The sequence below is a fragment of the Phacochoerus africanus genome, chromosome 6, assembly GCF_016906955.1.
Source record: "Phacochoerus africanus isolate WHEZ1 chromosome 6, ROS_Pafr_v1, whole genome shotgun sequence".
Lineage (NCBI taxonomy): Eukaryota > Metazoa > Chordata > Mammalia > Artiodactyla > Suidae > Phacochoerus > Phacochoerus africanus.
In genome coordinates, this window is record NC_062549.1 from 84,215,620 (window position 1) to 84,266,652 (window position 51,033).

Genomic DNA, 51,033 nt, shown 5'->3' on the forward strand with positions numbered 1-51,033 from the left:
GTTAGTAAAGGAGAATGCCTGTATTAAGAAAAACCAGAGTCCCATGACAGACACCAGGTGAATCTCTATAGTCAGAGGGACCAGGGTTTTGGGTCAAACAGATCTAAACTAGAATACTATCTCCGCCACTGCCATGTGTATCCTTGGCTGTGGTTCCAAGTAAAAAAGGGTTATTACATCTCTCTTTGCTCCAGGGCTATATAATAGCTCAGGTAAAGAACACATGCCAGTTTAAGTCAGTCATCAACAGGGCAAAATACCTGACTCAATATACATCTGCTTATTACATGCAAAGTGCTCTGTGGTCAGGTGGACCTGGAATCTGGTCACTGTCTAGCCATGTGACTTGGGGAAAATTATATACTCTTGTTTCAGCTTCTCATTGTTCAAGTGTCTTTGCCAAAGTCAGCATATCTCAAAGACTTTAAGTAGCAAAACTATTTTTGTTAAAGACTAACTTTTTAGATAGTTGCAATTAAAACAGCTGCAGGTCTCAAGGGTACCATTCCACATTTCATAATGGGAAGAAACTGATTAAAACTATTTTAAAACCTTTCATAACAGATATTCAATACCTTTATTGTGGAGGAAAAGATACCAAAATATAACATTTTCAAAAGCACAACTCTGAAAATGCCAGTTTTATTCTTATAGGACTCAAAACTTTAATGACATTCCCCTAATACAATCAGGAATTAGAACAAGCCCTCATGAACAAAAGCAAAAATGCCAAGATCTTCCCCAACCACCATTATTTTTAATCTCTGAAACAGAATTTCCTTACAAATTAAGTAGTTTTTATAGTTGTGACATTTATCATTGATGTGATCTGTTTAACATGACTGTAGTCAGAAGGGAAGTTGGGCCCGTCATTTTTCCAGAAATGAAAAAAGTACCATCATTAAGATAAGGAAGAGAAAGATTTGTATCCATCTTTTTGGGACATGTAAGGTGAGAGTGAAGACTCACAGGTGGAGAATTTGTGGATATTGCTGGAGGAATTGGAGATGCTCTCTAATAAGCGGGTAATCCCTCTTCCCCGAACACTGCTGCTTTGGCCAGAAATTTTCACCCCAGATGGGTAGTCACCTAGGATATGGAAAATACAACAAAACAAAAGCAGCAATTGAGATCTCTCAATTGACTTATCCTACTGCAGGACTTTCACTAAGCCATGATTATGGATCATCAATAGGGAAGATAATTCTTAGAGTAAAGGAAAAAAGGCTGAACAAGAATATTTCCTTTTAAGTCTTGGAAACCTTAAGTGAGGGTCTTCAGGGACCACCGGAAATTTCATGTCATTAGTCTATTTAAACTTTCCCAACTCCCCAAAGACACTATCACATCAAAACCATAAAACCACAGCTGCTAAAAGAGTAACAGGTTTTATTTTAAACAACCTGAGCAAAATCTGAAGAATAAGTTAAATTGTATCAAAGGGATACAAAAATGTACACACACATCCAAATTGTTTAAGGTGCTTATGCTGAATAAAACTCCTAATTCATTGAGATATATGTCCTAAAGCCAATTTAGAGCATCTGTTTAAGTACTATACCCTGGTATCATAAAAAGACCCCTAACTATTAAACATAAGATGCTTCTTATTAAACACAAAATGCTTACCAGTGGGTGTGTTTGATCTTTGCTCTTGATTAGAAGAGCTGAAATGAGAGAATCCTGAACTCTCAACCCTCAGCTTCTACAAATAAAAAGATACCAGGGGGAAACATGTTTATTTTTTATTAAAGAAATCTATTTATTAAAGATCATCTACTTCAATTTCAAATTACTCTTTAAATGTAAACACTTTTCCAATGACTGATCATTTCTTTTTTTTGCTTTTTAGGGCTGCACTTGCTGCATATGGAAATTCCCAGGCTAGGGGTCAAATTGGAGCTACAGCTGCCACCCTACACCACAGCCACAGCAATGCCAGATCTGAGCCACATCTGTGACCTACACCACAGCTCATGGCAACACCAGATCATCCTTGACCCACTGAGCAAAGCCAGGGATTGAACCTGCATCCTAATGGATACTAGTTGGGTTCGTTTCTGCTGCCTACTATGGAAATTCCTCTGATCAATTTCTGAAGAGTATTGCTATAAGGAGTAGATAATATTTAAAAAAAATTTTTTTAACTGTTTTCTTTTTATAGCTACACCTGTGGCATATGGAATTTCCTAGGCTAGGGGTCGAATTGGAGTTGCAGCTGCTGGCCTATGCCACAGCAACACCAGATCTGAGCTGCATCTGCAACTTATACCACAGCTCAGGGCAATGCTATATCTTTAACCTACTCAGCAGGGCCAGGGATCAAACCTGCACCCTTATGGACACTAGTTGGGTTTGTTACCACTGAGACACAACGGGAACTCCACAGAGGGTAATCTTTGAAGAGGAATTACAACCTCAAGAAAGGGTTTTTTCTTTAATCAATCAACTTATTTATTTATTTTTTTAGGTCCGCACCCATGGCATATGGAAGATCCGAGGCTGGGGGTCAAATTGGAGCTACAGTTGCTGGCCTTTGCCATAGAAAAAATATGGGATCCAATTTCATCTGCAACCTACACCACAGCTTGTGGTAACACCGGATCCTGGCCCTGAGCAAGGCCAGGAATAGAACCTGCATCCTCATTGATATTAGTCGGGTTCATTACTGCTGAGCCACAATGGGAACTTTCAAGAAAGGGTTTTTACTTTTAAATATGAGATTATAGCCTGTTTACTGACAAGAATGGTTCAGAGCAGAGAAAAACCCTGACGATGCAGGGAAGAGTAGGAAATTTTTGGAGCCATGTCCTTAATAGGATCTAATATACAAATAAAAGGACTGGTCTTAGCAACAGGCAATTCATCAATTCACACATTAAAGCAGAGGATATAGTAGATATAATGGTGGGAATATGGGGAAAACCTCTCGATTGCTTCTATGTTCTTAGAGAAGGAGGGGGCAAGAACATCAGCTAGAATAAGGGTGAAGGAAGAGGTGATGGCAGTCTGAAGTGAGAGAAGGTGAGAAATAACTATCCAGGAGCATAGATAACTAATCAAACTAGAAAATGGACAACTGCCAGGTAATACTAAAGGCTCATTGGAAGTTGATGGTTATGAATATTTAATAATACCAGTCAGTACAGTAGTTTCTTCTCAGCCTCCGCTTCACATGAATAGGAATAGAGCAGACAGAGTTAGATTTCATTAGGGTTACTGTTTGTCAACCAAGTATGATGAAGAATGAAGGGCCAATGGAGTTCATAACACATGGGAGTGGAAGTAATAGAGCAAGAAAAATCTAAGCTGGGAAGGAGGAGATGAAGGGTGGGGATGAAGTGGGGAAAGGAGGAGACCCAAGGCTACAGCACTTGGAGTAAATGGTACCCTGGAGTTGTGCAATGCAGTGACCCTGTAAAGGAGCACAGAACAGTGGAGGCAAATAATAAACTGAAGGTCTCAGTACAAAGAGTTGTTGGCACTGAGGTACCAGTGAAAGACAGTGGTAGTCAGAAAGCAGGATGCTTGAAATTATGGGGAGGTGCCCCTGGGGCATAGAATATGATAATGAGAGTGGATATTTGATATGTGGCCAGAGACAGGATCGCTGGAGAAAGGCAAGTCAAAGAACTGAGAGGTCAGGCGGTCTGAGAGATCATCTATGTGGAAACTGAAATCAAGAATTCTGACAGGAATATTGTTTGATCTCCTGGTTCAGTGTTGTTCTTAGGGGCTACTGATGCCAAGAAGGGGTTATCAGGTACTGCCGCCTGAATGGTATGAGACTCAAAGCCTAGAGAATTTAGGGAGAAGGTAGGAGAAGTCTGGAGACCACAAAGTTAAAGATAACTACCTCAAATCTAGGCTCATGATAAATGAGAAAGAAAAAAAAAGATGTTGCCATTTAAGAGAGCTAACTGGGAAGCAGTGTTTAGAGGATAGCCAAATTTTAATTAGAACCAAGGAAGTAACCAGAAAAGAAAAGGTTGAAGGTATTTGAGATTTTGCTAATAACTGAAGTTGAAAAGACCCACAAGTGTTTTTCAGGAGCTGCAGAGGGTTGGAAAACACAATCAGCCAAACAAGATGAGTCTGGAAGATGAGCAAGAATGTGGGTATCCTGAACTTCAATAGTGAGTGATGCAAACAATAAGAAGAGGGTTAATGAGTCTAGTTCTGGTAGTATTAATACGGATGGTGATGATGCGGCCAAGGCAGGGTTTCTCAACCTGGGTACTATTGACATTTTAAGCTTAATATTTTGTTTAGGAGGCTGTCCATTGTCACATGTTTAGCAGGATCCCTGGTATCTACCCACTAGATGCCAGTAGCACCCCCTTCCCAGTTGTAACAACTAAAAATGTTTCCAAGTGTTGCCAAATATCCCCTGAAGGACACAAGATAGGCTCCAGGTGAAAACCTCTGGGCTAAGGGTTAAGAGTAGAGAGAAGCATCTTGGCTACAGAATAATATGGAGGGAGAACTCTGGGGGCACTTCAATTTTTAAAATTATGATGGAGTAAGACAGACTTTTGGGATATACATTTCTATGAGTTTTAACAAAGTACTTGTGAAAGCACCACTGCAATCAGGACACAGAGCCATCCTATCACCTCAAAACATTCCCTCATGCTTTCCCGTAACCCTTAAGGTCTGGGAACCACTGATCTGTTCATTATTATCATTTTTCAAGAATGTCATATAAATGAAATCATACAGTATATAAACTTTTGAGACTTGCTTTTGCTAAGTGTAAGTAATGCTTTGGAGATTGATCTTAATAGTTATTAATATCAATAGTTCATTGCATTTTGGGGTTCCCTTTTCATTAGTTTAATTAACTATTTAAAAATAACAATTATTGACTATGTTCCAAGGCAGAGTTCTTAGTACTCTCATACCCTGCTGCATTTAATTCACAACTACTAGCCCTTATTAATATTCTCATTTACAGATAAGGAATCAGGAAGAAGGTTCAAATAACTTGCAGAATCACACAGCCTATATGTAGCAGAGCCTGAAGAGAGTTTTAACATGAGAGCCCACATGTCAGAATTAATTGCTTTGCTCTTAGTAATGTAGAAAGGCCTACCAGTAAGTAAACAGCAAGGAGGGAAGAGAGGTGGTAGGAAAATTAGATGGTTTCTAATCAAATCCTGAGTCAGGTTTTACCTATTTCTGAAGCAAATATTTTAAATATTTATATCACTTATTTTTAGAACAAATGTTTGGATGTATTTGTATAAAGATTAATTGCCAACTTTAATTTCTTAAAGCTTTTGTCAGGAAGGAAAAGGATTTTATGCAAGATTCAATTAACTGTTTAAATATTATATTAAGGATTAAAAAACTGTTTAAAATAACAGAGTACCAAACAAAGGCTTGATTTTGGCTGCTAGCGACGGGGATCATACCGAGCAGGATATATAAGACTAGTAACTCCCAAAAGTCAGTTCCTTACCTGGTAGCGCCCTGCATCCAATACAACCATTTTGGGTGTCACACTATTGCTGGTCTCATAATCTTGGAGTGGAACATGAGCCTCTGTGAGTTGGATTCCAAGAAGAGTGGCCAGAGAATTACTGATGCAATACCTTTAAAAGTAAATTTAAAATGTTCATTATCTGAATCTCATCCAGTTCACTCTAAAAGCATTCACATTTAAAATTTTTCTAATATCTAAGAGCATGTGAGTGATGTGAGTGATACTGTTTTAAATTGGGGGAAAAATAAGTTTAGAGATTTGAAGAAAAAAAAGTGGGAACAGGAAGCAGTACATACCATAAAACTGGTAATTACTGGTAAGCAAAACTCTGATTGCCAACTAAAATTTCAGGTTCACTACAGGGATGAGGGTAAAGATTACAAGAATTCTCAAATATTTGAGCAGGGAGAGACAAAACCAGAAATAGGGCTAAAATGTAGAAACACTTATTCATCCAAGAACTACTGCCACCTATGTAAAGAGATCATTAGTGCTCCCAGATCTCAGGCTGCAAGTACATTCACTACAAAATGAGGAGAAAAGAGTCTATTATTTTTAAGCACCTTAACAAGGAAGTGGTGGTTATTAATGATAGTAGGGCCTTCACTTTCCTAAAGAAATCCTAGAAAGAAAAAATTTTAGTAAGTGCTTCTGAAAGTTCAGCCAAATAGCTCAGGTGGTAACTATACCAGACAAGTAGTGACATAGGTAAAATAATAAAAGTAACCATGATTTTAAAAAGCCATTGTTGGAGTTCCCGTCATGGCGCAGTGGTTAACGAATCCGACTAGGAACCATGAGGTTGCGGGTTCGGTCCCTGCCCTCGCTCAGTGGGTTAACGATCTGGAGTTGCCGTGACCTGTGGTGTAGGTTGCAGACGTGGCTCGGATCCCGCGTTGCTGTGGCTCTGGCGTAGGCCAGTGGCTACAGCTCCGATTCGACCCCTAGCCTGGGAACCTCCATATGCCACGGGAGTGGCCCAAGAAATAGCAAAAAAGACAAAAAAAAAGGCCATTGTTTTACAAGAATTGTGTAAATGGAGGTGAACAATGATGTACCCCAACTACCAAAGCAACAACAAGCAAAGTGGCAAAGAATTCAATGCAGAATAGAGCATTATGAAGAAAACTTTCTCCAACTTACGCAATTTTCCTGCAAACAGCTAAAGCACAGAAGAGGATATCATTTTCTTCATGCCACTTGCACCTGTACCAAAAAAGAGACTTTAATATCCTGATCTAACTGAAGTAATACAGCTTATGGGTTTTTTTTTTTTAACCAAATATAAATTTTATATTTTTATTCCCTAATTTACCTGAGGAAAAATATAATTCATAAGAATAATCTGTATTGCAACTTTAGTATCCAGTCACTTCAGATAATTTACAATTAACTCATTTTTAAATTTTTCAGTTTCATTGAAGCACAGATGATTTACAATGTTGTGATAATTTCTGCTGTACAAAGTGATTCAGTTACACATGTACACATAACCATTCTCTTTCAGATTCTTTTACCATATAGATTATTACAGAATATTGGGTAGAGAACCCTGTAGCCTGTAAAAAGGAGACCATAAAAAAAGCTATACAAAACGAAAAGGCAGAGAAGTATGAGCCAGATTAAAGAACAAGACAAAACCCCAGAGGAGCAGCTAAGTGAACGGAGATAAGCAACCTTCATGAAAAAGACTTTAAAGTGATGATAGTAAAGGTAATCCAAGATCTCGGAGAAAAAAACTGGAGCCTAAGATCAATAAATTATAAGAAATGTTTAACAGAGAAATAAAGATTAAACAAGCAGAGGTGCAGAATACAGTAACTGAAATAAAAATTCACTAGAAGGAACCAATAACAGAATACAAGAGGCAGGAGAATGAGTAAGTGAGGTGGAAGACAGATTGATAGGAATCACTGGTGCAGAACAGAAAGAAGAATGAAAAGAAATGAGGGAAGTCTAAGAGAACTTTGGGACATCTTCAAACCAACATTCACATTATAGGGGTGCCAGAAGAAGAGAGAAAGGGCTGGAGAAAACATATGAAGAAATAATAGCTGAAAAGTTCCTTAACAATGGGAAAGGAACAACTCAAATCCAGGAAGCACAATGAATACGATATGGAAAAAACCCAAGGAGGAACACTTTGAGACACATATTAAGCAAAATGACCAAAATTAAAGACAAAGAAAATATTGAAAGCAGCTAGGGAAAAGCAACAAATAACATATAAGCAAATCCCAATAAGGTTATCAGCTGATTTTTCCAGTAGAATCTCTGCAAGCATGTTATACTTAAAGTGATGAAAGCAAAAAAATCTACAACCAAGAATATTCTACTCAGCAAGGCTCTCATTCAGATTTGAAGGAAAAAATCAAAAGCTTTACAGACCAACAAAAGCTCAGAGAATTCAACACCACTGAACCAGCTTTATAACAAATACCAAAGGAGAGAAAAGGCCACAACTAGGAACAAGAAAATTACAAATGAGAAAGCTCACTGATAAAGGCAAAAACTCATAGTATAGGTAGAAAATCATCTACACACAAATATGATACCAAAACCAGCAACTGTGAGAAGAGGAGGGTATAAATGCAGGATACTGGAGATGCATTTGCAATTAAGAGACCAGCAACTTAAAACAATCTTGTGTGTGTATACACACACACACACACACACACACACAAACACACAGACTCCTATATCAAAACATGACAACCTCAAACCAAAAATCTATAATAGATATACACACACAAATAAGAAAAAGCAGTCCAAACACAACACTGAAGACAGTCATCATATCACAAGAGATGAAACAAGAGAAGGGAAGAAAAAAGACCAACAAAAACAAATCAAAATCATTTAGCAAATTGGTAATAAGAACATAAATATCAGGGAGTTCCCATTGTGGCTCAGCAGTAACCAATCCAACTAGTATCCATGAGGACATGGGTTCCATCTCTGGCCCTGCTCAGTGGGTCAAGGATCTGGCATTGCCATGAGCGTGGTGTAGGTCACAGATGCAGCTCAGATCCCGTGTTGCTGTGGCTGTGGCATAGGCCAGCAGCTACAGCTCCAATTTGACCCCTATCTAGGAACTTTCATATTCTGCAGATTAGGCCCTAAAAAGCCAAAAAAAAAAAAAAAGTAATGAAATAATGCCATTTGCAGCAACATGGTTGGACCTAGAGATTATCATGCTAAGTTAATCAGACAGTGAAAGATAAACATTACATGACAACACATATGTGGAATCTTAAAAAAGGATACAAATGAACTTCTGTGCAAAACAGAAACAGACTCACAAGATTTTGAAAACAAACTTATGGTTACCAAAGGGGACAAGGGTGGGGAGGGGTGGACTGGGGGTTTGAGATTGTCTGCCGCTTATGGGTTTTCTATATGCCAGATTTCTAGCTTTCTAGTTTAGTTGAAATCACTTAAGAAAAACTGATGCTATTACACAAAGATTAAGGTTTTTATTTTAATATAAAAAAGATTCTTTAAAACTTTGTTATATCCTCTGATGCACATTCATGATGCATTTCAAACCACACACGACTGTTATAGATTTTTACCTTGAAATAAAATGAGTGTTCCAGAGACATGTTAGTGACTATGGTTAACACATACTCATTCAACAAGCATTTACTGAACACATTCTATTTACCAGGAACTTTTCTAGGCACTAGGGATGCCATATTGTATGAAAAACCCTTATCCACACAAAAATGGGGAAGCTGTATTAAAAAAAAAAAGATGTAGGCATAATACATCTAAGTTCTAAGAAGGAAAAAAAAAAAAACAAGAAAAAGATGTTAAGAAATGCTAGAGAAGGGTGATATTTTAGATAAAAGGTAGCCAGGAGAGGTGTTACTGAGAAGTAAACGTTTGAGTGAGTGGAGACCTCATGAGGTGATGATGGAAAGAAAATGACCAACAACACATTTTCATAATGAGAGCTCCTATAAACCTGTGTATATCTCCCCCCAAGTGGATTAAGTCTATCAAGACTCAGAACTGCACTGTCTGCATAATGGAAAACTTGCCTGAACTCAGCAAGAATCTTACAAACATGCTAAACAGTAAGTGTAAAAAGTCCAGTATTTGCACTTATGTTATTTAAGTAAATGGAAGACTATCTAAAAATATATAAGAATTTTCCACTGCTCTTAAAAGTGATTCAATAAATGATTCATAAAACTCTTAAAATGAAGCCTTAAGTTAAAACTAAATTTCAGTTCTTACATGCCCAACCAGAATTAAGTATTTTTAAATTTCCAGTTAGTTTTGCTCCTTGTCCAGAACTTACACTGAAGAGTACCTACTTCATATACACTTCCCCTTGAAGATAATTTAAACAAAAACAATTGAAAAATTAACAGTATTCCAGTAATAAAACAAACAAAAAAAAACCCCACAAAAATGTGATCTCAGAGAAAGTCTCCAAATCTAGTTATGCTATTAAAAATGACATTATTTTGGTGTTTTTATTTATTGGTCCTCTTCCTCCAAATCATCCCACCAATCCCTCTAAAAACATGAATGTATCTTCCAGTAAAGGAAGATTCATTCTAAAAATCTCAATAAGCAGAACTGCTTTGTACACTCTATAGAAGCTATTAATATTCATTACGTGACCTCAAATCTAGCTCCAACTTTAATGCATTTAAATGTGTTTCTTTTATGAGATTTCACTCCAAAGTCATAATATAAGGTCACAAGTGAGTATGTGTGCTAGGTTCACAAGCTACTGCCAACATTCCAACACTATCTCCTTCACTAAAAGAATGTGCAGCACACAGCATTTATACTTCTCTTTTCCTCTGATCTCCAAAGGTCTCAATGGTCTCACTTCCACCTATTTCAGGGTTAAGCTACCTCCTTCTTCTCAAGGATAACCTTGCCTTTACCCTCCTCAGGAACCGGTGTCATCTGAAATTATAGATGTTCTCTGCTCTAGTCAAACTGACTCACTGATTTTTCTTAATCTCTATGCTTACATTCCTCTGAGTCACTGTTCAGGTCATTTTCTTCTCTTAGAAATGTCCTCCCTTCAACTCAAATCTCTGCTCATATAAATTCTATCCATCTTTCTAGAAGAATCAAATAAAACATTTATTCCATAAAGTATTTCATATATTTTTAACCTGTATACTGAAGTGATTTTTTCCCTCATCTGATCATAATCTTTTCAAATGCTTTAAGAATTATCAGAAATTATTGTAACTCTAGTATGTCTACATGCTTCATTGCTCTTATCAGAGAGAAGACTCAGAGCAAGGGTGATCATGTTACTCTTTCCCATGTTTCCCAAAGAATCTAGTCTTATGCCTTATGTGTAAGAGTTGCTCATATATTTGTTAAATATCCAAAATTCAATAAACTGGACTAAGAAAAAACTATTCTGAAGTGCTGTCAAGAGAGAAAGATAAGATGGCAGAGTAGGAGGACTTGAGCTCACCTCCTTTCACAAAAACACCAAAATTACAACTAACTGCTGAACAATCATTGACAAAAAGACTGGAACCTACCTAAAAAGATATTCTACATCCAAAGACAAAGAAGCAGCCAAAACGAGAGAGTATGAGGGCCACATTCACCATGTAATCAAAATTCATACTCACCAGGTGGGCAACCCACAAACTGGAAAATAATTGTATCACAGAAGTTCTCTCACAAGAGTGAGAATTCCGAGCCCCATGTCAGGCTCTCCAGCCTGGAAGACTGGTATTGGGAAGAGGAGCCCACAGAGCATTTGGGTTTGAAGATCAGCAGAGCTTGATCACAGGAACTACACAGGACTGGGGGGATGAGGGCCTACTGGTGGCAGAGGTACCAGGGAATACTCATTGGCGTGAGGTCTCCTGGAGGCTGCCATTTTGACACTAAGACCTGGCTCCACCCAAAAGCCTATAGGCTCCAGTGCTGGGACACCTCAGGCCAAACAACCAATACTGTGGGAATACAGTCCCACCCATAAGCAGACAGGCTGCCTGAAGTCTTCCTGAGCTGACTGCTGCCCCTCAACACACCTCTTGACGTGGCTCTGCCCACCAGAGGGACAAGTCCCAGCTCCACCTACCAGTGGGCTGGCACCAGTCACTCCCACCAGGAAGCCTGCACAAGCCTCTAGACCAACCTCACCTACCAGGTAGCAGAAACCAAAATCAAGAGGAATTCTGCAGCCTGTGGAATGGAGACCTCAAACAAAAAGTTAGACAGAATAAGACAGCAAAGGAATATGGTCCAGAAAAGGAATAAGATTAAAACCCCAGAAGAACAACTAAGTGAAATGGAGATAATCAATCTGAAAGAGAATTCAGAGTAATGACAGCCAATATGATCCAAGATCTCAGAAAAAGAAGAGATACACAAAATGGGAAGATACAAGAAATATTTAACAAAGCTAGAAGATATAAAGAAAGGTTGAACAATACAATACTCCAGAAAAATACTCTAGAAGGAATCGATAGCAGAATGAATGAGTCTGGAGAACAGATAAGTGAGCTATAAGGGAGAATGGTGGAAAACACTGACATGGAACAGTGCTTTTTTTTTTTGCTTTTTTTTTTGTCTTTTTAGGGCTGCCCGTGCAGCATTATGTAAGTCCCCAGGCCAGGGTCAAATCAGAGCTGCAGGTGCCGGCCTACACTACAGCCACTGCAACGTGGGATCTGAGCAGTGTCCGTGACCTACACCACAGCTCACAGCAACACCAGATCTTTGACCCACTGAGCAAGCCCAGGGATTGAACCTGTGTCCTCATAGAACACTACTCAGGTTACTGCTGAGCCACGATGAGAACTTCAAAATGAGGATAGTTTAAGAGATCTCTGAGACATCAAATTACCAACATTTGCATTACAAGGCTCCTATAAGAAAAGAGAAAGGACCTGAGAAAATATTTGAAGAGATAGTAGCTAAAAACGTCTCTAACATGAGAAAGGAAACTCAAATACAGCAAGTCAGAGTCCCAACAGGATAAACCCAAGAAGGAACATGCCAAGACACGTATTAATCAAACAGACAAAAATCAAAGACAAAAAATACTAAAAACAAGGGGAGAGCAGCAAATAACAGACAAAGGAATCCCCTAAGCTGTTTTTAGCAGAAACTCTGAAGGTCAGAAGGTAGTGGCAGGGTATGTTTAAAGTGATGAAAGGGAAAAACTTACAACCAAGAATATTCTACCCAGCAAGGCTCTTATTCAGATTTCATGAAGAAATCAAAAACTTTACAGATAAACAAAAGCCAAGAGAATTCAGGATCACCAAACTAGATTTACAGCAAATGCTAAAGGAACTTACCTAGGCAGAAAAGAAAAGGCAACAACTAAAAACAAAATTACCAGGCAGACTTGAGAAAATCCCACCCTATCCTGGATGGAGTCCTCATTCCCTCCCCCACCCGTGACACTGACCAGAACATGCCCAGAGATCCTCCCTTTTGTGGTAAAGGACTGCTAAGTTCCTGGCCTTATCAGGCCCAAGCAGAAGGTCAAAAACATAGCTAGGCTTTCCAAATTGCCAGCACCAGTTGGTTCAGGGGCACCAAGACGAAGAGGTGACCCAGAATGACCCAGTACATTATGTCATATTTATAATAATTAGCATTGTGGTTTTTGACACTTGGGTTTCATTTGAGTGCTTATGGGTAAGCACCTGCACACAAGGAGAAAAGACGCATAACCTAAAGCTGTCAAAGACTTTGTCAATCAAATCATGTAGGACATAGGGAAGGACTTTGCACTACTCTGAAAAAATCAGCTCTCCCCTCACTGTGGGGCTGTTCCTGGTTTTCCAGACAGACCACTCTCTTCCCTTCAGGAGAATACTTTAGCTTGCTTTGCTTAATAATGAAAACTTGAAACTGCTCTTTATCTCTTGACTGAATTCTTTCCTTGGGGGACAAGAACAGAAGAACTGCCATTCTATCAGTAACATATCTGGTGTCATGACTCAGATTTGCTGGATATGAAAGGTATGCCTGACTTTCAACCAACTGCGCCTTCCATTCCTGCTTCCTTCCTCAATTTTCCCTCCCTGACACTCTGAGAATGTCTTTGCTTAGCTTTAGTTTTGGTATAGCAGATACTTTCTTTTCCACTGGTGCTGGGGCCTAGAGATGTTTCCTACTTTGGCACCATATAAGCATGCTTTGCAGACAATTTGACTGTTACGTCTGTGCAGGACACAGATGGTTGGGATACTAAGCCTTTTCTCTTGTGCCAGGACAGGGTTTAAGCAGATTTCTTTTTGCCTATTTTTTCAAGCATCTGGCATTTTGCCACTCTAAGAGACGGGGCATGGACCTTAGCTTGATTTGGATAGACTATAAGATCAATGAGATAAAAGACTTTTTTAGATTTTACAAGCCCCCTCTCCCAACAGCCAAATCCCCAAACTAGAAACTCTGGCCACGTGTTTCATCTTTCAGGTCATCCTTAAGCAGGGTCAATGGGACTTGAGGTGACTGGAACAATGCTAAGTCCTGGGGACTACATCCCAGCACAGGACCTTTGATAATTGAAGATATCAGGGAAAATGCCCAGAGAAAGGACTCAGGAAAGCTGCAACAGCTTCAGGTTAGAGTACTTGGTAAGATGTACCAACCAATAGCCCCGGGGGCAAGCAACATGCTTTGCCCAGCAGGTTCATAGGCAAAGGACACTTCATTCACAAGAGGCCACTGGGGACTTGAGGAATGCCCCAAGACTACTATGTGCATTCATCTTTTCTCTTTCAGATGGTCAACCAACTGTCCGCCTCTGGAGATGCACCCTTGGGATGTATCCTAAAGAACTGGGCTAAGTTTGATGCCCAAACATTGAAGGGGAGGCAATTTTCTTCTGCAACACAGCATGTCCACAATATAAGCTAGGAGGGGGAGAAATCTGACCTGGTATTGGGAGTTTAAATTATAATACCATACTACCGGCAGCATTACAGGTCTGGCAACCAACTCCTTGTTGCCCCTAGGATCTCTTCCAACCCCCTACCCTGGCCACTGTCATCACTGCAGGAACCCAGGATGCTGGAAGACAAACTGCCTGGAAACACAAAGAAGCCCCATAAGTCATGCACCAATGCAACAAGTTTGGCCACTGGAAAAAGGACTGCCCTTAGGTCAGGAGGGACCTTTGGTCAGTCCCTGACCAAATCATGACCTTGAACTGAAGGTATCCTCAACGCCAGGCTAGCTTCTGAATCAAGGACCATTATCATAGGACAGAGCACAGGGCAACTCTGGATTTGGCAGGTAGAGCTGGAAATTTTCTATTTGAGATGCACTAGGATGTCTGCATGAAACTTCAATTCATTGTAAAGCTTTTAGCTATAAAACCATGATTAAAGAAGAGTTTCCCAGTGGCCTAGTGTGTTAAGGATCCAACACTGTCACTGCTATGGCTTGGTTTACTGTTGTGACATGAGTTCAATCCCTGGCCTGGGAACTTCTGCATGATGTGGTGGAAAAAAAAAAAAAGCAGGATAAGGATGGAGGAAGAGTAAGATGTGACACTCACCTTCTCCCACAAACACACTAAAAAAAACCCAACCCATCTACATATAGAATGATTCACACAGCTATTGAAAGCCTTCCTACTAAAATCTGGAACAAGACAAGGATGCCCACTCACCACTTTTATTCAACATATCATTGGAAGTCCTAGCCACAGCAATCAGAAAAACAAAAGAAATAAAAATAGAAGAGGTAAAATTGTCACTGTATGCAAATGACATGATTACCATATATAGAAAACCCTAATGACTCCACACAAAAACTACTCAAAATGATCAATGAATTCAGCAAAGTAAGCAGGATACAAGATTAACATTCAGTAACTGGTTGCATTTCTGTATACTGACAATGAAATATTAGAAAAGGAATATAAAAATAACTGCTTTTTAAAACAACCTAAAAAAGTTAACATACCTAGGAATAAACCTGACCAAGGAGGTGAAAGACTTATATGCTGAGAACTATAAAACATTAATCAAGGATATTAAAGAGGGTTCAAAGAAATGGAAAGACAGTCCATGTTCCTGGACTGAATAATTAATATCATTAAAATAGCCATACTACTCAAAGCAATCTACAGATTTAATGTGATCCCTGTCAAATTACTCATGACATTTTTCACAGAACTAGAAGAAACAATCCAAAAACTTGGACGGAACCATAAAATACCCAGAATTTCCAAGGCAATCCTGAGGGAAAAAATACCAAGCAAGAGGCATAACTTTCCCAGACTTCAGACAATATTACAAAGCTAGAGTAATCAAGACAGTGTGGTACTGGTATACAAACAGACACACAGACCAATGGAACAGAATAGAGAACCCAGAAACAAACCCAGACACCTATGGTCAATTAATCTTCAACAAAGAAGACAAGAATATAAAATGGGAAAAAGTCTTTTCACCAAGTGGTGCTGGGAAAACTGGGCGGCTGCATGTAAATTAATGAAACTAGAACACACACTCACACCATGCACAAAAATAAACTCAAAATGGCTTGAAGATTTAGACATAAGACAAGACACCATAAAACTCCTAGAAGAGAATATAGGCAAAACATTCTCTGACATTGACTGTACAAATGTTTTCTTAGGTCAGTCTCCCAAAGCAATAAAAATAAAAAATCAATGGGATCTAATCAAACTTACAAGTTTTGCACAGCAAAGGAAACTATAAAAAAAAACCAAAAAGACAAACTACAGAATGGGAAAAAATAGTTGCAAACGATGCACCTGACAAGGGCCTGATCTCCAAAACACACAAACAACTCAACAGCAAAAAAACAAACAACCCAATTTAAAAATGGACAGAAGACCTAAATAGACATCTCTCCAAAGAGGACATATGGAAGGCCAACAGTACATGAAAAAATGCTCAACATCACTAGTTATTAGCGAAATGCAAATCAAAACTAGTGTGGTACCACCTCACACCAGTCAGAACAGCCATCATTAGTAAGTCTACAAATAACAAATGCTGGAGAGGGTGTGGAGAAAAGGGAACCCTCCTATGCTGTTGGTGGAAATGTAAATTGGTACAACCACTATGGAAAATAGCATGGATGTACCTCAGAAAACTAAATATAGAACTACCATATGATTCAGCAATCCCATTCCTGGGCATATATCCAGACAAAGCATTCACTGAAAAAGATAAATGCATCCCTATGTTCACTGCAGCACTACCGACAATAGCCAAGACATGGAAACAATCTAAATTTCCAATGACAGATGAATGGATTAAGAAGATGTGGTACATATCCACAATGGAATACTACTCAGCCATAAAAAAAGAACAAAATAATGCCATTTGCAGCAACATGGATGGAACCAGAGACTCTCATACTAAGTGAATCAGGTCAGAAAAAAAGACAAATACCATATATCATTTATACCTGGAACCTAAATTATAGCACAAATGAACCTGTTTATAAAAAAGAAACAAACTCATGGACATGGAGAACAGACTTGTGGTTGCCAAGGTGGGGGAAGGGAGTGGGAGGGACTGGGAGTTTGGGGTTAGTAGATGCAAAGTATTGCATTTGGAATGGATAAGCAGTGATATTCTGTGTATAGCACAGGGAACTATATCTAGTCACTTGTGATGGAACATGATAAAGGATAATGTGAAAAAAAATGTATAGCTGTGTCACTTTGCAGTGCAGCAGAAACAGAGAACACTGTAAATCAACTACAATAAAAATACTTTTTTAGGAGTTCCTGTCGTGGCACAGTGGTTAATGAATCCAACCAGGAACCATGAGGTTGCAGGTTCGATCCTCGGCCTTGCTCAGTGGGTTAAGGATCCAGTGTTGCCGTGAGCTGTGGTGTAAGTCGCAGACACGGCTCGGATCCCGCGTTGCTGTGGCTCTGGCATAGGCTGGCAGCTGCAGCTCCGATTGGACCCCCAGCCTGGGAACCTCCATATGCTGCGGGAAGCAGCCCTAGAAAAGGCAAAAAGGCCAAAAAAAAAAAAAAAACTTTTTTAAAAACCCCATGACTAAAGATAATTTTTTTTTGTCTTTCTAGTAGGGCCACACCCATGGCATATAGAAATTCCCATGCTTGGGGTCAAATTGGAGCTGTAGCTGCTGGCCTACACCACAGCCACAGCAATGCCAGATCCCAGCTTTGTCTGCAACCTACACCACAGCTCATGGCAACGCTGGACCCTTAACCCACTGAGTGGGGCCAGGAATTGAACCTGCATCTTCATGGATACCAGCTGGGTTTGTTACCACTGAACCAAAATGGGAACTCACTAGAAAAAGATAATTTTTTATGATACTGTGTGACCAAAAGTACTCTTTAAACTCTAGAGAAAACTGGTTAAGATGACACTCTCCTGAAATTCTAAAATGAGTTCTTTTTGCATATGCAGTTAGAGAAAGCTAGCTTAATACATTTTTTTTTTTAATTTTTGGAATTCTGATCCTGAGAGAATAAAAATACACTTAGGAGAAAGCTTCAAGTTAACTCTTATTGTGTCCTTGAAATATAAACACAGTCCACTTTGCCTGAGACTTCAACCTTGGATTAACTAGAACTTCAAGCCAAGAAAAAAAAAAAGAAAGAAAAAAAGGTTTGGGTATATTAAACATGCATCTTGCACCACATTGAAGAAAAACTGTACTATGAGAAAAATGTTTTTAGAGGTTATGAAATATGTTCTTAGTTTGCCAATCAAAAAAAGGATGGCAAAGCAATTCAATTACTTGTTTCTTGGTTTTGTTAAGATGATTAAGGGTTAAAAGTTGTAATATGTAAACATTCAACACATGGGAACAAAGGGAAACATTTTCAGTGTGTAAAGCAAGTAGGATACATATTGTTGGTGAGAGAAGATAAAAAGAGATATTTTTGCTGAGGGAAAATATAATTTTGTCCTACAGCTGGTTGTTTCTGGATGGAAAAAAAAAATGGGACAAATTAATATGGAAACAGAAAGTGATAGATGGTTTGTAAAAAAGGAACTTATGAAAAAAGAATTTTGTGTGTTAAGATTAATTAGATTGAATTTAATTAGGTAAGTGAATTTTATTACAGTAAGGTGGTACAAGAATGGAATTTGGTTCTCTCTAAGAGAACAAAGTTTTCCTATAATATTGAGGTGATTTTGATAACAGACTCTAAGTTTCTTTCTCTATCTAGCTTTGAATTTTCCAGAGGCAATCTGAGACATCTAAGAAAAATACTGATAAAAAAGTTAAAAGAATTCTAATGGAAAGCTATTGTTTTTCTTCTAACCATACTTTTGGCCTCAATATTCAGGATGGAAAAATCACCTAGTTAAGTTGTAACAAAGTATAATTACTCATGATGGCATCATTGCTGACTTTGTTTCTTAAAGCACATGTACAAGGTTTGTGTGATAATTGGGTATAAGTTTTACAATGTATAGCCTATAAAATGATTCTCCGTCAGTATATCTCTATGCTTGTTTGTCATGTCTGACTGGTATTCCTCCACCAGAGGGAAGAAGCTTCTAAGCTCACCATGGGACACTAGAAGTTTACACTTCTCACCAGTCTATTAGAACTCAAAGGACCCACTGGCTTATAGACAGTAGACTACTGAAATACTAGGTGTTGTGTTAGAAAATCCTAATGTCTCAGTGTCCTACCTTAAACCCAATTATGCTCTTGCCAGTCATATGGGAAGATAAACTGATCCATTCATGCACTGAAACTGTTGTTAACCTGACTTCTGTCAGGATAAATGACCTCCAGGATTAGCTACTAAATAACCCAGAGGTAGTCGGCTTTTCAGATGGCGGTAGTTATATGCAAAAGCGAACAAAATATGCTGCATATGCAACAGTCTTAGAGACAATGGCTCTTCCTCCTCACACCTTTACCCAACTGACAGAACTCACTGCTTTAACCAGAGCATTGGAATTAGCTAAAAACAAGTGGGCCACTATATACACAGACACTAAGTATGCATTCCTAGTGCTACATACCAATGCTGCCACTGGAAGGAATGGGGCTATTTAACAGCTAAAAAAACCCTGTTATTAAGTATGTACCTCAAATTCTGTCATTGCTGGAGGCAGTTCACCTACCAAAGGAAACTGCAGTGGTTCACAATAGAGGACATCAGAGAATACAGAACAATGAGGCTAAAGGAAACCATAGAGCTGACCAAAAGGCTCAGTAGGCTGTCTAATCCAAAGACACTTTTTTGGGAGTCTTCATCCCTTCCCTACCTACTCTTTCCCATAAGCCTCATTATATCCAGTAGGAGGAAGGCTGGACTAACAAGAAAGGCTACAGTCTTAACCCAGAGGGATGGTATCTTACACCTTCCCCAGTCTATACAAAGAAAGGTTTTAAAAGCTTTACATGACACCTGTCACTTTGGGAAGGACAGCCTTCACCAACTTTGCAGGCAGCCATTTACTGGAAAGGAGTAAGACGATAGAGAAGGTTTGCCAGGCAGATCCTCTATGGGCCTACAACACCTCCAATGGTCAACCCCCACCCCCCACCCTATTAGCAGTCAGGGGTCCCACCTGGGGGAAGTCTGGCCAACTGACGTCACTCAATTCTTCCTTGCCAGGGTTTTAAATATCTCTTAATTTATTTAGATACCTTTATGAGCTGAACTGAAGCTTTTTCCACCTAAACTGAAAAGGCTCAAGAAGTGGCTAAGACTCTTCTTAAAGAAGTCATTCCCAGATCTGGGCTTCCCTGGTCATACGGAGTGACAGTGGACCTTCTTTTGTTTCACAAATAACTCAATATGTATCCAACGGTCTGGAGACTGAATATTTTCTCCATACATCCTGGAGGTTCCAATCCTCAGGGAAAGTGGAACAAGTCAATAAAATTCTCAAACATAGTCTAAGCAACTCTGCCAAGAAACTTCCTAACCTTGGTAGAGCTCCTTCCAATTGCCTTTCTCAAGATGCAGACAGCCCTAAAGGCTGAGTTAAAACTCAGCATCTTTGAACTCCTGTACAGGAGACACTTTCTATACACAAACCTCATAATGAATCCCAAGATCTTAGGGCTGGCCCAACATGTAATAACTTTAGGACAAGTACAATGGGCACTCCAAGCCTATGGGAATAACATACTGCCAAAGCCTACTGACCACGGTATAGAGTCAAGTCCTTACAAAAATGTGGAAGGATAGATCTCCAAGGTCCCAGCTGAATTCTACATCCAAGGGCCTTTTCACAGTTTTTCTCCCTATTCCTATAGCTATCAAGGTGCCTGGCATTGCCAGCTGGATCCATCACATAAGGGTCAAGCCATGGGCTGCAACTTCTGAGGAGAAGTCCTCCAAGGATCCTCTAAACAACTACACTTGCAAACCTTTGGAACACCTAAAACTCCTCTTTCAAAAGACACCGGATAAGTAATGCCTCCTAGTTCCCTTTTACCACAATATAGGTGGGCTCCTGTTGGGTAATCGTATGCTCATATAACTTCTCATCTTTATAATTTTACTTCTCTGTTGTTTCCCTGAACCGACCATAAGATGACACTTAGAGCTTCTTTTTTACTTCTTGGTTCATGGCTAATCCCAAGTTCTTTATACAATCAATTGAGAGACATTCAAAAGACACATTGAAAACCGTATCCAATAGGCCTTCAGCCTTGTGGATAGAAACTTTCAAGGGTAGTTCACTTGGAAAAAACATGATCTTGGATGCTCTGGCTCCTTCCTTTTCTGGGGCCCCTTGTTTCCATCTTATCTTTTGTCCTACTCAGGCTTTGCTACCAAACCTCCTAGTTAAATTTATCTCCTTTTACTCTCAGATGATAAAACTTCAGATGGTTCTCAGCCATGGGTATTAGCCCATCAACAGCCAAGAGACAACATCATTCTACATGGGACCTCTGAATCAATCCTCCAGGACATGTAGACAGAAATGTGACAGCCAGCAAGAATAGGGACTCTAAACCACTCTACATCACTTTTCAGCAGGATGCAGCCAGACAATGCCCTTCTTCCCAAAGATTTTAGGGTCTCAGCTTTTGAGGGAGGAAATGCTAGGTAGCTAGGCAGACATAAATGGGTCCTACCCCCATCCTAGACAGTGTCATCTTTCTCTCCACTACCTAGACACTGACCATAACACATCCAGATATCCTCCATTTTGTGGTTAAGGACTGCTAAGTTACAGCCTTATAAGGCCCAAGTAGAAGGTCAAAAACACAGCTTCCCTTTTCAAACTGCCAGTACAAGTTGGTGCAGGGGCACCAAGACCAAGAGGTGACCCAAAACAAGCTGGGTTCATTATGCCATATTTATAATAAATTAGCATTGTGGTCTCCCACCCCCATGGGTTTCACTTGAGTGCTATGCACAAGCACCTGCATACAAGGAGAAAAGGTATATAACCTAAAGCTGTCAAAGACCTTGTCAATCAAATCATGTAGGACACAGGGAGGGACTCTGTACTACTCTTAAGAAACCAAACCTTCCCCCACTATGGGGGTGTTTCTGGTTTTCCAGACAGACCACACTCTTCCCTTTAGGAGCATATTTTAGCTTGCTTTGCTTAAAACTCCTTTATGTCTCTCTCGGCTGAATTCTTTCTTTTGGGGGCAAGAACTGAGGCATTGCTGTTCCACTGTAACACTGCAAACAGAAAAGCTCATCAGTAAAGGCAAGTATACAGTAAAGGTAGGAATCCTCAACACACAAATATGTATCAAAACCAGCAACTGTAAGAAGAGGAGAGTACAAATGGAGAACATTGGAAATGCGCTTGAAATTAAGAAAGCAGCAACTTAAAAAAAAATCTCTTTGTATGTATACAGGCTGCTACTATCAAAAACCTCATGATAACCGCAAACCAAAAACCTACAATAGATACACACACAAAAAAGAAATCCAAATACAACTTAAAGATAATCATCAAGTCACGAGTGAACAAAAGAGGAAGGGGAGAAAAAAAAGACCTTCAAAAATCCAGAACAAAAGAACAAAATGGCAGTAAGAACATACATATCGATACATACTTTAAATATAGATTAAATGTTTGAACCAAAAGACACAGACTAGTTGAATGGATACAAAAACAAGATCTGTATATATGCTTTATATGAGAGACTTCAGATCTAGGGACACATACAGACTGAACATAAGGGGATAGAAAAGGTATTCCACGCAAGGGAAAAATCAAAAGAAAGTTGGGGAGTTCCCATCACGGAGAACTTGGGGACCTCAATGGTTAATGAACCCAACTAGTATCCATGAGGATGTGGATTTGGTCCCTGACCCTGCTCAGTGGGTTAGGGATCCGGCATTGCCAGGAGCTGTGGTGTAGGTCACAGACATGGCTCAGATCCCATGTGGCTCTGGCTGTGGTGTAGGCTGGCAGATGTAACTCTGATTCGATCCCTGCCTGGGAATCTCTGTATGCTGTGGGTGCAGCCCTAAAAAGACAAAAAAGAAAAAAGCAAGTTGGAGTAGCAGTACTCATATTAGACAAAATAAAACATAGTTATAAAAGACAAAGAAGGAAAATACATACTAATCAAAGTATCCAAGAGATAATATAACATATATTTTATATATGTATATGTATATATAAATTGCACCCAATATAGGAACGCCTCAGTATATAAGGGAAATGCTAAGAGTCATAAAAGGACAAACTGACAGTAACAACAATAGTGTGGGACATTAACAACCTGCTTACATCACTGGAAAGATCATCCACACAGAACATCAATAAGGAAACAGAGGCCTTAAGTGACACTTTACACCACATGGACTTGATTGATATTTATAGAGTATTCCATCTAGAAGCAACAGAATACACATTCTTTTCAAGTGCACAGGAAATAATCTCCAGGATAGATCAAATGCTGGGCCACAAAGCAAACCTAAGTAAAAAAAATATATATGATTTGAAATCATATCAAGCATCTTTTCCCATCATCATGCTATGAGATTAGAAATCAACTGTAAGGAAAAAAAAACTGCAAAACAACACAAACACCTGGAAGCTAAACAATTATGTTACTTAATAACCAATGGATTACTAGAGAAATCAAAGAGGAAATCAAAAAATACATAAGAGAAAAATGAAAACAAAAACACAATGACCCAAAAACAGCAAAAGAAGATCTAAGAGGAAAGTTTACAAAAGCAATACAATTTTACCTCAGGAAACAAGAAAAATCTCAAACAACCTAAGCTTATGCCTAAAGTAACTAGAGAAAGAAGAACAAAACCCAAAGTTAGAAGGAAAGAAATCATAAAGATCAGAGCAGAAATAAGTGAAATAGAAAAATTATAAAAAAGAATGAAACTAAAAGGTGGTTCTTTGAAAAAATAAATAAAATTGATAAACTTTTAGACAGACTCATTAAGAAAATGAGAGAAGGCTCAAATCATAAAATTAGAGATGAAAAAGGAGAAGTTACAACCGACATTACAGAAATACAAAGAATCATAAGAGATATTACAAGCAACTATATGGCCACATATTAGACATATTTGGGCAATATATAGGCATAGAGAACCTAGAAAACTGAGAAAAAATGAACAAATTCTTAAAAAGATACAATCTCCCAAGACTAAACCAGAGAGAAGTAGAAAACATGAATAGACCAGTCACAAATACTGAAATTGAGACTATGATTTTAAAACTCCCAGAAAACAAAAGTCCAGACCAGATGGCTTCACAGGTAAATTCTAACAAATATTCAGAGAAGAGTTAACACCTATTCTTCCGAAAAACTTCCAAAAAATTGCAGAAGAAGGAACACTCCCAAACTCATTTTATGAGGCCACCATCACCCTGATACCAAAACCAGAAAAAGATACACAAAAAAATTACAGACTAATATCACCAATGACATAGATGTAAAAATTCTCAACAAAACGAATCCAACAAAACATTAAAAGGATGATTCACCATCCTTTTAATGGGATCAAGTGGGATTTATCCCAGGCTGCAAGGATTTTTCAATATCTGCTGATCACTTGGTGTGATACAACACATTAACAAAGTGAATAAAAACCATATGACCATCTCAACAGATGTAGAAAAAACTTTTGACAAAATTCATGATAAAAATTCTCTCCAGAAAGTGGGCATTCAGGGAACCTACCTCAACATAACAAAGGCCATATATGACAAACCCACAGCTAACATCATTCTCAATGGTGAAAAACTGAAGACGTTTCCTACAAGATCAGGAACAAGACAAGGATATCCACTCCTACCAGTTTTATTCAACATAGTTTTGGAAGCCCTGGCTATGGCAATCATAAAAGAAATAAAAAGAATACAAATTGGAAATAAAAAGAATACAAATTGGAAAAGAAGTAAAACTATCACTGTTTGCAGATGGCATGATACTATACATAGAAAATGTATGTAGAAGACACTACCACAAAACTATCAGAGCTCACCAATGAATTCGGTAGTTACAGGATACAAAATTAATACACAGAAATCTGCTATATTTCTATACACTAACAATGAAAGATCAGAGAGAAATTAAGGCAACAATCCCATTTACCACTGCTTTCAAAAAGGATAAAATACCTAAGAATAAACCTACCTTAGGAAGCAAAAGACCTGTACTCTGAACACAATATGACATTGACGGAAGAAATTGAAGACGACAAAAACAGATGAAAAGATATACCATGTCCTCGGATTGAATCAATACTCAAGGCAATTTACAGATTCAATTCAATCTCTATCAAATTACCAATGGCATTTTTTTTGCATATATAGAACAAAAAAAATCTTAAAATTTGTATGCAAACACAAAGGACTCCAAATAGCCAAAGCAGTCTTTTTTATAAAGATTTTTATTTTTTCCATTAGAGTTGGTTTACAGTGTTCTGTCAATTTCTACTGCACAGCAAAGTGACCCAGTCAAACACACATATATACATTCTTTTTCTCACCTTATCCTCCATCATGTGACTAGATATAGGTCCCAGTGCTATACAGCAGGATCTCATTGCTTATCCATTGCAAAGGCAATAGTCTGCATCTATTAACCCCAAATTCCCAGTCCATCCCACTCTCTCCCCCTTCCCCTTAGCAAACACAAGTCTGTTTTCCAAGTCCATGAGTTTCTTTTCTGTGGAAGGGTTTATTTGTGCAGTATATTAGATCCCAGATATAAATGATAACATACAGTACTTGTCTTTCTCTTTCTGACTTACTTCACTTTAGTATAAATGTCTCTATTTCCATCCATGTTGCTGCAAATGGCATTATTTTGTTGTTTTTTTTTTTAATGGCTGAGTAGTGGCCAAAGCCATCTCTAGAAAGAAAAACGGAGCTGGAGGAATCAGGTTCCCTGACTTCAAACAATAACTATAAGGCTATAGTAATCAAAACAGTATGGTACTAGCATAAACACAGACTTATAAATCAAGTGAAAAGGATAAAGTCTCACAAATAAAGCCACACATCTCTAGTCAATTAATCTACAACAAAGGAGGCAAGAATATACAATGAAAAGACAGTCTTCAAAAAGTGGTGCTGGGAAAACTGGACAGTTACACATAAAAGAGTGAAATTAGAATATTCTCTAACACCATACACAAAAATAAACTCAAAATGGATCAAAGACCTAAAAGACCAGATACTATAAAATTCTTAAGAGGAAAATATAGGCAGAATACTCTTTTACATAAATCATAGCCATATCTTTTTAGATCTACCTCCTAGAGTAATGATAATCAAAACAAATAGGACCTAATTAAACTTAAAACCTTCTGCACAGCAAAGGAAACCATAAACAAAAAATCAAAAGAATGGGAGAAAATATATGCAAATGAAGCAACTGACGAGGGATTAATCTCCAAAACAACATTTCCTGCAACTTGATATCAAAAAAGCAAACAACCCAATCAAAAACTGGGCAAAGATCTAAACAGACATTTCTCCAAAGACGGATGGCCAAAAAGCACATGAAAAGATGATCTAATCGGTAAGTATTAGAGAAATGCAAATCAAAATTATACTGAGGTATCATCTCACACCAGTCTGAATGGTGATTATCAAAGGGTCTACAAACAAATTCTGGAGTGGGTGTGGATAAAAGAGAACCCTCCTATACTGCTGGTAGGCACATAAATTGGTACAGCCACTATGGAGAACAGCATGGATGTCCCTTAAAAGACTAAAAATGGAGCTACCATATGATGCAGCAATCCCACTCCTGGGCATGTATCTAGAGAAGAGTGTGATTCAGAGGTATACATGCACCTCAGTGTTCACTGCAGCACTATTCACAATAGTCAAAACATGGAAGCAACCTAAATGTCCACTGACAGATGAATGGATAAAGAAGATGTGGTACATATATGTATAATGGTATGTTAGCCATAAAAAAAGAATGAAATAATGTTATTTACAGCCAGCATGGATAGACTTAGAGATTATCATACTAAGTGAGAAAATCAGAAAAACAAATACATGATATCACTTATATGTGCAATCTAAAAAAAAAATGGTACAAATGAACTTGTTATTTACAAAACAGAAACAGACTCCTAGGCATAGAAAGCAAAATTCTGGTTACTAAAGGGGAAATGTAGGGGGAGAAATAAATTTGGGATTAACATATATACACTATTGTATAAGGACCTATATATAAAGCACAGGGAACTCTATCCAATATTCTGCAATAACCTATAGCAGAAAAGACTTTAGGAAGTAAATATATGGTATACATATAACTGGATCACTTTTCTGAACACCTGAAATAAACACCTGAAATAAATCAATTATATTCCAATATAAAATAAAAAATTTCAAAAATTAAATTATGTCAAAATATACACTTGACTTTAGCCAAAATGCCGAGAAACGACTGTGATGTCAAAAAAGTCAAAATATAAAACTGCCTTTCTTAGAAGTACTATTGTGGGGCTTCTGGTTCAAGATGCATATACTTATCTCCTCTTGTTCCCATGGCCCTACCAAAATGAGAGTCAAAGAATCAAAATAGTCGATGTCCACAACAAAGGAGAAAACAGGAAGAAACTTCCATGGAAGAGAGTTTTAAAAATCTGTTCAATACAGAAAGTAAATGAATGAATGATTAAGTGATGGAGCTAGGTAAAGGAAAATGATGCCTTCGGTACTCACAGAACAGGCTACACAGAAGTTAATCTACCTACTGAACTCTGGAGAGGCTCTGAACTCATGGACAGGTCCCTGGCCAGAGAGCAGAGGTTAACTTATGAGACTGGACATCTGTCCAAAGAATTGTCAACTTTCCCGACCCCATGCAAAGAAGTGATCTGTTCTTAGAGAACTAGGCAGCAAGAATGAATACTGATTCCCTAAGGCAAAACTCTCAATATTCTGGAATTTGTGATTCTGCCTTCACCTTAACATCTAGCTCCCTTGTTTGCTTTCCCTATAACAAGGCCTAATCTGCTGATACTCCTCATTGGACAACACAGAGCTCTTACTCATCTTTGCAGCCTCATTTTAACATGTGATTTAACCAAGGACTATCAAACAACCAAGGAAAGCCTGCAACATGGAAACAACAACAATGAATGAATGAATGAAATCAAGACAGGAAGACCATAATTCACAACTCAAAAGAATGAGGTAATCCAAGAAACAAATGCAAGCTAACATTTCTGCCCCACCAACCAGTACCCCAACCAGATTTGTAAAATTACTGCATCTATGATCCTAGTTTTTCTTTTCATCTCTCCTACTCAACACTGATGACTCACTATGGTACTTTAAATAGCATGATGGCAACTGTAGACTGAGAGGTATTGAGAATTTTGGGAGTTCCTGTTGTGGCTCAGTGGAAGTGAATATGACTAGGATCCATGAGGATGCAGGTCAATCCCTGGCCTCGCTTAGTGGGTTAAAGATCTGGCAATGCCGTGAGCTACGGTGGCAGATGAAGCTCAGACCTGGCATTGCTATGCTGTGGTGCAGGCCAGAGGCTATAGCTCCAATTCGACCCCTGGCCTGGGAACCTCCATATGCCATGACTGTGGCACTAAAAAGACAAAAAAATAAAAACAAAAATAAAAAATAAAATAAAAAAATCAGTCTCTGCCTAGTCTGAAAATGTCAGAGTTTCTAAGGGCTCTCTGTTGAGTCTTCTCTCTGCATCCTTTGAGATCTGCCTAAGCGATCTCATCCATATGCTACAAGAACCATTTAGGCAGAGGATTTGACTCTCCTTCACTGTATTTTCAGCACCCAGAACAGTGCCTGGCACACAGGGAAATGAATGCTGACATTATCTAAACCTCTCCACTGAGTTCTAGGCCAGGAAGACCAGCTGCCTGCTTGTTATTTCTAGATCTTGCCTCACCAGGGCCTCAAAACATTCTAAACTTGGTCTCTCTTCCCCATCCACTCTGAGATCCAAGTTAGAAACCTGCGCATTGTCTTTAGGTTTTTTCCTTTCATTCTCTCTTCCTGTATCCAATCCATCATCAAGGTCTCCTGATTTTTTACCAACATCACATCTCCTTTTTCTGCTCTAACTCTACTGTCACCACCCTTATCCAAGCCATTTCTTGCCTGGACTAGAGAAATGACCTAATAATTAAAGACTACATACTTCCTTTCTTGCCTTCCTCTAATATATCCATTAAAACCTCCTATCTTTTAGAAAATTCTGTTAATTCTCAACTTGATAAAATTCCTTGCTGTAGCTAAGAAGGCTCGATGTTTATGGTCCTTGCTTATTGTTTCAATCTCATCTTGTGCATTCTCCCTTTTGCTTGTTACTCTCCGGTGAGTGAAACTGTTCCTTTTATTTTTCATATGGATGCATCTCTTCTCTTGCTTCAGAGCTCAGCTTTTCATGTTACACCCTCAAAAAAAGTCTCAACAATTCTAGAAAGTAGTCTACCTTTCTCCACACTTTTCTCTACTACAGTATCCAGCTGATTTCCTTCTTAGCACTGATTACAAGTTAAAATCACTAAAAAGTTTTACAGTATGTTTCTCTTTCCCATTTAAATGTGAGCTTCAGGAAGGCGGGAACCACATTAACCTTGGTCACCAGTGTACCTTCAGTAAGTGCCTAGGATACTTTTTGGGAAAGGGGAGATGCCCAATAAATACTCATTAATTAAAGTTGCCTTGTTTCAGTCAGCAGGACAATTATGGCATGAAGCAATAAGGAGAATGGGAGATCTATACAAGTTATAAATACTCTAGCTTTCAAAATAACTGGTAGTCATTGTGTAACCATACTCAATTTCACCAATACAAAACCTACCTATTTCTCCTGGAGCTAGAGACAACATTCATCCAAAGCTTATTACAAATTTTAATGTCCTTTAAGTGGAATTTTAAGTGCAGTGTTTGAAATGAGTCCCATTTGCTTACATTAACAGATTTAACAATAGTTTCTATTGTCCACTACTGCCCAAACTCCCTTGTTAAGATCCTATATTTCGGTATCTTACACTATGATACACAGGAAAAGGTGGATCTACCCTTTACAAATCAGTTTATTATTAAAGTGTTTAAAGCATTATGTAATGGTTCTTTTTAACAAAACCCCATGGCACAAATCTCAAAAAATGTCTTATACCAAAAGTACTCTTGTTGCAGCCTATACATACTCTGAGACTCAACACTGTGTTTCTTCAGTTCTAAAACATGCTTTTTTTCACCTTTTAACTGAAGCTGGAATGCATGCCTCATACAATTTAAAGGTATTCTACAATTCCTATTAGTCAGTAGAAACACTTGCCATTATCTTTGCACAAGTTTATTATTTTTAAAGCAGTGATATGTAGTGTTTTATTTTTTATTGCAGTATAGGTGATTTATAACAATATATTAGGTTCAGATATACAGCAGAGTAATTCAGTATTTTGTTGATTATACTTCATTACAAGTTATTACTAGATAATGGGTATAATTTTGTCCTATATATACTTGTTGCATAGATGTATTAATATATGTTATTTGTTATATATTTATATATCTGTTAATCTCATACTCCTAAATTTGTCCCTGCCCCCTTTTCCCTTTGGCAACCACTACTTTGCTTTCTGTATCTATGAATCTGTTTCTACCAATTGAATCAAATATATTTGATTATTATTCTTGATGATAATCAAACAATTGCAATCCTTCAGTATTTTAGTAAATAAACCATTAAGAAAGTATTGCTTTATCTCTGCAACTTTTTTTTTTGCCTTTTGTCTTTTTAGGGCCGCACCTGTGGCATATGGAGGTTCTCAGGCTAGGAGTCTAAGCGGAGCTACAGCTGCTGGCTACACCACAGCCACAGCAATATCAGATCTGAACCTCATCTGCGACCTACACCACAGCTCACAGCAACATCAGATCCTTCCCACTGATCAAGGCCAGGGATCGAACCCACAACCTCATGGTTCCTAGTTGGATTCATTTCTGCTGCACCATGATGGGGACTCCAAAACTTTCTTTTGGTTATCATCTGATGAATGAACCATTATCAAAACTTGCAGAAAAGTTGTCCTTCAGTGGCTTGGTAGAAAATCTAGAGATGATAGTACAGTTCTCTTGTAAGAAATGCAGCATCACTAATACTCTTTATGGCACAGACACAACTATGTATGCAAACATGGACAATGAATGACTGAATGTGTAATTTTAGCAATACTTTTGCCAGTAGCTGAAATATTCTAACCACTGACAACAAACTTTAGAGCCTAAAAAGAATGAACATACAAAATATATGCCTGCAGCATAACAGAGAACATCACAAAACTCAATTACCTATAGAAAAGCAAAATAGAATCCTTAATTTCCAGTGGAATCATTGCTCAAGTTCATACCCAAGCCTTTATATAATTTTATACAGAGAATGGAGTCCAGAAAACACAGGGGAGAGGAAGGGAAATGGGAAGCCCAAGATCAAATTACCATCTTTTCCACAATGAAAAAGTTCATAAACATCTAGAGTCCTGGCAGATCAGAATACTGACTATAGACAGGAAAGGGACTTAAAAGTTACTGTGAGACTCCAGAAGGCAGTCTAGAAGGCAATGTTTCTGGGCAGCAGAGGGTAAGAGGAAGGGAGAAGAGTCCTTTAGAAATTTTGTGGAGGGAGGAAAAAAAAGCAAAGGGGGAGAGGAAATTTAGGACTCTCCTAGACAAAGCAGGGGAAAAAAATGGAAAGACCCACAATCACACCCCCAAACATCCTGAAAACATTCCAAGAAACCATAGTTTTGCTACACTGACAGAAGAGGGTGCACTTGAACTATGAATCTCAAACCACCCCAAATCACCAGCTCTGTCCAAGAAAGTCAAAAGAACAACATGTAACACATCTCCATCAACAGAAAGCCACTGTGAGAATAACACAGAAAATGAGAGTCAAAATGCTTTAGTTGATAACTCCTCCCTCTACCTCCGCCCCCCAAAAAATGAAGAAAACTGTAACACTCTACATTGTTAATGTATACATAAATTAAATGTCCTCAAATGAAAAGCTGGAGGATTTAAAAACATGCCCTGAATGAGAAACTTCAAAACTAAGAACAGAAAAAAGAAATGAGTTGATAAAACTCAGAAAACAAAAATTATATAGGAAAAGAGCTAAATTACAACCTGCCTAAGGAAGAACAGATTCAAATGAGAAGTTAATAAGGAAAACTGAAGAAAACAGAAAACTACCATGAGAAAAAAATTAAAGAAGTAACAAGGGTGTGAAAAAGCGACCATAATGAAAGATAGGTAAAGAAGACCAAACCAAACATACATATACTGGACTCCTTTAAGAAGAAAAATTAATGGAACAAAATATTAAACTATAATCTAATAAAACTGCAAGAAATAAGACCTAATTTTGCATACTGAGAGAGCCTGCCAAAGACCTGGGAAAACTGACCTGCAATAATACACTTAGAGAAATATCCCGGTAAAAGCTATTAGACTTTAAAGATAAAAAAAAAAAAAAATTCTTAAGGTCTCCAGGGAAAAAGATCAAAATAACTTAAAAGATCAAGAGAATGAAATGACCAAATCTCTAAAAAGCAACACAAAGCAATACAACAATGCAGCTGTATTTTCTAGAAATTCAAGGAAATAAAATGTAAACCAACAGAAAAAGTTTCAAACACCTCAGAACACAGTTACTACTATTCCCAAGAGCCCTTGATTAATCTACTAGGTCAAGACTGAGCAAACTTTCTGTAACAGCATCAAATAACACAGTAACCAACTTACAACTACAGGTGACATAATAAGACATAGAAACAATAGTAATGAGACTTTACACCACTCTCAATATGAGCTAAATCAAGTGGACAAAACAAAGAGATAAGGCAATTTAAACGACATAATAATGTAGAGCTTATGGACACTTGTCAAAACACTGCATCCTGATAAATAATGCATATTTTTCCACACACACCCACAAAACTGATTATACATTGTTAGCAAAAAACTACAGAACACTATTAACTTCCATAAGGTAGAAATATTATACACAACACTTTGATCACAATGCTATTATAATTTACTAACGAAAACAAGAAAGGCTTTTTCCATCGGGACATTTAAAAGCTTCATATTAACTCCTGGATTAAAATTGAGTTGAAACGACATAATTTTTAAAAAATGACAAAATACTATGCCAACAATGTATGGGATGCACTGCAAGCTATGTTTAAAATTCACTAAACTAAACAATACAAAAAAAAAAAGCAAACCCAAATTAACTAAATTCTGAGCCCCCCAAACTAGGAAAAGAACCACAAAGTACCAAGAAGATAAAAGCAGAAATGAATGAGGAAGAGAATAAAAAAATAGCAGATCTAATAAATTGAAATCCTGTTGTTTGAAAAAAAAAAGTAAGAAACGCTCTAGGCTAGCTTGATTAGGGTAAAAAAAGGAGAAGCACAAATATATAAGAAATGATGAGATAACCACTGAAACAAGAACTTCTAAAATCATGAGACTTAGTTTGCAGACTTAATTTTTTTTTTTCAGTCTTTTTTTGGGCCTCCAGCATATGGTGGTTCCCAAGCTAGGTTAGGGGTCGAATCGGAGCTGTAGCTGCTGGCCTACACCACAGCTACAGCAACGCAGGATCTGAGCCGCTTCTGCCACCTACACCACAGCTCCTGGCAATGCCGGATCCTTAACCCACTGAGCAAGGCCAGGGATCAAACCTGCATCTCATGGATACTAGCAGGATTCATTAACTGCTGAGCCACTATGGGAACTCCTGCAGACTTAATTTTAAACAAATTTGGAATCCTATATAAAATGCATAGTTTCCTAGGGAAATTACCAAAATTGATCCTATTAAAGTTAGAAAGCCTAATCAAATCAATTTTCATAGAAGAAACAGAGAAAGTTATCAAGGGAATTGGCCCACAAAAGTTCACCAGTCCCAGAATGTACAACCTGTGTGAGAAAAATTTTAAGACAAGACTTGAAAGACCCAAAAGCAGATTTAAACAATAGAAAGATGTCTCTTGTTTTTGGATGTTTTCAATACTAGTCTCTTGTCTATGGATAGTTTTCAACATTAAAGATTTCAGTCCTCCCAAGTTAATTTATAAATGTAATGCAATCTAAGGAACTTAATGGTGCTAAACTGAAGTGAGCGATACTTCTGCCTATACTTTTTTGTTTGAACTATGTTAATGCATCACACATTCAGAAGATAATAAAAACCAACAAAGATGAGAAAAAACAAAATTGGAATAAAACAAGCAAAAAGACTTTCAAATGAATAATTTAACTACACTGAGGGGGAAAAAAAAGGACTCCAAAAACTTTGAATACAGTTTTGACTATCTTCAGACTAAAACTGCAAAAAAAATGCGAACTATTAATATGCGTTTTTTAAAATGGTGGTAACACTTAATTCTAAAATAACTTTTAATGCATTCTAGGACTAAACAAATAAAAATTTTGAGCACCAGGATTTTCCACTCACAAGGGCAATACAAAAACGGAAAACTAGAGAACTCTAACAGTTTTAAATTGGAATTGTGGAGTTCCTGTCATTACTCAGTGGTTAACGAATTTGACTAGGAACCATAAGGTTTCTGGTTTGATCCCTGGCCTTGCTCAGTGGGTTAAGGATCCAGTGTTGCCATGAGGTGTGGTGTAGGTCACAGACGCGGCTCGGATCCTGCGTTGCTGTGGCTCTGGCGTAGGCCAGTGGCTACAGCTCTGATTAGATCCCCTAGCCTGGGAACCTCCATATGCTGAGGGTGTGGCCCTAGAAAAAAAAAATACACACATAAATAAATAGGAATTGTAAGTTTAGTATAAACTCGTGGTGAGATAAAGACAGAGGGAAAGAGGGAGGGAGGAAGAGGGGCAGGCAGGGGACACTAACTACATAAAAATGTGTATGGAGGGTATGTAATACATGTATCTAACTCTCCCCAGTAAGGGGAACTAGAATCAATAACACTCTAGTAGGAATGAACAGACCGAGCACCCAGATCCTATCTCCTAAATATTCTCCTCTGCTAAAAGGAATCAGGGCTCCTTGGATAAAGGGCTAATTCAAAACTGAAGCAGGAAAAGTAAAAAATGAATCTGAACTACATGAATAAAGGAAAGACGTACTCAAAGCATTCAGGCAGCACTGTAAAAAAACAAAACAAAACAAAACAAAAAACCCAAACAATAAAGAAACCACTACTTTGAAAGGACTTCCACTGGCCATAAAAAATAATCTGAGCATAAAAATAAATTGATAATAAAAGATTATAGCCCACTGAATAAGGTATATGTCAGTTCGTACTCATATAAATAAATGGGAAAAAAGTGAGCAAAAAGGAAAAGCTCCTTACAGTAGAATGCTAACCAAATAAATATACAAACCACAATCAGATTAGGAAACCACCATTTCAGTAATAACTGATTCAGGCAAAAATCAGTGGATACTAAAACTAGCAGATTATCGCTTCTCGGCCTTTTGGCTAAGATCAAGTGTAAAACTAGCAGATTAAAGTCTGAGGAATAGATTATCTACCAAATCTCAAAAAATCTCCCAAAAGAGAAGTTATTTATAAGGTGAAAGACAGTAACTCTTCAATAAAGAAGTTTAACAGACACTATCTTAACCAAGCCATCAAAGTTATCAGCAACGAGACTGCTATCATACACCTTAAAATTTGACACACTGAGAAAGACACATCACTTGTGTGTTACTCCTATTAAGAATACGTAACCTTGGAGTTCCTGTAGTGGCTCAGCAGTAACAAATTCAACTAGTAACCATGAGGTTATGGATTTGATCCCTGGCCTTGCTCAGTGTGTTAAGGGTCCCGTGTTGCCATGAGCTGTGGTGTAGGTTGCAGATGCAGCTTGGATCTGGCATTGCTGTGGTGTAGGCCAGAGGCTGTAACTCCGATTCAACCCCTAGCCTGGGAATTTCCATAATGCCGAAGGTGTGGCCCTAAAAAGTGTATGTGTGTGGGGGGGGGAGAAAATACATAACCTCAATCTAACAATGAGGAAATAGAGTAAAACTCAAACTGAGAAACATTTTACAAAGTCATTGGCCTACACGCTTCAGAAAAGCTCAAGATAAGGAAAGTCAAAAGACTGAGGAACTATTCCAGACTAAAGGAGCCTAAAGAGACATAATAACTAAGGGCAACATGTCATCCAGGGTTGGACCTTAGACTTTTTTTTTTTTCTTGCGCTATAGAAGATATTAATGGAACTAGTAAAATATTTATATGGGCTTTAGATTAGATAGCAGCATTGTATCACCAGCAATATCCTGTTTATATAACTGCATTATGGCAATATACATGTTCTTGTTCTTAGGAACAACCCACTGATACTCAGGGGTGAAAAGGCATAATGATAACTCTCGAGTGGTTTAGGAAAAGAAATAGCGTATATATATTTAGAAAGTTACAAATAAAATGTTAAATTAACAATTAGAGAATCTGAGAAAATGGCATATATATCTTCCTTGTACTAGTCTTACAACTTTTCTATAAACCTGAAATTATTTCAAAATAAAATACTTTCAATTTATTTCACTTCTATACATCCTGTAACACAAGAATTGTATATAATAAAAGATCTATATAAATAAATATATTCTTTCATCAGTACAGAAATTCTAAGTGATAAAGCCCTGTGAGTTTATTTGGTAGTTTATTATTTTTAGCCATATACAAAGTAACAATGTGCCTTACAATCAATAAAATATTGTACTCAATGAAATATAATGATTCCAAAATTTCATAGGAAAATTTTGGCTAAGAAGGCAAAAACTAATCCTACCATATTTTCTCAGTTTTAAGAAGTCAATATCACCATCACAAAATCACTATAAATACCTGGTGTTGCTGGAATAATCCCACATGGCCACATCTAGGAGGCTCCGAACCCAGGTCTTAGAGGGCTCCTTGAGAAATTTTTGCTGGTAGATCCCTACCACAAGATCCTCTACAGTGACAAGTTCTAGATCTTGCCTGATTTCTTCCATTGGTAAACAGAAAGCACACATAATTAGTGACTTTAGGTACACAGAACATGTACATCAAAATGGAACAAATACAGACATCAAAATGCATTTGAACAGAGACCCAGTTTAACTTACCTGATGACTTTGCCATATACTTCAAACACCAGTTGACTCTGGCTCTATCATCAGACTGAAGAAAGGAAAAAAATTTACTTGCATTTTCTCCTCTCCTGATTTACTTTAATTAATGCAGTTTTTTCAAATTTGGCGGGGTGGGTGGTAGAAGGGGCAGAGTGGTGGGAAGGGAGAAGACTGAAGTTTGTGATGAACTAAATAAGCATTGTCAAAAAAAAAAAAAAGCAACACATACTAGAAAAGACTACTGCTATTAATAGCCAGCTACATTCACAAAGGAAAGTTAACATTTTATGAACAGCAAGCGAGACATAGGGGAAGCAAATGAAGAAATCAATGTTCAGAAAAAGATAAATAAGAAATTGCGTTCATGGTGACACAAATAGTAAGGTTAAAACCCAATTCTTGGAGTTCCCGTGGTGGCGTAGTGGTTAACGAATCCGAATAGGAACCATGAGGTTGTGGGTTCAATTCCTGGCCTTGCTCAGTGGGTTAAAGATCCGGCGTTGCCGAGAGCTGTGGTGTAGGTTGCAGAAGCGGCTCGGATCTGGTGATGCTGTGGCTCTGGCGTAGGCCGGTGGCTACAGCTCTGATTCGACCCCTAGCCTGGGAACCTCCATATGCTCCGGGAGCAGCTCAAGAAAAGGCAAAAAGACAAAAAACAAACAAACAAAACGAAACCCAATTCTTCAATACCTAGCCTAAAAGAAATATAGACAAAACAAAGTATAAAGGTTATAAAAAGATCAAGGAGTATTCCCATCGTGGCTCAGCAGTAACAAGCCCAACTACTGTCCATGACAGGGGTTCCATCCCTGGACTTGCTCAGTGGGTTAAGGATCTGGCGTTGCCATGAGCTGTGGTATAGGCCAGCAGCTGCAGCTCTTATTTGCCCCTAGCCTGGGAACTTCCATATGCCACACCTGTGGCCCTAAAAAGACAAAAAGATCAAAGGATTGCCACAAAAAAGTTCTGAATAAATAATACTCTTGTCTAGAAGGACAGGAGTGTGGATTAGAAATCCATCCCTCAGGGTAAAAAGATAGTGAATATATTTTAGAAAGAGGAATAACATGAAATTTACCAAAACTGAAATACATTCAGTTTTTGCAGTCTTCAAAACCCATCCAAACCAGAGAAATTTAGAAGACATTATACCCAATTACATTCAAAACAGTTAACCAAGAATGAACATGTTTTAACACACACACCTAATACACAGACAAAGTTCTTTCTTTGGGCATCTTTCATGGATCTTTTGGTTTCTAAGTGGATGCTTTAAAATAAACTATTACATTGAAATTACCTTGCAGTAAATAGGTGGCCACTTCCCTGAGTTTGGACGAATAAATCTATAAAGGTTTTGTAACACAGTTGCTTGATCATGCTCAGATTCAAAATGTGAAATAGGAATCTTGTGACTAGAATCACCTGAAGGAAATAAAAACAAAATAGGAGTTCAAATTTTGACTACGATAATTATGGAGTAGGTACAGAAACAGGAGTCCAAGAAGGGAGTAATGGGTAACTCGTACTCGAGCGCTTGTACCAAGCCTGGTTATGGTTAGGTACTTCATATGTTTTATCTCATATTCTTATGAGGAATATACACAGTACTAGAGAAGAGATGACTGAGAATCACCAAGGTCAGCAGTGAATAACTAGTGAACACTGGAATCAAGACTCAAACTCAGGTTTAAGTGAAAGAGCCTATATAGTTATTTTCACTATTCCTAGGTGGCCTTTCATGAATCTTTTATTAATAAGGCTGGGGACCTTAACAGTGGTGACTACCTTTTAATTGATTGTATGATGAATATTTCTACTTCCAGTAAAACATGAACCAAGTTAATTCAGATCAACCTCTTTACAAAAATCTAAAATGCTTGAGGATAACAAGAACACCTATAGTAGCAAGGAAATATTAGATGAAGATGCAGGAGAACACAGAAGTCCAGAGAGGTGAGCCTAGCTTTTGAGACAGTTTTTCCCCTGGAGTCATTTGCTAATTCCAGAAGGGTAAGTTTAATGGCTGAGAAGTGTGCTTCTTGGGGCCTGGTTTGTGAGATGTAGGGTGTCTAGAAAAAGTAAACACAAGCCTTCTCCAGAAGAAGTGAACATCACTATAAGCTTCAAATAACTTTAAATCATTCTTTTCAAAGAGTCTATACAAATAATCAGGCACACAAAGAAACAAGAGTGAGAACCAAAACCAAGTTGATAGAAAAAGATCAGAAGGGTGTCCAGATGAAGTTATTGGACACAGATTTTAAATAATCAAACATATTTGATAGGATCAAATAATGAATTTCAGCATAAAAGTGGAAACTATAAAAAAGAATACAAGGCGAGTTTAACTTCTGATAATGACAGACTGGGGAAAGCTAAACATACAAAGCACCTGCTTTAAAGCACTGCAGACACAAAAATGCAGTGAAGAATTATGGGCCCAAAATCATAGAAAGGAAGAAATCCTAGAGACTGAATCCAGCATTTCAGTTTGTTGGTAATTTGGGCATTTACCAATTTTAGAAGAGGAGACATAGAAGGTGAGAAACGGAGAAGTTTAACAGTCCCAGAGCTAATAAGAATTAAAAATATTACTATAGTATTACTTGTGTGTATACATATATGTAAATTTATAAATTAAAAAATATTCATTTTCTTCTGTCCTCCACCATTTATGCTGTGAAGTCAATTATAAATATTACTGATTTTTTGGTTGGTAATCTGTCCACCTTCCTTTTTTTTTAAAATCAACTAGAAATAAAAACAAAAAACATCAACTAGAAATAGACTGACTCTCTTAAGTCTAAACTCAATTTTAAATTATCTTAATCTCTGAAATGGGATTAAAGCAACCTGAGATGGCTAGTGACTCCAGCTTTCTGCCAGAATCACAAATCTATGGAGAGGAATAACAAGTTTTCATATCCACTGTTCAGTACTCAAAAACAACCAGACATATTGAGAACTAAAAACTTTATGGAACAGCAAGATAACCAACAGATTATAAAAATACATCAAAAAAGAAGATCCCTGTAATAGGGTTATCAAACATGAGATTTTTAAAATAATGAGGCTTATTATATTCAAGGAAATAAAAAATACTGGTAACTTCAACAGAACTATAAAAAAGATCCAAATGTAAACTCAAAAACTGAGAATACATTCTCTAACCTGTTTTAGGATGGCCAAATAGCCTTGGTAACAAAATTAAGATTAACCTCAGTCTTTGACATGAATGCACAAATCCTAATACAAAATTTTAACAAACCAAATCTGGCAACTTAATTAAGAGTTATACAGTACCATGTTGGATTTGTTGCTGGAATGTAAGGTGGTTTAACAATAATAAATCACCATGTAAACAAAAGACATAAATCAAGTGATATACAGAAAGAGTACTCATTAATATGTACAACTGATATCTCTTGCCAAACTGGGAACAGAAGGGAACTTCTTTATCCTGATAAAAGAATACATACTAAAAAATGAAAACTAGAGCAAAAAGTGTACTCACTGGTGAAACATCATTAACTAGAGAGCCTAACCAGAATGAATACTAAGACAAAACAAGTTTTAAATTTTTAAAATAAAAGATGCATACTAAAAAGAAAAATCACAGATATGATTATATAAGGAATTTGCTAAAAACTCGGTTTAGCAAAGGTGGGATAAAACCAAAATGCAAGGAGTTCCCACTGTGGCACGGTGGGGTAAGAACCTGACTGCAGTGGCTCTGGTCACTGTGGAGACATGGGTTCAATCCCCGACCTGACCCAGTGGGTTAAAGTATCTGAAGTTGCCACAGTCGTGGCATAGGTCACAGCTGCAGTTCACGTACAGTCTCTGGCTTGGGAACTTCCATATGCCACAGGTACAGCCATTAAAACACACACAGACACATAAACACAAAAGTAAACAATTAGAAAATATAATTTTAAGAGATATTTATAATAGCTATAAAAATGGTAAACTATAATAAGATTAATACTATGGAAAAAATAAGATTTTATTGTAAAGCATTACAGATTCAAGCAATAAGAGTAACCCCATGTTCACATAAAGAATCAATATCATGAAGCTGTCAGTTCTATGACAAATGACCTAAAGATTTAAAGGTTATTCCAAATTCTGAGATTCTAAGGTTCAGAAAGGCTTTTGTGAAGCATGATACACTAAGTTGTATGTGGAAGAGTAAAGGGTTAAGAATAGCTAAGATATTCCAAAAGAATAAAGTCAATGTTGTCAAAATGTTTTAATATGATATGGGAGACAAACAGATCAACAGAAGATATAAATAAGGCTCAGGTGGAGTGTTCTGGTGGCTCAGTGGGTTAAGGATCCAGTGTTGTCATTGCTGTGGTGCAGGTTGATCCCTGGCCTGTGAAATTCTGCATGATGCAAGTGTGGCCAAAAAAAAAAAAAAGACTCATGCATAAACATAAATGTGATTTGGTACAGGTGACACTACATATTTGGGAACAAATTGATTATCCAATAAATGATGCTGAGACAACCGATTATCCACATGGGAAAAAAATGAAATTGAATTTTTACCTCACATCATACACAAGTCAATTCCAAGTGGAATAAGAACCTAGATGTGAAAAACTATAGAAGAAAATTAAGATATTTTCATGGCCTTCAGGTAGAAGGGAATTCTTAAATAAGACAATAACACTCCCCCAAACAATGAGAGAAAAGATAGTTACTAAACTAAAAGTAAAAATTTCTGTTCATTAAAATACACTATAATGTAGAGTTCCTGTTGTGGCTCAGTGGAAACCAACTTGACTAGTATCCATGAGGATGCGGATTTGATCCCTGGCCTCACTCAAGGGGTTAAGGATCCAGCGTTGCCATTAGTTGTGGTGTAGGTCATAGATGTAGCTTGGCTCTGGCATTGCTGTGGCTGTGGTGTAAGCCAGAAGCTGCAGCTCTGATTCAACCCCTAGCCCAGGAAATTCCATGTGCTGCTGGTGTGGCCCTAAAAACAAAAAACTACTAAGAGAAAAAAAACCCCATCATAATGAGAGTAAAAACTGCAAGGAACAAACCGAAATTAGGGATCTGCACACAATTAAATAAAAAAATATATATAATAAACTCCTATAAACCATTAAAGATGACAATCCAATAGAGAAATGGGGAAAAGACACTGCTGAGTTAAAAAAAAATTACAGGTAAAGAATTGGATTGTGATGATCATTGTACAACTATAAATGTAATAAATTGAGTAATAAAAATAAATTAAAAAATAAAAATAGAATAAAAAGAAATTTATACAGTATCATATAAAAATCTAAATAGCAAAATTAAATGTACCATATAAATACATATCTACCGTAAAACTATTCATAAAACAAATAATACAAAATTCAGAATAGTGGCTCTTTTAGGAGGGAGGATACAATTAAGGAGAAATATAGGAGCCTTCAATAAGTAATGGCAAAGTACTATTTCTTCAGCAGACTGGCAGCTGAACTGCTGTTCATTAATATTCTTTATACCTTGGAATTCCTGCTGTGACTCAGAGGTAACGAACCTGACTAGTCTCCATTAGGACGCAGGTTCAATCCCTGGCCTTGCTCAGTGGGTTAAGGATCTGGCATTGCCATGAGCTGTGGTGTAGGTCGCAGACATGGCTCGGATCCCACATTGCTATGGCTGTGGTGTAGGCTGGCAGCTGCAGCTCCAATTCGACCCCTAGACTGGGGACCTCCAAAATAAAAAAATTAATTCTTTATACCTTAAGTGAATGTTATGATTCTATTTTGTATCTGAAGCTTCATTTAAAAAGCTGATGGCAGTTTTCAAAGCTTTGTTTTAAAGCAGAACTTCTCTCTCAAAATCATCAACTAGTAAAATAGATAAAAAGTAGAGCTCCTACAGTGAAGTGGGGGAGATGAGAAGGGACTAAACCTCCTACCTCCACACACTCATACAAAATCTGAAGTCCTCTTCAAAGGAACACATGGTGGCGGCGGGGGGGAGGGGAGGGGGGATCAATGGACGGACTATATCAAAATCTCTTCCAATCTTGAAATCCTTGAATACAATGTCCTAAACCATAATGCCCAAGAAGAATTCACTTGATTTCACTTACACATACTTCATTAAAGGCCAGGTAGCACAGGAGCATTTGAAAGATCTACCTGCACATTTCCTGGCTACTAATCGAATTGTATCCACGTATAAATTTGCTTCAGTGTATTACTCATGAAACATGGTCTTTTCCTAAGCAGCAGCCTGATTACAGTACCCTAGGCACTTTTAGTTATTATATTGACATAGCTGTCACTCTAATACAGTCATTTATCTTATTTAATTTGCACATTTCCCAGGGTTATCAAATTGGCAATTTGAGACACACATAAATCAGTGAGCTCCAAAAGGATCTTAAGTTTCCTGAATGAAAAACACTGTACTCAGGTTTAATTAGTTTGAAAAATAACTGAAGAAAACATTCCTAGAGTCCTTAATAAGTTTGTTTTTAGGACCATACTTTGTTAATTAATTTGAAAAGATTATAAAAATAAGCCTTTAAAACGATTTTTTAAAAATTTCATCAGAAATAAAATAAGAAACAGTAAGGAGGTATTCTCACAGATGAGTGTCTCACCCATAGGGATTCTGATGCACTCAGGAGATGAACAAACCAGTAACAGGGCTTAAATAAAAGTGTGAAATTAATTCATCAGCTATGTTTCTACTTCTGATTTGTTACTATTAAGTGAAATAACCTAAGACAACCTAACACTTGGGCAGATTAGCTAAGTCCGTACTTCAGAGTTACAACAGAACTTTTATCCTATAATTTTTTCATTCAAATCTACTTAAGAGGTCTCACTTTAAAAAAAAAAAAAAAAAAAAAAAAAGCCTATAACTCCTTGCTCCAAGGCCCTAGAGTCCTGATCCCAGGCAAACAAAATAGGACTAATACATATTTTTCACTAAGACTAGAAAAAAACTCAAAGGATATAGACAAAAAAAAATGAGCCTAAAATATTCTCTTCATTTATAAAGAATATTGTAAGTATTACAAAACAGCTGCTTATTACTGGAGATTTGAAAAACTTTTTCCTTTTTTTTAAGGGCCGAACCTGTGGCACATGGAGGTTCCCAGCATAGGAGTTGAATCCGAGCTGTAACTGTTGGCCTACACAGACAGAACAATGCCAGATCCGAGCCACGTCCAAGACCTACACCACAGCTCACAACAACGTTGGATCCTTAACCCACTGAGCGAGGCCAGGGATTGAACCAGCATCCTCATGGATACTAGTCGGATTTGTTTCTGCTGTGCCACAACAGGAACTCCACAGTCCATATATTTTAAAAGTATTTAGGGATCACATAAACCATCTACCACATTTATGAAGATTTTTTAACAACAACTTAAGGTTATTCTCCCCCCAAATCAATGTTTTCTGTTTCTGTTTAAAGCAGTGTCTTAACCAGGTACACACATATTTAATGCCTATATTCTACCCCATTCCTTTATACTTACTGGCAGCCTGACAATGAAATCGAAATCCTCGTGGAATTTCACCTGTAATACAAAATATTTTATTGAGAGAAGCTGAAATCTGGAAGCTCTCTGGTTGTGCTACAGTAATATTCCATAGGATGACCAAATCATAACATGGGTAATTGCTATTGCTATGTGAAATTACATAATGTTAAACCTTCAGAGGGTTTTTCCCCAACAAAGGTTATGATGACTATCAAAGAATCTGGTATATTGTCTAAGCTACTTTAAAAAGCAAGTTATCCTGGAAGCTCTTGCTATGGCACAGTGGGTTAAGAATCTGACTGCTGTGGCTCAGGTTCTGTCCCTGGCCCTGCCAGGTGAGTTAAAAGGATCCAGCATTGCTACAACTACTGAGTAGGTCACAGCTGAGGTCAGATTCTTCTCTAGCCTAGGAACTTCCATATGCCATTGGCGCAGCCATAAAAAAATAATAATAATAAAAAGTAAGTTATCCCTTACAGAAAAGGGTCTACTAGGTAAAGAAAATCTGTGTTAAAGGAGTCTTAGCCTGGGGTTCATGAACAAGCCACAGGAGTTCATGAGACCCATGATAGAGCAAAGTATGTATGTATGTATTTCTCAGAGGAAAAAGTCTCCAAATTCTCTTTTTAGTGTTTTACACCTATACAGAAAATAATTATTTGATGTGTCCTAAACAGCAACTGTCACAAGTGTTAAGTAGGAAAATTTTGTTGTTGTTCTCATTTCAAACTAAGGAAAAATGCTGGACTGTCTCAATGAATTTTAAAGAAATTGACACAACTAAGATGAAATTCTTCTTTCCCCAAACCTCTTCTCCTTTACTCTTCTGCCTATATATTCCTCCCATTTACCTTCAAAGGTTTAGTGCTCCCTTAATTATCTATTCACTTGGGAGCTGAATCAAGTCCTGTCTCTATTACTAATTGCTTTCGATAGGCTACACTCATGTAAAAAAGAAAGAGAACATCCATGAGCCTATTAAGTACTAGGCTACTTCCATACAGTCTCATGTATTCCTCAGAAAAGCCCTCCAACGGGCATTAGCCCCACTTTACAGATGAGTTGATAGGTTCAGAAAGGATGAACACTTCGTTCAAGGTTACAAGGCAACAGCAAGTTAAAAACTAGTGACTGCTGAGGAAAGGATGGGGTAAAGAAATAAAAAAATAAATATATACATTAACAAGCTTTTAGAAATTCCAAAATGTTAAGCCACAGATAAGCAAATCGCAGGCTGCACATTTTTTTCAGGCATTCTATCCACCCAACTCTAATGCTTACTTGAGGTTAAAAGCCTAAACCAAAACCTGTGTGTCAACACTTGATTCTTAAATAGTTTTCCATTCAGTTATTATGAAGTTTTGCTACATTTTAAGAACTCACCCGTGCAACAGCTTTTAAGAAAAATACTATCATCAAATGAGGTCAAGATTAAAAAAAACGTAACTTTTTAAGATGGAGCATCTACTCTAGCTGGCTACTTACCAGGATTTATAAAACTGTGGAAATCTGCCATAATACCTTCTTGGAGAGAGTATTTAACACAGCCTATTTCACAAGGGAGGAAGCGCTGTTCACAATGAGGAGGTAGCTCGCCATGGCTAAAAATGTTCAAAAAATAAAAAATACCTCCAAGGAGAGCTAAAAAAAAAACAACACAAACAGATGAGCACCTCAGATTTACTCCTCTGATAAAATGCAAAAGTTTTAGAACCTTTCTCCTGTGTTCCTATATTCCTAAATGAGCTAAGAAAAGTCAGCTGTACCAGATAAATCAATTTTCATGATGACACTTATTAAGGATTAAAGTAGTAACCACTTTTTGCATGAAGTAACAAAAATTATTCAAATTTGGAGCCAGCTCTACATAATTTAGTTATACGTAAGCCCTAAATCTCAGCAATGACTTAAGCTGTGACCCATTTTCAAGAAATATAAAGGTCTGGGAAATAAAACCAAGTAGGATCAGTGCAGAAAAACTCTTTTATGATATAAACTACAGACAATTTAGTTTACCCTTTACTTTTACCAATATACACAAGACCACTTATAAATTCTCTAAAGCAAGAAAGAAATGTGACGATGTAAGGGTCTTATTTACTAGGATTGGCAATACTTAAACTGTTAAAAATTTATGATCTTCAGCAAAGTCAGAACACAATAATAATTTAAAAACAGAAGGAACAGCAACGACTTTCTTTTCTAGGATAGCTCAATTTATCTTTACCTTTGTAATAAATGTACTTAAATGTCTAGCTGTAAACAATTTAAAAAGTATGTTTAATAACATACGAGATGGTAGAAACCAAGAGATCAGATTTCTATTAAAAAAATTATCCAGTGTTACTCCAACAAATGCATATTACCTGGGCTTTTACAAGTTAAGCATCATTTGTGTTTGACACCTGTAATCAATTTGAAAAGTGGGCTCAAAATGAACCGAATACGTGTTTACTGACCAATGTATCACAGTATTTTAAGGACCCAAATTTATCTAAGGAAAATATTTTAAGATTACTCTACCTTGATCACTTTTTAAAGACAAGCATGACATATCTGGAGGTGAAACATTCTGCTTTGGTACAAGCATGGCTGGCCTCCTCAGAGGAGTAGAAACAGGTTTCTAAAGAGAAAGATAATGACTGACCACATACTTAAACTCTTACCAGGCGCTTTATACCATATACTTAAATATAGCTAATTGCAAAACAGCCCATAGATTACTTTGGTAGCCTCTCTAGGCCAACAAATACAATGAATATATAAATACATCATCATCAATGACACCAAGGGCAGACAATGGCAAAAATCTATAAATACTTTGAGTCAAAAGGTTGACTGGTAAATAACCAGCCCATTATGGCTGAAAGCATTTGCCCACTACTGATAATCTAAACTAATCCTACTAAGTCACAAAACACATGCCTCTCCAGTGGCCAAAAGAGTATCATTTGCCAAAGTACTCTAATATTGTTTATTTTTCACTTAAAAGTTAAAACCAGATTTGGCTGACTCTTAAGTCTCAACAAGATATAGATATACACACATGGTTTTCATTTTGAGGGGAAACATCTTAAACTGTAGTGAGAAGGAGAAAAAAAGAATCAAAGCTCACAAGTATAAATAAATACAAATTCAACCGATTATATTCCAAACATAAATCCACAAAATCAAAATCTCTCAAACCTAAAACTAGCAAAACTCTCTTGAATTTCAATCCAATGTTCACAGCTTAAAATAATAGAATTTTACTATGTAAGAATGGAAAGAACATGGGGAGGGGGGAAATTCCACAATTACTATGCCTCTCCTTGATATGAACAACAAATCTTAGTGCTTTAACACTCTACTACACAGATATTAACCCAAATAAATTTTACACACCTTTTACCTGTAAAGCACACAATCATCCACCAAGATTCACAAATCTTTTTATTTCAACATTTTAAACACAGTAACTGGCCTGGGTTCCAGGTGTCATTCAAAAAGAGAGAATGGCCCAAACTACTTTTAAACATCTAAAAAAAAAAAAAGGTTCTTAAATCATAGAGAAGTTGAAAGGGACCCTTAAAGGTCATCTAGCACAGACCCTAAATATCAAAACTCCCATTGCTGATGATGGTTTATTGGTTGCAGGTTTCCCAAAGGGATTTTTCCTGGCCTTCTCCCACAAAATGATAGCAATGTGCCCTAGTTCTGGACCCTGCTGGTTTTTCAAGAGGCACTTTGACACCAGAAAAAAAGTATATATATGAAAAACTCTTCCTTGCACTCACCCAAATCATCCAGTCGTCTACTCTTTGGCATTCACTCACTTATCCAGCATTTACTGAATATGCCTACGTGGCTGCTCTTCCCTAACTTTACCTGCTTCTCCCAAGGCCCAGCGTCCTTCCCCTGGGCGGCCTTCCACTCTCGAGCCATTTCTGAGTATTTCTCCTTTTCCTCCTCCCTCAGTAGCTGGGGAAATGGAAGGGGGACACAAGAAGAGGAATAGCAGTGAGGACCAAGTGCCCTGGGTCCCGCAGGTAGATCCTTGGACACTACAGGAAGGCGGTTCCAGCGCCTGTTTGTCCTAGGCTGGGAACAGGAGACTCCCTCTCCCTCAAGCAGGGGCCCAGGGATCACTGGCCTCCTTGGGGCCTCTCTTACTCCCTCCTCACCCTCCCGCTGGCCCAACTGCCCAGCCCCAGGCTCACTCAGCCTTACCGCCCAGTCAGCGGAGCAGTAAGGGATGGCATCAGCGACACGAGCCACCGGCAGGCCTCTTCTACGTAGTTCAGGGATCTTTTCCTGCACGAAGAAATAGTACGCATTGCGGCTGCCCCTGCGGTTTGGCATGGTGAACGCTGCCAGACGTCGAGATGGGCCTGAGACAGTACCAGCCACCTGTGCCCTCGCCGGGCTCCCACCCTTAGTAACCAAGGCAGCGGCCTGCGTGCGCAGGCCCAAAGCTCTCAGCCAATCAGGGTGCGCTGCGCAGCCGCATTGGCCTCGCCAGGAGAAAAACAGCCTGAGATGGGATGCTTCCCTCACGTGTGGCCGTGGGGGTGGGGTGGAGAGGGAGCGAGGTCACAGGTGCGAAGCACTCTGATTGGCTGGGATGAATCATTGTTGGAGGTGCTGTCACGTGGAAGGTTCAGCGATTTCTGTACATTATTGCGTAATATGCCTCAAAGTAGGTAGAGAGAAAGAGGACTGGCCCCGGCTTCAGGTTCTTCCAAGTTTTACAGCTGTAGCAGCTCTGTGCCAATTATTGTGAAAGGTATTGAGAGGAGAAACAGTGAGGAAATACGACAAGATCTTGTGTCTCAAGAAGTTTACAATTTAATAGGGCGGGTAAGGTGACAAAAACAAGTGACTCAAGAGAGTGATTTGGTTTGGTTTTTCCCCATTTTCAAATAAACATTGTTGTTTAAAAGAATATGTTTATTTATTTATCTTTACTGCACAAGAAATCCACTTTCATTTTTAATTAATGATTTTTATTTTTTTCCATTATAGCCGGTTTTTTAAAATGTAGCTTTTAGTAAGTGTTAGGAAGGACACACATACATAGTAAGAGGTTGAGATTTTAAATAATGCCTTTGAATAAAGTTTTAAAAGTTTCCTCATAAAGATCTGGTTCATTTTTGTGGTTGTTAATTTTATTCCTAGAATGTATTTAGAACTATTATGAAAACTTTGTTTTTTCCATTATATTTTCCAAGTTGTTACCAATGATGTGTAGAGAAGGTATTGACTTTGGTGTTAATTTTGTGTATTTAGTCATCCTGCTGAACTCTCAAATTGATTGAAATAGTGCCACTTGATTTTCTAGGATTTTCTACATATATGTGCTTCCCAGAGAAATTCCCACCTGTATTCAGTTTATTAAGTATGTGTATACATGTTTTATGCATCTATTTTAATCAGGAACAGAAGCTGAAATTTTATTAAATGTTTTTTGTGCATCTTTTGAGATGACCATTTATTTTTATCCTTTAGGTGGTTATATGATAAAACGATACAGCTAGATTTTTCCAATGTTAAAGCATCCTTCTATTCCTACTACTACTACTCTTCTTGATCATGAGGCATAGCTTTTTTTTATTTTTTTTGCCTTTTTAGGCCCATATCCATGGCATATGGAGGTTCCCAGGCTAGGGGGGGTTGAATTGGAGCTATAGCTGCTGGTCTACACCACAGCCACAGCAATCTGGGATCCGAGCCATGTCTGTGACCTACACCACAGCTCCTGGCAATGCCAGATCCTTAACCCACTGAACGAGGCCAGGGATCGAACCTGTGTCCTCATGGGTGCTAGTTAGATTCGTTTCCACTGAGCCACAATGGGAACTCCCATTGTTTACTTTTTTTAAAAAGCATACTTTACGTGGAATTTTTTTTTTTTGCTTACTTCATTTAAGTTGTATTCAATTACAGATTTGTTTTCCTATCCTTACAAAATGTTGATATCAGAGTCGTGATAGCCTCATAAAATAAACTGCCATCTATTTCTCTGTTCACTTTGAACAACAAATGGAAATATCTATCCCTTGAGAGTTTGATAGAACTTTACTAGTAAAATTCTGATCCTAGAGTGGGGGTTGACCTTTCACTACCATTTCATATTTTGTATGGTTATCAGTTTTCCTAGCTTTCCTTCAGCCAATTTGGTAATTCATACCTTTTTGGAAAATTGTCTGTTTCATGTAGGTTTTCAGTTATATGGTTATAAGATGTTGGCAAGGATGTGATACAACTAGAACTTTCATACATTACTGGTGGGACAATTGCATGCCACCTAAGGTTAAACATACATTTACCATAGGACCCAGAACTTCCACTCATTTAGGAGAAATGAAGATATATATCCATACGAAGACTTGTAAATGAATTTTCATAGCAGCTCTATTTATAAGAGCCCCAAACTGGACAACCCAAATGTTCATTAACAGATGAACTGGAGTTCCTGTCATGGCTCAGTGGTTAA

The 51,033-nt window shown here is 37.7% G+C and overlaps 1 protein-coding gene across 1 annotated transcript; it reads right to left on the reverse strand.

Annotated features, from left to right (window-relative positions):
* Nucleotides 1-641: 641 nt before the first annotated feature.
* MAEL (maelstrom spermatogenic transposon silencer) lies at nt 642-49,026 on the reverse strand. Its single transcript, XM_047782976.1, has 12 exons — nt 48,768-49,026; nt 48,426-48,518; nt 47,082-47,181; nt 46,044-46,199; nt 44,553-44,594; nt 38,343-38,467; nt 37,037-37,091; nt 36,774-36,915; nt 6,632-6,694; nt 5,465-5,597; nt 1,630-1,705; nt 642-1,089 (listed from the first exon to the last, which is right to left on the reverse strand). The coding sequence occupies exons 1-12, from the start codon at nt 48,897-48,899 to the stop codon at nt 902-904; spliced, it is 1,305 nt and encodes a 434-aa protein (XP_047638932.1). The 5' UTR covers nt 48,900-49,026; the 3' UTR covers nt 642-901.
* Between the last annotated feature and the right edge of the window lie 2,007 nt (nt 49,027-51,033).

Excerpts from the sequence above, each read along its gene's own strand:
- MAEL (XM_047782976.1), bottom strand. The coding sequence starts at position 48,899 with ATGCCAAACCGCAGGGGCAGCCGCAATGCGTACTATTTCTTCGTGCAG. Across the intron at positions 48,519-48,767 it reads ACTGCTCCGCTGACTGGGCG|CTACTGAGGGAGGAGGAAAA; the intron begins GTAAGGCTGAGT and ends CCATTTCCCCAG. Across the intron at positions 6,695-36,773 it reads GATTATTCCAGCAACACCAG|GTGCAAGTGGCATGAAGAAA; the intron begins GTATTTATAGTG and ends TTTTTGGTACAG.